Source organism: Populus alba, chromosome 1 (assembly GCF_005239225.2).
Source record: "Populus alba chromosome 1, ASM523922v2, whole genome shotgun sequence".
Taxonomy (NCBI): Eukaryota; Viridiplantae; Streptophyta; class Magnoliopsida; order Malpighiales; family Salicaceae; genus Populus; species Populus alba.
The window spans coordinates 31,365,549-31,437,637 of NC_133284.1; the positions used below are offsets into that span (position 1 = coordinate 31,365,549).

The following is a 72,089-nucleotide window of genomic DNA, read 5'->3' on the forward strand; positions in this document are numbered from 1 at the left end:
CAATTTTTGGGCTTCTCCATTTGAAAATCATATGAGTATAGTATATCACCACCAATGCTACAACAACCAATCCAATTGCCCACATCTTTTTGCTAATGGATGAAAGCTAGAGAATGAAAGATAAGAATGTTAATGAAGAGGTGGATGAAGAATGGTGCTACTACAAAGTATTATATAGCATCTACAGGTCAAATACTATTTAGAAAAGCTTGGAATATAGTTTTTAATAGAATAGATATAGTTTTTGTTTGTTTGTTTGAGAAAAAGATATTTATACAAACTTATTATATTTTAATATATTTAATACACAATTATTTTAATAATTTAATATGACTTTGTTAGCTTGGCGGTTTTAAAAATAATTTGGATGATTTTCAATTAATCCAATATTAAAGTATGAAATTAAAAAAATCAATTAAAAAAATTATTGTTACTTATTTTTGGATCCCCAAACAAAAACGAGAAAATACAAAAATAATATCAAAAAATATTAGGAAGAAATCCAAAAAATAATAGCAGCAAGAAAAGGATGTTGGAATGCCCATAAAATAGCTAGAAATTAGTTGAGGAGGTTCAAAAATACAAAAATTAAAATTTAACAATATATTTTTTTTACTAATAAGAGCTCTATTGAAAAAAAAAAATCAATTTGAAGAAGAAAAGTTCAAAATCAGATGTTTATGGACTCAATCAAATTTTATTGAAGGTTTAATTGAATTTATGGAGAGTTGATTGCAAGAAAAAATATTTTTAATTCAATTCGGTCTTTATTGGGAATAAATTAAAGTTTAAGAGTTAAATTATAATTTACACAAGGACTTGACTACAAAATTTCAGAACTTGAGTGACCAAACTAAACATGGCCATTTCGCATCCCAAAATGGTGCCGTTTCAAAAGACATTGTCCATCATCTTTTTCATTGCACCAGGGAACCGTTTCAGCAGGAAGAAGAAGAAACAATTAGCCCCAGCTGCTCATGATGCAATACGTTACTAAAATGTATGGCATTTATTCAGCTATAAAGCCAGAGAAAGAAACGTTGCACCACGCCTGCTAAATGTCCACGAAAGAGTCGCCGGCCGCTATTCTTGCATTAAAGTCCATGCATGGTGGCCTTATTATCTGGAGGCGACCACATGACATCCTCTGGCTATAAAAACCAGAGAAAGGCCATGATAAGGGAGAAAGGGGGGACAAAAAAGAGGATAACAGGGGAGAAGAACTGAAAAAAACCAGGATGGAGACTAAAAAAAAATAAAGGGGAAGAGGAAAACCAAAAATAAACCAGTAGAGAGAGAAGCAAACAAACAGAAACAGGGACAAAAAAAAACACACACACACAGAAGAATACCAGGAGGGAGGAGAAGACAGAGACGAAAGGGAAGGAACAAGGCCGCAAGAAGAACAGAAAACAGAAACAGAGAGAATAGGAGACCAGAAACCAGAGAAGAAGCAAATAGAAAACAGAAAGAAAAAGAGGAGAATCGTCCAACCATTGTCTTCGGCTTTGCCTCCCTGCACTAGGTAAGTTCTTTTTCATTCTGTCTTTTATAGTTACATAACACTGTGCGAAAGTAATTTTAATTGCATTTGCACTGTGCATAGCATGTGTGATTAGTTCAAGCATGCGTGCCTTAGTTAGCCAAGTCACTAGTTTCGGCCAGTGACCCAGCCCACCCCTAAATAAAGAGAAAAAAGGGAGAGATTTGTGGTTTTCTAGCGTATTTATTTTTATACTGTAAAAATATAAATTTGATATTAAAATACCCGGTTTTCAATGAAATGTTGCATATATATATATATATATATATATATTTGGAAAAAAAAAATGCTTTGTTTTTATACATACGGCTAAATATGTATATATAAAAAAATCATATTGTAGTTTCATACAATATAGAAAATTTCAAAAAACATGTCTTAGCATACATTTTCGGTTGTAATAACAAGTTTATTAATGTCACGAGAACTAGGCTAATATTTAAAAAATAAGAAAAATATTTTGTTTTCATTTGGTATCTAGGATTACAATCTTATACGTAAGACGTACTCTTGATACCAAATAAAATAGTTTGTTTTGTTTTTATTGATGTTAGAGCAATTAGGTTTTCTTTACCCGATAAGATAAGGATCTTTTTATCAAGAAGAACTTTTTTTATTTTTTTAAGAAGTCATTGACAAGAAAACTTTCAAAATCTTTAAATCACATTAAACCACGAAGTAACTTACTTCAGGTAGGGTATGCTAAGGGTGCTAACACATTCCCTAGCCATAGCCAGTCCTTACCTGTGAATCTCTAACAAAGACCAGCACACTTGGGTTTCCTAGTGACCCTAAACCAAATACTAGGTAGCAACTCCTAAGAATCAATGAACAAAAATCACCATCGACGCTGCATGGGGCACGTGCGACAAAAATAACTTGAGTCAACCTGGGTGAACTCGTTAAATCTAAGACATGGGTCATGAGATCAAGATAATCTCATAAAAAACAAACAAGAAGAACATAAATTTAAAAAAAAAATCAAGGAAAAAAACATACTACTCAAGAATATTATTTTAATATATATATATATATGTGTGTGTGTGTGTGTGTGTGTGTGTGTGTGTGTTGTGGCAGGCCTTATGAAGCAAATGTGCTTGATGGTGTTAAAATTGTAAACCAGTGCTAGATAAGTAATAGAAACTGAAGGTGTGACGGAGCTAATATTTCATGAGGGAACAATTGCACAAATAAATTACCCTAGCTTAAAACACAATACACAAGATAATATAGAGCAAGCAAGGGGTCGATCCCACGAGGAAGGTTTAAGTGAGATTTTTATGTTAGATGATATGCAATTTAGAGGGGGTTTGACGTTATTTAGGCTGAAGCAAAAGAAAACAGAAAAGTATCAAGCAAAATTAAATAAAATTAGAAAATTAACAAGAGAACAAATCCTGGTTGCAAGTAAACATTCACCTACAGAAATCAGAACTCATCATGGAAATGAAACATCAATTTATATTCTGAACATTTATCTCTTCTTAACATTGGTTAGTTAACAGATCCACCATATAACTAATCCTAACCATCAAATAACCATAGTGTCCGCACTAGTAATTTAATTCAATGGCAGCCTTAAGAACTAGATAAGTTGATTAATAAAGAAAACATAACTGTCTGTAGTCTATGTTTGATTTGATTGAATGTTCTTCCTAAGATTAATAACGTAGATCTGCCACAATTATTAAACTCAGTTGCTTCACAAGTTCATATACCACAACTCTGGTTTTGATATCAAACTTAGCAATAGATTATCTACAATAATAACTTAGAGTCTGATTAGTACTTAAAAGTTCATTTTTATCAAGGTTTTATATCATCATTTTGCATTTGAAGTATCAATAACTCCTTAACTAAAGCATTTTTTATAATAACATACCTAATAATATAAGATACCTTTAATTTATGGTAAATGTTCATCTTAAATGCAGGCCTATCACATAAATGAAAGGTTTGATTGATGAGTTTAAGTATTGAAATTGAAAGGACAAAGAGAGGGCCAAACTTAAAAAAGAGATGTTGGTGCAGTACAAACTAGAACACTATTCGGTAATAGGGTCATATCTTGAGTTCTAGAAGTCCAAATGACCTTAATTTTTTTTCCTGGAAAGATAAGACAATTTCCTATAACTTTCATGTGTACAGTTGGTTCCAGTTCTGAAGTTAGCAATGATGTTTTATTCAGACAAAAAGATAAGGATTTTCACCAAGTCAAGAGTTGGCCACCTACTCAACAATTAGTCATCAAATCAATAGTTCCAAATTTTGGCCTATAAAAGGAGGCATTTGCCATGCATTTAGGCATCTTGGTTATTCAGATCAAGATCATGCTTTTTATTTCTTTCTTTATATTTTTTGTAATTCTTAAGTTTTGTTTTCATTAATATCTTGTTTATGCTTTTCATTTCCTTTCCTTTACTTAGTTAACTTGTATCTTATTTATGTTCTTATTTTATTTATTTATGTTTCTCTTCTTCATTATGTTTAGCTAAATTTATTATGTCAAGGTGAAAAGGTTACACTAATGGTGCAAGAATGAGTATAGCGTAAACTCAACATGGACCTTAATGTTTAATATTAAAATGTCTTATCTTTTTATCTTACTAATTCTTAATACTTTGCTTGTTAAATGGTTAATCTAGATTTGTGTTGTATAACACTTGGTACAACAAATGCTTGGCACTCTCATAGCCCAACTGTATGGTATAACCTACACCTGTGCTATGAAAGGAACTTGATTTGTTGTTAACATAAGTTAGCATCATGAATTCCTGACAATATTTAAAAGTTTGGTGTTACTTAAATAAGATAATTAATATGATCATGTTGACAATTTATAATGAGCTATTAATGATAAATCATCCGATTGAAACCTCCTTTGTGTGTGGTTTCCAGTTGATTAATAAGAGTTTATGCTATACTTGTTTGAAATACCATTAGTGGATCCTCTAACCTTGACATTTATTCTTATCATGTTTAATCCTTACATTAGTCTTCCATCTCAAAGTTCTCATCAACTTCTTCTTCTTTATTATTATTGTTGTTGTTGTCTATAATTTATACAATTAACCTCCATGTAATTCGACCCCGGTATTACCGAGTTATTTATAACTTCGACACTCCTGCACTTGGGAGAAGACATCAATCTTTTGGTCATGTCAAGTTTTTGGTGCTACTGCCAGGGAGGTAAATTTCTGTACAAATTATAAATTTTGTTATATTTTTCTCCTTTCACTTTTCTTTTATATAACTTTTATTTCATGTGTTTTGTCTCATTTTCTTTTTCTTTTCTTCTTTTTATTCTCTTTCTACACATGCATAAGAGTTTGGTCACGTACATTAAATAATAGACTTTGTATGGTATCCTCATCTTCTTTAGAAAACATGGCTGAAGAGGATAATCAGTCGCTTTATAATAAGAATAATCGGGTTAAAACACTTAGAGACTACATGAATCCAATAAGAACAATTGCGCAATCATATATATTTTTTTTCCTCCTGATGTATCTCATTTTAATTTGAAGCCAGACATTATTCAACTTTTACCTTCTTTTCATGGCTTAGATCTAGAAAATCCATACTTGCATTTGAGAGAATTTAAAGAAGTTTGTAACACCTATAATGACTTAAATTATAGCATAAATACCATTAGATTAAAGCTTTTTCCTTTTTCATTAAAAGATAAAGCTAAAACATGGCTACAAAATCTTAAGTCAGGATCCATTCGTGCTTGGGATGAAATAGAAGAACAATTTTTAAAGAAGTTTTTTCCATCTCACAAAACCAACTCTTTCAAAAGACAAATCACCACTTTCACTAAAAAACCAGGTGAAATATTTTACCAATGTTGGGATAGCTATCGAGATTTGCTTAATACTTGCCCTCATCATGGTTTTGAAACATGGAGATTGGTTTCACATTTTTATAAAGGATTAACACCTAAAGATAGGCAAATGGTGGAATTGATGTGGAATGGAACTTTTGAAGATAAAGACCCTGATGAAGCAATGGAGTACCTAGACTTACTAGCTGAAAATACTCAAAATTGGGACACTATGGGCACTTATGAGGCATTGGGTCAAACTCAACCTCATAAATCTAATGGAGGTATGTACAACCTCAAGGAAGATCATGACCTCCAAGCCAAATTTGTATTGTTAGCTAGAAAAGTCAAGGCACTTGAATGTAAAAAAAATGGTCAATTAAAATATGTTAAAGACATTGTGTGTCAAATTTGTGAAACAAATGAACATGCAACCAATGATTGTCCAACTTTGCCTTCTTTCAAGGAATGTCTTCATGAACATACCCATGCTTTAAACAGTTTTCAAAGGTCCAATCATAACCCGTACTCACAAACATACAACCCTAGTTGGAGAAATTACCCAAATTTCAGTTGGAAGACTGATAACAATAATGCACAAACTTCGCAGCCACCATTTCAAGCACACCATAATTTCCAAAATTCTCATGGATATGCACCTCATTATGCTCCACCTCCTAGAAGAAATCTTGAGGAAACATTGAATTTATTCATTGAAAAGCAAGAGACAATCAACACTCAACTTGCTCAAAGCATGACAGATTTTAAAGATGCTCTCGCAAAATTCACATCTGCTCTTAGTTTTCAAGAGAACGGTAAGTTTTCATCTCAACCACAGCAAAATCCAAAGGGGCAATACAATGCAAATGCAAGTAGTTCTGGAAGCCAACACATGGATCAAGTCAAATCAGTCATCACTCTTCGTAGTGGTAAGGTTATTGAAAAACCTACTCTTGAACCTTGTGAGAAAGATGATGAGTCAATGTCTAAGGGTAAGGAAGGGGTTGAATATGAACATTGCAAAGAAAAGACTGATTCCCCACCATCATTTACATTTCCTTATGCCACGACCAAACAGGAAGCAATCGAGGATGAAAAAGGCACCAAAAATGTTATCGCGGATCATTTGTCAAAATTGACAATAGATTTGACATCCGACATCACACCAATCAATGATTACTTTCCTAATGAATCTTTACTTCTTTTATTTCAATGCATTGGTTTGCTAGAAATAGCAATTTTCTTGCTTCAGGATTTTTGCCAGCTTATTTGGATAACCAAGATAAAAGAAAGTTTTTGAGCGACGTGCAAAACCTTTATTAGGATGACCTTTACTTATTCAAATATTATGCTGATCAATTATTTCAAAGATGCATTCCCGATAATGAGGTAAGTAGTGGCATTAAATTTTGTCACTCTAAGTATGTGGGGATAATTTCTCGTCAAAAAAGACGACTGCAAAAATCTTACAAAGTAAATTTTACTGGCCCACCATGTTCAAGGACTCATATGTATTCTGCAAAACCTGTGAAAATTGTCAAAATATGAGATTTATTTCAAAACATAGAGTGTCTTTAGATAATCTTCTATTGACTCTTAAGTCTCATTATAGTGGAGATGTGCATCAGACAATTCATGATTTATGACCCTATTTTCATAAAGAACATGCTCATCATAATCCTAGAAATCTGACTAAAAAAAAAGATCCTGTTTGCCATTTTTTAAGAAAACTGGATGGGAAGCCTATCTCTGACCCATATAGGGCGTTTAAGCTGTTTTTAAACATAAAACCAAGGGAAGATGTGAGCCACAATCATAACTACCTTTACATACACATGCTTTTTATATATATATATATATATATATATATATATATATATATATAAAAGAACAAAAAAAAAAGGAAGAAAGAGAGAGAGACTCCAGCTGGCTTTCATATAGGTGATATGATTGCATTTTCTTTTTCTCATTTATAAAACCTTCTTCTTCTTCCCTTCATTTCTACTCAACCTATACAAGCATAGATAAGTTTTGAAATGGCAGGATCCCCAGCTCTTAAAATAAAAAATATTTGTGTTTTTTGTGGATCTAGTCCTGGGAAAGAAAAGACTTTATAGAATCCGTAAATCATCTTGGTCAGATACTAGCTGAGAGAAAGATTCATTTAGTATATGGGGGGTAGCCTTGGGTTAATGGGGAGTGTGTCAATGATTGCATTCTTAGAAGGCAATTAAGTTTCGGGGGTCGTCCCCAAAGCTTTAGCAAAAGGGGACATCATTGGAAAAATAATTGGAGAAGAACTACAGGTCTCCATAATGTCTGATTGAATGAATACAATGTTTAACCATGCTAACACTTTCATTGCCTTACCAGGTGGTCTAGGCACATTGGAAGAGATCTTTCATATTTTCTCTTAGGCCCAATTGCATATTCACCATAATCCTATAGGTTTGTTAAATGTTAATGGTTTTTATGATAATTTGTTATCTTTTCTTGATCAAGCTGTGGAATAACAATTTCTAACATCTTCGGCACGACAAATCATAATCTCTTCTACTACTGCTGAACAATTGATTGACCAACTACAATATTTCATCCCTGTAATTGATCCCTCCATGAGTTGCATAAATTAGTTAACAACAAAAAGCCATAAAAAGCTTAAATTGGATTTGAGCCTTCGTTTGTGAAACCTTTTGTCTTTTGGTTTTGTTAATAACACATTATTTTGTTTTTTTATTTTTTTATATTTGTTTAAGTGTGTTTCAGGTTTGTTAGTGTTCGTTGTTTCAGGTGATGTCTTCTATACTCCATCTTTCTACCTTAAGACATTGAGGACGATGTCTCATTTTGGTTGGGGGGAGAGGGTAGTAGTTGACATTAAAAAAAAAAACTTACTAACTGTTTTTGCTATTATTAAAACTATTTGACAAAACTGTTATTACTAGGATGGCAGAGTAAGGGAGAATTTTATTGACTCTTGAAACGCATCTTAGTAAAAATTTTCCAATGGTTATTTGCAATATTCATAACAAGGTCTATCACATACTTCTCTTGAAATATTCAAGTTTACAAACTCTCGCATTATTATCAATTGATTCTACTCATATACTCATTTAACAAATATTTTTAAACCTTTATTTTCACACACACACTTTAATATATGATTATGGGTTGCATATTGGATTATTACATTATTTATATTCTTTTGTTAAAGGTAACAACTAAGGGAAAGTGATAGTATATAATTTATAAAACAAAAATTGAAAAAATGATAATAAATGTAATTAATTAAATAAATAAAAACATAGATAAGTTTGATTTCGTAGCCTCCATAACCTAAACAATTAAGTCTGAAGGGGTGTTTTAACACCTAATACCCTAAAGTCAACTGATTTGGGAGCTATTGGCCCAATACATGTTACATGGGTTGAGGAGAAAAGCTTAAGGGAATCAAATATTGCACTATCTATGTATCAGTATTTACAACCTGAGTTACTAAGCTCGTAGGGGTGTCTCAACACCTAATGCCCTAAGACCAACTGGTCTGGGAGTCATTAGTCAAAAGCTCGTTAGATGGGTTAAAAATGCATTGTGTTTTATGTTATATGTATATATATTTAAAAAAAAGAAGAAGAAAAAGGATACTAATCCTAACCCAAGAAAATTAATCTTAAAAGATTAGAACAAAAATTTTGTTTTCTTCCAAGTAATGCCCATAACTATATGTTGATATTTTGAGCACAAAAAAAAGGTTTATTAATATCTTGTTTAAGAGGTATTAGGCAGATATATGAATTTAATGAGAGTTTGTTTATTTGGATAGATTAATGGAAGTTGAATGATAAATGACTTGCTTTGTGGAATTTGCAAATTGTTTTTCTATTTTAACGCTTTGATTACTAGGTACTAGTAATAAGCTGGTTGGGGGGGTGTGATTAGTACTTAAAAGTGCATTTTTATTAAGGTTTTATATCATCATTTTGCTCTTGAAGTATCAATAACTCCTTAACTAAAGCATGTTTTATAATAACATACCTAATAATATAAGATACCTTTAATTTATGGTAAATGTTCATCTTAAATGCATGCCTATCACATAAATGAAATGATTGATTGATGAGTTTAAGTATTGAAATTGTAAGGATAAAGAGAGGGCCAAACTTAGAAAAGAGATGTCGGTGCAGTCCAAACTAGAACACTGTTCGGTAATGGGGTCATATATCGAGTTCTAGAAGTCCAAATGACCTTAATTTTTTTCCTGGAAAGATAAGACAATTTCCTATAACTTTCATGAGTACAGTTGGTTCCAGTTCTGAAGTTAGCGATGTCGTTTTATTCAGACAAGAAGATAAGGATTTTCACCAAGTCAAGAGTTGGCCACCTACTCAACAATTAGTCATCAAATCAATAGTTTCAAATTTTGACATATAAAAGGAGGCATTTGCCATGCATTTAGGCATCTTGGTTGTTCATATCAAGATCATGCTCTTTATTTCTTTCTTTATATTTTTTGTAATTCTTAAGTTTTGCTTTCATTAATATCTTGTTTATGCTTTTCATTTCCTTTCACTTACTTAGTTAACTTGTATCTTATTTATGTTCTTATTTTGTTTATTTATGTTTCTCATCTTCATTATGTTTAGCTAAGTTTATTATGTCAGGGTGAAAAGGTTACACTAATGGTGTAAGAATAAGTATAGTATAAACTCAACATGGACCTTAATGTTTAATATTAACATGTCTTATCTTTTTATCTTACTAATTCTTAATACCTTGCTTGTTAAATGGTTAATCTAGATTTGTGTTGTAAAACACTTGGTATAACAAATGCTTAGGACTTTCATAGCCCAACTATATGGTATAACCTACACCTGTGCTATGAAAGAAACTTGATTTGTTGTTAACATAAGTTAGCATCATGAATTCCTAATAATATTTAAAAGTTTGGTGTTACTTAAATAAGATAATTAATATGATCATGTTAACAATTTATAATGAGCTATTAATGACAAATCATCCGATTGGAACCTCCTTTATGTGTGGTTTCCAATTGAATAATAAAATTTTATGCTATACTTATTTGAAATATCATTAGTGGATCCTCTAACCTTGACATTTGTTTTTATCATTGTTTAATCCTTACATTAATCTTCCATCTCAAAGTTCTCATCAACTTCTTCTTCTTCTTATTCTTTACTACTACTACTACTACTACTACTATTCTTGCTATTATTATTGTTATTGTTGTTGTTGTTGTATTATTGTTGTCTATAATTTATATAATTAACCTTCTTGTGGTTCAACCCTGGTCTTACCGGGTTATTTATTACTTCGACACTCCTGCACTTGGGAGAAGACATCAATTTTTTGGTCATGTCAAAGTTTGCTCTAGCAATTAAAATAAATAATCATAAGAAAAATAAGCATTAGAGAACAAACATATTCATCATATAAACTGAAAAGAAAAGGTAAAATAGATCTCACAATTTTTAAAATTTGAAGGTTTTTGTGTCCTTGCATGTTTGTCATGCATGTTTATTGAACAACTAATAAATAAAAAAAAGAAAACATGATTTTGGGTTTGTGGAAGAGAAGGGGCGTTTTTTTCTCTCTTGGTTGGCTCTTCTCCTTCTTTTCTTTCATTCTTTTTATATTCTAGAAAACCCTAGTTTATATTTTACAAAATAGTCCTTCCTTAAGTATGTAGTTTACATTTAAGCATTTCAATAACTATTTTTTTTTTAAAAAAGAAATAGCCTTGCATGAAATCTTCAAGCTTTTACTTAGAGGAGGTAAATTGCTAAAATTAAAACTTGGATGTTGGTTTGGATGCTTCGGGATATAATTTGGACTCGTTTCTTCACAAAACTTGTTTGTTGGCAAAATTCATTTGTCATCTTAGAAAAATCATATCTCACTCATATGAGTTTATTTTTGGCTAAATTTTGGTAAGTGGATAGGTCTTTGAGTTAAGAATCCAACAAAATTTAGTTTGCATCAAATGGTCAACATTGACAGATTGCGAGATTTGACCTTGAAGGCTGTGATCTTTATGCTCTTCCTTATTTTATTTTCTTGCCTTGATGTTCAGAAAGGTATGGATGATAGCTTTTTAATGCAACTGTAATCACTTTATTTCGACCTCTAGAGCTTACATTCTGCACAAAACATCGACTGAAGGTCAAATCTATCAATTACCTCCAATTTACTTCATTTTGCATCTTTCATCCAAAAGTGCATTCAAAACATAAAACAAAGAATATCAAGGCATTTTATATATAAAACATAGGCAAAACACTAGTTAAATGTGGGTGAAACTATTAAATAATATAGTTGGATCAAATACCCTTATACTTAGCTCTTGCTCGTCCTCGAGAAATGATAGATAAAATCAAATTGAAAATAACTATGACCAATCTTTTAATCTCCCATCAATGTCCAAGAATATATGCATTATGAACCATAGTTATTAAACCCGAACCGGCCCGACAAGTCGACCCGGTGGCTAGACTGGTCTGGGTTTGTCAAAATATCGGTCGGTGCAATGACCTGGCTGAACTCGATCAACCCATGACTCGGGCTAACCTGGACGAGACCTAGTGTTTTTTTTTTCTTTTCAAAATGTGGTTTTTCTCCTATACCCCTCTTTTTTCATATTGTTTTAGTTGGTTATTAATATTTTTTAAATTTCACAATATAAATATTAGAAAAGTGTTTTATTTTTTCAATGTGGGATTTGAAACCCTTTCGTATATATACTTTATGTTCACAAGGAAAAAAAAAGTTATATTTGTTCAATGTGGGATTTGAAACCCTTTAGTATATATACTCTATGTTCTCAAGAAAAAAAGTTATTTTTTCAATGTGGGATTTGAAGCCCTTTCACATATATACTTTATGTTTACAAGAAAAAAGTTATCTTTTTTCAATGTGGGATAAAAAACTTTTTGGTTTAAATACTTCAAGTTAAAAAGATAACATTATATCTTTTCAATGTGGGATTTGAAGCCCTTTAGTATATATACTCTATGTTCACAAGAAAAAAATTATGTTTTTTCAATGTGGGATTTGAAACCCATTAGTATATATATTCTTATGTTCCCAAGAAAAAAGTTATTTTTTCAATGTGGGATTACAAGTCATTTCGTATATATACTCTATGTTCATAAGAAAAAAGTTATGTTTTTTCAATGTGGGATAAAAACCTTTTTGGTTTAAATACTTCAACTTAAAAGGATAACATAATATCTTTTCAATGTGGGATTTAAAGCCCTTTAATATATATACTTTATGTTCAAAAGAAAAAAATTATGTTTTTTCAATGTGGAATAAAAAATATTTTAAAATATTCTCTTAAACTTTATTATTTACAACATATATATCCTATATTTACATGAATTTTTTTTCTTAATTTATTCATATAAAATATTAAAACTTTAAATATTTTTTTTTAATTTTTTAGATTGATCCAGGTTGACTCGAGTTGACCCATGAAACCCAAGACCCGACCCCTGGATCAGGTTAGCTCCTGGGTCGAGTTTAATAACTATGTTATAAACAAGAATACAATCAAGAAGGATAGAGAGTACAAATTTTCATGAATTCATTTACATACCAACTTCAAAACTTAATTAATCTTTGGGATTTAAATGAAATCTATGTCATGCCAAAGTGATAGGTCCTCTTATTGATATAAACTCCAACACTCACGTGTTTAAGGCTTATGTATTTAAATCTCTCAAATTCAATCAATGAATATGTTCTACCATAAGCTCGCTCTTCAATCTCATCTCCACTACTAACATGTTATAAGCAATGCATGAATCAAAAGGTCTTATTTTCCTATTGTAATGGGGCTAAGGTTAAGGTTAGGTAAAATGGAATAAAAGAAAAGGTTCAAATCAAAGAAAGTAGAGCATTCTGAAAAATAATATTTCAAACAAAATATTCCATCAAAGCACATAAATTTTCCATCTTTAAGCACCAATGCTTAACTTCTTTTGATTTCAAGCTCCATCACATAGAATCTTAAGAACACAAAGGAACACTTTTCTTTTCTATTCTTTTTCTTTCACCTTTGACAACTTTGCCTATCTTTTCATCAAGCATCCTTTCTTCTTTCTTGTCATATAATTTCCAACCATAATTCCATGAGATACCACAAGTATATGCTCTACTAATCCTTGGCCAGGGAAAAAAAGGAAAACATATAAAAAGTAAAGGTTTATACATGGATAAAGCAAAGAAAAGATAAACAAGCTCAAAAGGGGCTCACTACGAATAAAATGCTTTAGGTTGGCTTTTTGGCTAAAGTGGTTAACATTCCTAATGCCTTTATCATCTTCATGTATATATGTAATGTGAATGTAATCTCAACAGGATATGAAGCAAGTTCTAGAGATTTATATCATTGACAGAATGCACAATAAAAGAATATAATGTTGAAGGCTCAAAAGCTTGCATTGATATAACACTATAAAGTCAACATGATATATTTTCAAAGTCAATCCCTAAACCAATTAAACATTAAAACTTGCATGCACACTCATTCATTCAATTTATATCTTCATCTATCTCAATTAATTCTCATACATAATACTCATATTCTCGTAAACCAATGGGAGTTAAAAAAGATAACATAGAGTTTTTTTTGAAAAATAACAAAGAAAAACAAAATTCTCTTATACCCCTGCACTTTAAACACAACATTGTCCTCATTGTTGAAATAAAAGAAAAGGAATATAAGAGAATGACAAAAATAAAATAAAATGTGAAAAATAAAAGATAAAGGAAAAATAAAGCATATTTGATTTTTTTTTTGTCCTAGGTTGCTTCCCAGTAAGTGCTTTTGTTTTATGTCACTGGCTTGACACGTGATATGCTCATTCTTTATAAATTGATTTAACTAACTCCACAGAAGAGGTGAGTCTTGTCGTCCAACCTTCATAGAAAGGTTTCAAACGATGCCCATTGACCTTGAGAACTTTGTTTGTTTCTAATCTCATAATTTCAATTGCACCATAAGGAAAAATATTAGAAACAACAAAGAGTCTAATCTAATGAGAGTGCAACTTTTCAGGAAAAAGTTTCAAACCCGAATGATAAAGGAGGACTTTGTTTCCATCATGAAACTCTTTTCTCATAATCATTCGGTCATAAAGACTCTTAGTCTTTTCTTTGTAAATCCTTGCATTCGTATAAGCATCATTATGTATCTCTTCTAATGTGGTTCTAGTCTTTTTGGGTACCCAAATGATAGACGCCACCCATTTGCTATCCATGATGGGATAAATGACTCCTGCATCATGGAGGACAATTTGCAAAGCTTCCAAAGCCAATGTTGATTGGTGCACGTTTTGGGGAATGCATATGTGCCTCTCCATCTTTTCTATCTCGGTAAAATCATAGCCATAATTCAAAGCCACGCTTAATCCATTTTCACAGGCAAAATCAAAAACTTGTTGTAGACACTTATCAACTTGGTCATAATATGTGATAGAATAAACATTGCTATACAGATATTTCATTGCATCAAGAAAATTAAATTCAATTTTTTCATCTCCTACTTTCATAAACAAAGTATCTTTACCACCATCAATCTTTGTATTGACAGTTTTCAAGAATGGTGTCCCAAACAATATAAGAGTGTTGTTTGAAGAATCACAAGAGTCATGTTCCATATCAAGAATATAAAAGTCGCATGGAATAATAAAACTATCAATCTTGACTAGGACATCTTCTATCACATCAAGTGGATAAACAAAGCTACGATCTGCAAGTTGTATTACAATACTAGTTTTATTCAAAGGCTCCAGACTAAAGGAATCATAAACATGTTTAGGCATAACACTAATTGATGCACCTAAATTGCATAAAGCCCTTTTAAAAGTAGCATTACTAATAACACATGGGATAATAAACGCACTTGGGTCTTTTTGCTTCAAAGGCGTATTCTTTTGAACAACAACAAATATAACTTCACCTATACTTATTGTCTCGTGGCCTTTCAACTTAAAAGCTCTCATAGTAGTACACAACTCCTTCAAGAATTTAGCTTACTTAGGAATTTGCTTGATAGCATCAAGCAAATGAATGTTAAGTTTCATTTTCTTGAAGACCTTTAAATTTTTTTTTCTTTATCATCTTTCTTTGACCTAGAAGAATTTATAGGAAATGGTGGAATTATTTTAAAATTAGAATTCAATGAGTGAGGACTTACCTTTGGAGTGTTGGTCATTGTTTCAGTTTGGGAGGGGGAGGATGTTTTTTCTTTGTATTTAATTTAGTTTCTATCTCTTCTTCTTCCTCCATCTCAATTTGTTTCGACCTTTGCTCTTCAAGTTCTTTCCCATTTCACAGCATGATTGCATTTACATTCTCTTTTGGATTCAATGCTTGAGAGGGCAATTTTCCATTCATTTATGCTTCAAATTTCCCTACACTTAAAGCTACTTACCCCATTTGCTTCTCCAAGTTGTGAATGCTTAACCTTGTTTCTTGTTGAAAAGAAATGACATTTTTTTGCAAGGTCACCGTGTTAGAAGCCAAGGTTTTCATCATCTCACGAAGATCATCACTCGATGACCTTATAACATTGGAATTTGTGACCTCAGGGGGCTGTCTTGCTTGATAATTCTGTTGGGACTGAAATTCATGAAACTGTTGGCCTTCATTGCCTTGTTGAGGCGGGTTCCCATAATGTAAGTTGGGATGATCTCTCCATTCGGGATTGTATGTGTTGGAAAAGGGACATATTTATGCTAAGGGCGTCCATTAAATGCTTGCATTAGCTTGTTCAATGTAATTTTCTTGCATTGTTAAGCACGTATCTGAAGCATGTCCTTGTAAGGAGCATATACTACAAACTTTCACCTGCTATATATTTTCATAAGCCAAAGAACGCACAAGAGAAGTGAGATCATTCACTTTATTCTCAAGGTTCGAAATACTTACCTCATTTACTTATTTGCTTGAGAAGTCTCTACGGGTGCCAAATTATTTTGAGTTGGTTGCCATATTTGAGATCAATTGGCGTGTAACCTTAGCTGTCTTATCTACTAATGCCCCTCCACTTGCCACATCAATGATACATCGGTTAGTATGCATCAATCCTTCATATAAATATTGAATGAGCAACTGATTGGGTATTTGATGATAAGGGCATTGAATTCATGGTTGCTCAAATCTTTCCCAATACTCGGAGAGTGTCTCCCCATGAGATTGTCGAATCCCACATATTTCTTCCCTTATGTTGGCAACTCAAGATGCTGGGAAATATTTTTCAAGGAAAATATTCTTCATGGCATTCCAAGTTCAAATGAAACCTGGGAGAATAGAGAAAAACCACGTCTTTATTGCCCCTTTTAAAGAGAAGAGGAAAGTTTTTAACTTAACCTGTTCTTCATCAACTCCGTTCGGTTTGATGCCAACACAAACCATGTGGAACTACTTGAGATGAGTATGAGGATCTTCTCCAGTAAGTCCATTGAATATTGACAGTAAATGTATAACTAGACTTGAGCTCAAAGTTGACATTATTGTTAATGTTTACATTTAAGTACTTCAATAACTATTTTCCAAAAAAAGAAAAATAGCCTTACATGAAATCTTCAAGCTTTGATTTAGAGGAGTTAAATTGCTGAAATAAAAATTTGGATGTTGGTTTGGATGCTTCGGGACATAATTTGGACTCATTTCTTCACAAAACTTGTTTGTCGGCATAATTCATTTGTTATCTTAGAAAAATTATATCTCACTCATATGAGTTGTTTTTTGGTTGAACTTTGGTATATGAATAGGTCTTTGAGCTAAGAATCCAATAAAATTTAGTTTACATCAAATGGACTTTTATAGCTCAAGATATTCAAGTTGGAATGACCAAAGGTCAACATTGACAAATTGCGAGATTTGACTTTGATGCTCTTCCTTATTTTATTTTCTTGCCTTAGATTTCTAGAAAGGTATGGATGATAGCTTTTCAATTCCATTAGAATTATTTCATTTCAACCTTTAGAGCTTAGGCTCCACACAAAACATCGACTGGAAGTCAAATATGTCAATTACCTCTAATTTACTCATTTTTGCATCAGTCATCCAAAAATGTCTTCAAAATATAAAACAAAGAATATCAAGACATTTTATATATAAAACATTGGCAAAACACTAGATAAATATGGGTGAAACTATTGAATAATATAGTTTCATCAAATATAGATACTGAATAGAATGAGTTGTAGTTAATCGATAATGTTTTGTGAGGAAAGCTACAGAGCTTTCCCTACATGATTTAGACTTTTGCAATATGATTTAGCTTTTTTGTTAAAAAAAAAAAAATACAAAACTAAATTCTCAACCAACTCAATATTTAAAAAAAAATCAACAAATATAATTTTGAAAAAACTTAAAGAAAAAAAAACAAAAGAAAAAAAAAAACAATGTAGGGAAACATTGTAGCAATCCATAAATATATATAAAAAAATTGACAAAAAATTTTGGGAAAAAAAAAACCATGCGGGGAAACACTATATAAATCTACAGTGTTTTAAAGAAAAAAAACTACAAAGCTAAATTCTCGAATAGCTCAATATTAAAAAAATAAAATCAATAAAGATAATTTTGAAAAAATCATAAAAAAGCTAAAACCATGTGGGAAAACACTGTAGCAATTCACAATGTTTTAAGTAAAAAAAACTATAAAACTAAATTCTCAACCAGCTTAATATTTTAAAAAATAAAATTGACAAAGATAATTTTGAAAAAAATCATTAAAAAAAAATAAAAACCATGTAGGGAAACACTGTAATAATACACAGTGTTTTAAAAAAAACAACAAAGGTGTTCTCAACCAGTTGAATATAAAAAAAATCAGCAAAGATAATTTTAGAAAAAACTATGAAAAAAAATCATATGGGAAAACACTGTAGCAATCCACAGTGTTTTTTTTTTTTTAAAACTACAAAGCTAAACTCTCAACCATCTCATTATTTAAAAAATAAAATCGACAAAGATAATTTTGAAAAAAACTCATTAAAAATAACAAAAAAATCATAAAAACAAAAGAAAAACAAAAGTGGAAAACACTGTAGCAATCCATAGTGTTTTGTGAGAAAAGCTACAGTGCTTTCCCCGCATGTTAACAAAAAAAAAAAAAAAAAATAAAACAAAAAACAACCATGTAGGGAAATATTATAGCAATCTAAAATGCTTTGTAAGGAAAGCTACATTTGTAATTCTCAACCAACACATTATTAAAAAAATAAAATCGATAAAGATAATTTTGAAAAAAACTTATAAAAAAAACCTTTTGAGGAAACACTGTAGCAATCCACACTGTTTTAAGAAAAAAAAAAAACAAAGCTAAATTCTCAACCAGTTCAATATTAAAAAAATAAAGTTGACAAAGATAATTTTGAAAAAAATCATTAAAAAAATAAAAAAAAATCATAAAAGAAAAAAAAGAAAAGAAAAAGGAAAAATAAAAAAAAAAACCATATAGGAAAATACTATAGCAATCCACAATGTTTTGTGAAGAAAACTACATTTGGAATTTTGAACTAGCTTATTATTACAAAAATAAAATCGACAAAGATAAGTTTAGAAAAAATAATTTAAAAAAACTACCAAGCTAAATTCTCAACAAGCTCAATATTAAAAAAATAAAATAAAAAAAGACAATCTTGAAAAAAATCATTTAAAAAAAAACCATGTGGGGAAACATTGTAGTAATTCAAAGTGTTTTTAAAAAAAAAACAAACTACAAAGCTAAATTCTCAACCAGCTCAATATTAAAAAAAATAATAAAATTGACAGATATTTTGGAAAAAATCATTAAAAATAAAAAAAATGAAATAAAAAATATCTTTTTTAAAAAATAAAACCATGTAGAGAAACAATGTAGTAATCCATACTGTTTTGTGAGGAAAGCTACAGTTGTAATTATTAACCATCTCAATATTAAAAAAATAAAATCGACAAAGACAATGTTAAAAAAATCATTAAAAAAACCTATGCGGGAAAACACTGTAACAATCCATAATGTTTTAAAGAAAAATACTATGAAACTAAATTCTCAGCAAGTTCAATATTAAAAAAATAAAATCGACAAAGACAATCCTGAAAAAAATCATAAAAAAACCCATGTGGAGAAATATTGTAGCAATCCAAAGTGTTTTAAAGAAAAAAATTATAAAGCTAAATTCTAAACCAGCTTAATATTAAAAAAATAAAATCGACAAAGATAATTTTAAAAAAAATCATAAAACAAAAAAAAAATCATAAAAACTAAAAAAAAGCATTGTAGGGAAACACTGTAGCAATTCATAATGGTTTATGAGGAAAGCTACAATTGTAATTCTCAACCAACTCATTATGAAAAAAATAAATAGACAAAGATAATTTTAGAAAAAATCATTAAAAAAACCAATGTGAGGAAACACTATTGCAATCTATAGTGTTTTAAAGAAAAAAATTACAAAGTTAAATTATCAAGTAACTCAATATTAAAAAAATAAAATTGATAAAAATAATTTTAAAAAAAATCATTAAAAAAATTATAAAATAAAAAATAAACTAAAAAAAATATCATGAAATTTTTTTGACCTGCTCCTCGGCATAGGGCGAGAAAACAAAATCTAATATCCACTATTTATAGGCATAAGAATTACCACCGTGTGATTAAAAATTTATAGCGTTAAAATTAATGTACGAACGGCTATATATAGCTAACAGTGTGAACGTTAAAACGTTATCCATGTAAAATTAAAACGAGAACGTTAAATAAATCCAAAAACACGAGAACTAATGCACGCAGTTAAGTGAATTTATACAGAACTTGAATAAAAATGATTGCAACTTCGAGACATATAAATGAAATTTTATTGATTGAAACATTTAGCTTGCATTGTGTGTGCGTGTGTGGCGTCCATGTAATGGTAGATTTATTTATCACATGAATTCAAAACCCATATCTGTCCTCTACAACAACAACAAATAAAATAAAATAAAATAAACCAATCCATTCATTATTTTCATCAAGGAAAAATCTTTAGAAGATTTGTTTTTTTTCTTAAAGAATGATATATGTAACCATCAAGGACATAACCTTAAACCCTCTCGGCTTGGAAGAACTTGAATATGGAGAAGACTTGCAGGCATAACCATAGTCCTTTGCCAATTTTTAATTAATGGTGTCAAATATCAATGAAGTAAAAGAGACGCCAGAGAATATTGCATGCTCTGGTTAACATAACTTGCATTTGTGAAAAAGCTGGATCGGAAGGGAAATAGATTTTTTATTGCATTGCTTGAACACTTAGCTTATACAGGAAAGATAATATATCATACAATATTTTACAAGAGAGAAGGATTCAACGGCGTGCTCTTCACGGTGCGACATGTGAGACCCCGTCGTTGACTAGAGAGGATCATTATTTTTTTAAAATAAAACAGTCGCTAATAAACAAGCACATAAGAAAACGTAAGTAACAACATGCACTTCCAGAGGTGGGGGAAAATAATTCTTCAATTTCTGGCGGTGAACTTAATATGGATGCCATCGCCAAATGAAATGATAGGGGTCCGAGATACGTCTCCTCCCTTGACTTTGGTAAAACTGGCATTAAGAAGAAAAAAAACCCAGTGAGTTAACAAAAAAAGCTGTCATCAATTTAAATTCCATGTTGTCACTGTTCAAGTATGAGTAAGAGAGAAATCCACTCTACCTGTAATTAGTGACCAGGACATGCAGAAAAGTGGACACGACCAGTTTGCTGTATTCTGCACCGGCACATTGTCTCGTGCCGCCACCAAATGGCATGAAATTCTTGGAAATAGTAACTTGATCAAGGTCCTATTTAGCATTGCAGAAACAATAAAAAGAAAAATTCAGCAGTTATAAAAGCATGATTCTATTAAATTTGTGATAAATTGAATCTATATTAAGGGTTGAGTTGGGAAATGGAGGAGTGCCTTCCAGCGCCATGGGTTGAAAGTAACTGGGTCCTTGAATGTATCAGGATTTAACTGAATAGCAGGGGTAACAAGCATAAGTGTCCAACCAGCTGGGACGGTGTATCCTGGAGATTTCTCAAAGAATCAATTGAAATGAACATTTTGGAAAAAGAAAGCGAAGAGATTTCTGAGCTGAGAACTGGCAGCTGCATACCTTTGACCTGGAAATCTTTCAATGCCTTCCGGAATAAACCAGGTGGGATGTTGGAGATTCTAAGTGTTTCATTGACAACCTGTGTATCATAATTAACATTGTGTGATTAAGAATATGAGTATCTACCAAAAAATAATGAAAAACACAGTTTTTATTCCTAGACAAGAGGACCATGTTCTTTTAAGAATGTGGAGACTAACCATTTGTGTGAAAGTCATTGATCGGTACTCCTCCCATGTGAGGCCAGAGTTTGGATCTTCCCTTTTCTTCAAAATCGCCTCATGCTCAGCCTGATCGATTAAATTACACAATTAGCGCGGGACATGGTGTGAATAGAGCGTGGTGGCATCTTCAAATTGAAAGCTTAAAATTCGATGCTATTAGGGTATGTATACGTACTCTCAATTCCTCAACTACTCGAGGGTTCTCGGAAAGAAACTTGAATGTAAGAGTTAGGGTGGTTGACATGGATTCAAAGCTGGCAAACAAGATCCCGAACATTTGCTGGGGGATGAAATCCACAGTCAAGAACTTCTCAGTCTTCATATCATCAATGGCTTGATCAAGAAAATCTCCCCGACGCTTTGATGGGTCGTTGAGCCTCTCCATCAGTGTATCCTTGAGCAATTTCAACATCTTCTGTCGGTCCTGAATCAATAGAAAGATATGTTATTGAATGGTCATTCCTGAGCAGTGATTACCAAATATGAGCAAATCTCATGGTTCAGGGACTGCTCTGTTTACCTGCATGCACTTGTGGAAAGAAGTGCCAGGAATATTCAAAGGCAAGGAGATGAAACTGTTCAAGATCTTTGTGTAATTCTCACTGAGCTTCTCTTTTGAGTTCTCGGCATCATAGCCAAATATTTTGTTTGCAGTAAAATTGAAAACCATCTACAGCAAGAAAAGGCAGGTTAGGGTTAAGAAGACACATGACAAAATGTTCATCAATACAGTGTATCAAGTACTGAAAATTAATAGTGCACTCACGACAGAGATAACTTGTTTGACGTCAACAGGTCCCTGAGAAGCCCACTTTGCCAAGTTGGTGTGAAGCATGTCTTCGATTTTAGGAAGCACTGATTCTTTAAGGCTCTCGACACCAAAGTGGTTCAAAGTAATGCTTCTCAAGTATTTGTGAACTGTACCGATAGCGTTCACCCTCGTTTCACCCTCGAGAGCGAAGACTTTGGCAAAGGAATCCAAATACCATAGCTCAACCAAGGTTCCTTCGTGTTGCAAGATGTACTTGTTCATTTCATAGTCAGTGGACACAATGATAGGCCTTCCAACCAAGCTGGTTTTAAAGATCGGTCCATACCTGAAACAGGGAGATCAATATGAATTTGTTAGTAGCGAATAAAGCAGGCAAGTATGTACGATTTAATTATGAAAACTGTGCTAGCCAGCATATTACTTTTGCATCCTTTTCTTGACGAATGGATGAAGGTCCAGAGATTTTCCAGGAATGATGAACTGCAGAGTTTCTCCAATGAGGGGCCAGCCCATGGAACCTGGAGGGAGAACTCCTTCAATTTTTGGGTTTCTCCATTTGAAAAGCAGGTGAGTATAGTATATCACCGCCAATGCTACAACAACCAATCCAATTGCCCACATCTTTTTGCCTGATCTCTCTCTCCCTCTTGAGCTAATGGATGTAAACAAGAGAATGAAAGATAAGAGAGAATGTTAATGAAGAGGTGGATGAAGAATGGTGCGACTACAAAGCATTATATACAACTCCAGCTACGTGGTAATAGCATCTCCAAGTCAAACACTATTTAGAAAAGCCATGTTGGAATATAGTTTAATAGAATATATAAATAAAATCAACAAAAATAATTTTAGAAAAAATTATTAAAAAAAAAATAAAAAAATATCATAAAAAAAATAACACAAAATATATAGGAAAATATTATAACAATTCACATTATTTTATGAAGAAAACTAAAGTTGTATTTCTAAACTAGCTCATTATTTAAAAAATTAAATCGACAAAAAATAATATAATAGGTATCAATTGTTTCCAGTCAAGTATGGATTTCACGCCAATCCCATTTCTTCCTCTTTATATATATATATATATATATATATATATATATGAATATGTAAAAAATAATATTATTTGCCTTAAATATATTCACTTTTTAGAGAACAAAATTTTTTATAAAATTTTATAATTAGGATATTATTTCAAAATAAAAATAAATATTATTTTTAGAGAACAAAACTTATTTATATAAAATAAAATAAAAAAATCAGCAAAAGTTAAATACAAAAAAAAAAATTTTAAAAAAATTTATTTATAAAAACCTTGCAAAACTCGTAGTCTAAGTAATAAGAAGATCAAGACAAACCGATTAAATTTTTTTTTAAAATAATCATAAAATCATTTTTTTTAAAATTATAATATAAAATAATAAAAATAAATAAATAAGCAAGTGGATAGATCTCCATAAACGCTAACCCAATCTCTTGGATTGTCTTGAGCTAATGTTAAAAATAAGTAATTGCCAAATGAATAGAGTTATTTGATTATAGTTTATATAATTTATGCTTGGTAATATCTAGTAATGCAAAGTGGTCCCATATTTTCTATCGTCGTTTTTATAAGTAAGACTTGCCTGTTACTCTTATCATTAATCTAATAATTTGTATCACTATCTAAAATATTTGCTATGATTTGTACCAAAAAAATAGAGTTATTCAAAGTAATGTGGGCCCCATAACTAGCTAGCTCGGTAGATGATGATTTAATGTGTTTGGCATTGTATTTTAAAAATATTTTTAAAAAATTTTAATTTTTTTTTTGCTTCAAATAAATATTTATTTGATGTTTTTAAATTATTTTTATATATTATTATTAAAAATAATTTTTTAAAAATAAAAAATATTATTTTAATATATTTTAAAATAAAAAATATTTTTAAAAATAATTATTATTATAATTGCATATGATTGATATTTTTTATTTTGTTTTCTGATTCTTCGTTTTTTCATCCTGGCGAATCTGAATGTCTAATAAAACAAAGGACGATCTCTGTATTTTTTTTAAAAAAAATATTACAAATTGCTGTTGTAACCACTACACAAATTGATGTTGTTTAATTTAGTTCATTAATTTTTTTTTTCTATTTAGTTATTGGCCGATGCTTTTAGTTTCTCTTTTATTTTTTTTGTTTAGTTTTTTAATTTTTAATTTTTATGTCTTTTACTGTGGACTGCACGTGAAAAAGTTGAGGCCTTTTGTTTGTTTTTGTTTTGCCCTTTTTAATTATTATTTTTTTGTTTTAATTTGGCTTGTTAATATTGATTTTTTTATTTAGTAATCAAACTTTCATGACATGAATTTTGGGTTTGACGAGTTAACCCAATTAATTATGGGTTAATGCGTCAATTTTTTTTTATTTAGTTATCAAAATTTTACGACTCCAATCCAAGGTTTGACGAGTTAACCTCCTTTAAAGGGTTAACCCAGTTAATTCAGATATTTTTTATTTTTCTCTATTATTTATTTTTTCTTTTTGTTGTTTTATTTTTTATTTTTTTATTTTAATTAATCTATTTAATTATCATACTTTTATTACACGGCTAATAGGTTTAGTATTGCAACCAGACCCACTTAAACTTAGTCATGCAAATTTAATGTTATTGTAAATATTGCTCTTAGATAAGATCTCTGTATTAAAAAAAATATATATTACAAATTGCTGTTGTAACCATTACACTTATTATTATTGTCTGCTCCACTGCTGAAGAGATCTGAAACTCCAAACTTTCATAAACCAAACCAGGTAAGGTCTATGTATCCTCTTTCCGGTGAGAAAGCACAAAGGAAAGCTTCTTCATTTATGCTCTGGCTGTAAACTTAATATGGATACCATCTCCGAATGAAATGATAGGGGTCCGAGAGACGGCTCCTCCCCTGATCTTAGTAAAGCTGGTATTTAAGAATATATATTCAAAGAGTTAATACCAATAATTATGGCATAAAATTAAATTACCAGTATCCAATGTTCAAGTATGGCGACTATTAAGAGGAAAAAAAAAAAAAAAAAATATCTATGCCTTTCACTGACTGTGCATTTCAGTTTACAGTGAAAATGTTGATATTTTTTTTTAATTAATATTTTTAATTTAATTTGTTAATATTAATTTTTTTTTATTTAGTTATCAGATTTTCATGACACGGATCCCTGGTTTGACGAGTTAACTTAATTAATTCTTATTTTTTTTCTTTTTCTTCATTAGTTTTTTTCTTCTAATTGGATTTTTTTTCTTTTCAATTAATATTATTTTTGTTTAATTTAGTTCATTAATTTTTTTTCTATTTAGTTATTGGTTGATGCCTTTAGTTTTTTTTTTATTCGTTTTGTTTTTTTGTCGTTTTTATGCCTTTGACTGCACGTGAAAAAGTTGATGCTTTTTGTTTGTTTTTGTTTTTGCCCTTTTTAATTATTTGTTTTTGTTTTAATTTGGTTTGTTAATATTTTTTTTTTATTTAGTTATCAAACTTTCATGACACGAAATTCGGGTTTGATGGGTAACCTGGTTTGATGAGTTCGCCCAGTTAATTATGGGTTAACGCACCAATTTTTTTTTTTCTATTTAGTTATCAAACTTTTACGACATCAATCCAAGGTTTGACGGGTTAACCTGCTTTGAAGGGTTAACCCAGTTAATTCAGATATTTTTTTTTTATTTTTCTCTATTATTTTTTTTGTTGGTTTTTTTATTTTAATTAATCTATTTAATTATCATATTTTTATGACACAACATTGTTGTCAGACCCACATTCAAGGCTAATAGGTTTGGTATTGCAACCAGACCAACTTAAACTTGGGTTATGCAAATTTAATGTTATTGTAAATATTGCTCTTGGGTATAACTTTGCAGAAGATCTTTGTATTTTAAAAAAAATAAATTACAAATTGCTGTTGTAACCATTACACTTATTATTATTTGTCTGGGAATCACCCTGCAACTCAATCGCTCCACTGCTGAAGAGATCTGAAACTCCAAACTTTCATAAACCAAACCAGTTAAGGTCTATATATCCTCTTTCCGGTGAGAAAGAACAAAGGAAAGCTTCTTCATTTATGCTCTGGCTGTAAACTTAATATGGATACCATCTCCGAATGAAATGATAGGGGTCCGAGAGACGGCTCCTCCCCTGATCTTAGTAAAGCTGGTATTTAAGAATATATATTCAAAGAGTTAATACCAATAATTATGGCATAAAATTAAATTACCCGTATCCAATGTTCAAGTATGGCGACTATTAAGAGAAAAAAAAAAAGGAACAAATCTCTACCTGTAATCGGTGACCAAGATATGAAGAAAAGTCGACAAGACCAGCTTGCTGTACTCTGCCCCGGCACATTGTCTCGTGCCGCCACCAAATGGCATGAAATTCTTGGAGATGGTAACTTGGTCAAGTTCCTGTAGAGAATTAAAAAACCAACATGTATCAATAAAAAGCAGCTGTGCACCAATGAATGGCACGCATGTATATGATGACGACAGTGAATCAAATTTAATCCACCCTGAGGTTTTGTAACAGTAAAATCTCCCACCTGCCAGCGCCATGGATTGAATGTGACTGGATCCTTGAAGGTATCAGGGTTCAACTGAGTAGCAGGGGTAACGAGCATTACTGTCCACCCAGCTGGAACAGTGTATCCTGGAAATTTCGCAGACGATCAATTAAATTGAACAATTTCGAAGAAGTAAACCGAAGAGATTTTAAATCAAGAATTGGTAGTGTACCTTTGACTTGGAAATCTTTCAGTGCCTTTCGGAACAAACCTGGTGGGATGTTGGAAATTCTAAGCGTCTCGTTGACAACCTGTGAATGATTGGTGACATTTCATAAGAATATAAGATTATCTTATTACCGCAAAAAAAGAAAAAAAGGAAAAGAAAAGGAGATGTTAATGGAAAGTTGCAATGCAAAAGGGCACTTTTTTAGAATGTGGAGACTAACCATTTGTGTGAAAGTCATTGATCGGTACTCCTCCCATGTGAGGCGGGAGTTTGGATTCTCCCTTTTCTTCACAATTGCCTCATGCTCAGCCTGATCGATTAAATTACACAATTAGCTCGGGACATGGTGTGAATAGAGAGTGGTGGCATCTTCAAATTGAAAGCTTAAAATTCGATGCTGTTAGGGGACGTATACGTACTCTCAATTCCTCAACTACTCGAGGGTTCTCTGTAAGAAACTTGAATGTGAGAGTTAGGGTGGTTGACATGGATTCAAAGCTGGCAAACAAGATCCCGAACATGAGTTGGGGGATGAAATCCACAGTCAAGAACTTCTCGGTCTTCATATCATCAATGGCTTGATCGAGAAAATCTCCCCGACGCTTTGATGGGTCGTTGAGCCTCTCCATCAGTGTATCCTTGAGCAATTTCAACATCTTCTCTCGGTCCTGAATCAATAGAAAGACATGTTATTGAATGGTCATTCCTGAGCAGTGATTACCAAATATGAGCAAATCTCATGGTTCAGGGACTGCTCTGTTTACCTGCATGCACTTGTGGAACGAAGTGCCAGGAATATTCAAAGGCAAGGAGATGAAACTGTTCAAGATCTTTGTGTAATTCTCACTGAGCTTCTCTTTTGAGTGCTCGGCATCATAACCAAATATTTTGTTTGCAGTAAAATTGAAAACCATCTGCGGCAAGAAAAGGCAGGTTAGGATTAAGAAGACACCTGAGAAAATGTTCATCAATACAAGTGTACTGAAAATTAACAGTGCACTCACGACAGAGATAACTTGTTTGACGTCAACAGGTCCCTGAGAAGCCCACTTTGCCAAGTTGGTGTGAAGCATGTCTTCGATTTTAGGAAGCAATGATTCTTTAAGGCTCTCGACACCAAAGTGGTTCAAAGTTATGCTTCTCAAGTATTTGTGAACTGTACCGATAGCGTTCACCCTGGTTTCACCCTCGAGAGCGAAGAATTTGGCGAAGGAATCCAAATACCATAGCTCAACCAAGGTTCCTTCGTGTTGCAAGATGTACTTGTTCATTTCATAGTCAGTGGACACAATGATAGGCCTTCCAACCAAGCTGGTTTTAAAGATCGGTCCATACCTGAAACAGGGAGATCAATATGAGTTTGTTAGTAGCGAATCAAGCAGGCAGGTATATACGATTTAATTATGAAAACTGTGCTAGCCAGCATATTACTTTTGCATCCTTTTCTTGACGAATGGATGAAGGTCCAGAGATTTTCCAGGAATGATGAACTGCAGAGTTTCTCCAATGAGGGGCCAGCCCATGGAACCTGGAGGGAGAACTCCTTCAATTTTTGGGCTTCTCCATTTGAAAAGCAGGTGAGTGTAGTATATCACCGCCAATGCTACAACAACCAATCCAATTGCCCACATCTTTTTGCTTGATCTCTCTCTCCCTCTCGAGCTAATGGATGTAAGCAAGAGAATGAAAGATAAGAGAGAATGTCAAGGAAGAGGTGAATGAAGAATGGTGCGACTACAAAGCATTATATACAACTCCAGCTACGTGGTAATAGCATCTCCAAGTCAAATACTATTTAGAAAAGCCAAGTTGGAATATAGTTTTAAGTAGAACAGATATAGTTTTTTATTTATATATATTCCAATGCAAAAAAGACATCTATAAAAACTTATTATACTTTAATATATATAATACACAATTATTTTAATAATCTAATATGACTTAATTGGCTTAGCGAGTCTAAAAATAATCTTAATGATTTTCAATCAATCTAATATTAAAATATAAAATTAAAATAAAACAGAAAAATAACTTGAATTAACTTGAAGAAACTTATTAAATTTATGACATGAATCGTGAGATCAAGTTTATCTTATAAAAAATAAATGAAAAGAACATAGATTTAAAAAAACAAAATCCAGGAAATAAAACCAAAGATATAGTTTTTTTTATAAAAAAATAATAAAATGTTATTTTATATATCAACCTCGTTGAAATATGGAAAATAGATGTTAAAGAATTAAAATAATATATATATATATATATATATATATTTAATTTTTATTTAACATGAACCCCTTTCAAAACTGCCGGTGTGGACTTGGTTTAGAATAGAACAAGAAAATATCTAGCATCGATGGAAGAAATCCTCAGCTACTATATTTTAATTAGGGCAACAGTGGATATTCATGGAAATTATATTAATTTGACCAGCATAAAAGAATTATAGCATGAATGGAGACTCAGGAATGCGGTTAAGTATGAGGTTGAATGCTTGACTTTTTAGCACCAATCGTAGCAGAGCACCTGTTCTTCCCAATGATTTTCAGCAATCAATTAGTTTCTTGACCCATTCCAGTCAACAGAAGCTTGCACCCGACGTCGTATAAAAAAAGCAGTAATGAAAACAAGTGGTCGATTAAAATAGGCATCAATTGTTTCCAGTCAAATATGGATTTCTTCCTCCTTATATATATATATATATATATATATATATATATATATATATTATTTGCCTTAAATATATTAACGAGAGGCTAGTTTTTTTTTTTTTTTTTAATTTTACAATTAGGATATTTTTGGAACTAACTTTCACGTATTGAAACTAAATTTATCTCTCCAATCTTGAAATCTGACTACATCTTTTTCCTCTATCTCACACAACCACTCGTCAATATACTACATGCTTTCATCGGTTTCTGTTTCCTTTTATTTTCCTCAGTTCTTAAGTTTACCTTCTTTTTTATTGTTATTATTATTGGAATCTCCTATAAAAATAAAAATAAAAATGGCGTATTAAGTTGAATATTAAATCAAATAAATGAATGGAGAATCAAGTTCAACATTCAATGAAAGAATATTTGATATTATTATTTTTAAAAATTAAATGTTCAACTCCAACATGAGTTTTGTACAGGGTAATTTGATATTTTAGATCAGAGAAGAGGTCCTTTGTCAACTTATAAACTAAAAAACAATACTGGGAATATAGGAGTGCCAATACCGGCATCTCAATTCTATGTCAACTTATAAACTAAAAAACAATACTGGGAGTATAGGAGTGCCAATACCGGCATCTCAATTCTATAAATTAAAACATATATAAAGATTAAAATATTCATCCTATTCACTAAATTAACTTGTATATCTGAATAAATAAAAGATAAATCCACATTTTAAAAAACTCATGATATAAAAGATAAACACAAATAAAATTGATTAAATAAACTCACCCTAAAAAAAATTACACAAGGCCAAACACATCACTAATATTATTTTAAAATAAATATTTTTTATTTTAAAAAATAAACTTTATTTGTAAAAAACCATATATATATATATGTGTGTGTGTGTGTGTGAATTAGAATAATATCTTGAAAAATCAAACACAAACAAAAAAACAATTCTAAAAAAAAATTATATTAAAAAATGGCATGTAAAACTTGTGATCTGAATCGTGAGACCGAGAAAAACTCGTAAAAAAAATTTGAAGATAATCACAAAATCAATATTAAAAAAAAAAAAGCAAATGCGAAATGAAAGATCATACAAAGCTAAATCCCCAATGAATCAAATGTAAAAAAAGTCATGAAAAATAAAATAAATTATAGAAAAGTATCTAAAAAATAAGGGTGAAAAAATATTAATTAGAGGGAAAATAAAGATTTGACCCTTGCTCCAAAATGGTTCATAATTGTTTCTTAAAGAAAACAACTTGAGTACAAAGACTATTCAATATTTGTTTTACGTAATAAAAATTATAAGTATTGATTAAAAAATTTATGCAAACATCTAATAATCATCTATGTAACTAAATAAATAAAGTCGTTGATAATAACTAAAAGAGAAAATAAATAAAATCAAGAGATTGATGCAAATTAAGATATTTGATTTCACAAAAGAAATATTTCCATGTTTTTGTCCACTGAATTTATTTATTAAAATCAATAAAAAATAAAAATAAAAACACATATGAAATTGAATGAATAAAATTAAAGGAAAAAGAATTATGCGTGACTGAACATACCATAAACATTATTTCAAAATAAAAATAAATATTATTTTTAGAAAAAAAAAAGTTATCTATATAAAATAAAATAAAAAATTTGCAAAAGTTAAATACAAAACAATATTTTTTTTAAAAAAACCTTTATCTAAAAAAAACTCGCAAAACTCGTGTTCTAAGTAATAATACAAAGACAAACCGATCAAAAAGAAATTGAAGGTAACCACAAACCATTTTGTTTTTCAAAAAATGATAATGTAGAATGATAAAATCATTAAAAAAATGGGGAAAAAAAATAATTTTCAACCGTATTAGCACTGAAAACTTGTGACTCCTATCATTAAATCGGGAAGCATGACAAATGAAAAAAAATCATAAATCCTAATCCCGAACAAGTCAAACACCAAAGGATGTAATCGGGAAAAAAAATTGGCCATATAAAAAATATAATTAAAATAATGAGGGTGAAAATTGAAATAAAAAATTAAATTTGAAGGCATCTAAAAAAAATTAAATTTGAGGGTTAAACTGAAAAAAAAACTTCAACGAAAGGAAAAGAAAATCAAAAGAATGAGAGCTAAATTAGGAAAAATAAGACAACATAAACTTTGATTGAAAGATGAAATTGAAAACCAATAAAACTTTAACAAAAGAGTTAAAGGTGAAAATGAGAAACCACAAGAATAAAGACTGGATTGGAAAAAACAATATATGACAGCTTCTAATTCAAGGACTGAATTGAAAACATACAAAACTTTTCTAAAAGGGCTAGAGATGAAAATAAGCGATAAAAAATATATGAACTGAAATTGAAAAAAAAAAAAAAAGAGGACAGACATGTGCTTTCTCTAGAAGAGAGAGAAAAGAAAGTAGAAAAATAAAAAAAGTAACTACCAACGACAAAACATCTATTAACCGTTGTCATGTGTCACACTAGTAAAAAGAGAACGTAGTAGCGCTTGTAAGGACATGATGGAAGTTTAGGTTTGAACAATCGGTGGCATCACATGCATTGTTCAGAGGACACATACACCACTTACACGATAACAACTTTTCAAATTGAAAAACAAAAAATCAATATAAAATTACTAAAACACCCTCCATTACTCTGGAAATAACAAATAAACAAATGTAAAAGGATCAAAACACTCCTAAATGCATAATTGATCTTTATCTTTTCTAAATATTCATATTTTTATTGTAGCTTAAGAAGTGAAAAAAATTAAAAAGCCCTTGATCAACAACTCAAGTATTTTCTGACCATTAGGGTAAAGAGGTATTTTTATTATTTGAAATTTTATAAAAAGTAAAAAAATCCTTAGTCAACAAGGCTAAATTTTGTTAACCTTTATGATACAATAATATTTTTACTATACAAATAACTTAAAAAGACTAACATACTCCCCTTGAATCTTTTTATGACCAATAAGCCTATGATAAAGGCCAAAACACCCCCACTTCCAAGGCTTTTATTTTTTTTCAATCAAAGGGTAAAATAATAATTTTATTGTATATAAAAAGACAAAAATACTCCATCCCAAGCCTTCAAAGTTGCAAAAATCTAATGTGTTGTCTTTTTATTAACAGAGCACACATAATAAATTTCCAAGGTGAATTGAAGTTTTTATTAATTGTTGGCCTAGTAAATTAATCATTTTTTGTATTATTTATATACAACTAAGATTTTATAACATTCTATAATTGTTAACCTAATAAAAAAACCCATGGTCAACAAGTTTAAATTTTGTTAACTTTTGGGGTACAATAATATTTTTTACTGTACAATTGAACTTAGAAAGAATAACATACTCCTTTTCAATCTTTTAATGATAAATGAGACTATAAAAAAGACCAAAACACCCCCACATCTAAGGATTTAATTTTTTCAATCAGAGCCTAAAATAGTAATTTCATTGTGTATAAAAAGACATAAATACTTCATCACAAGCCTTTAAAGTTGTGAAAATCTATTATGTTGTCTCTTGATCAACAATACACACATAATAGATTTCCAATGTGAATTATAGTTTTTGTTAATTGTTGACTTACTAAATTAATCATTTTTGTATTTTTTATGTATAGCTAAGATTCTATAACATTTTTAAATAGATTCTATAATTATTGACCTACTAAAAAGAACTCTTGGTCAATAAATTTAAATTTTGTTGACCTTTGGGGTATAATAGTATTTTTATTATACAAATAAACTTAAAAAGACTAATTTATTCCCTTTTAATCTTTTTAAGATCAATGAATCTATGTAAAAAAATCACCCCACATCAAAAGTTTCTATTTTTTCAATCAAAAAGCAAAATAGTAATTTCATTATATATAAAAAGACAAACTTACTCCATCCCAAGCTTTAAAGTTGCGAAAATCTACCGTGTTGTCTTTCGATTGACAGTATACACAATAGATTTCTAATGTGAATTAGAGATATTGTTAATTGTTGACCTACTAATCTAATCAATTTTGTTTTTTTAATAGAGAACTAAGATTCTATAACATCAAGTGTAAAAATCTCCTAAACATGAAATACTACAAATATAAATATTTTATTGCTATAAACAACTTCCATCTCGCATTCTATCTCGTTAGCATGTTAGTGTTAATATATATAGATGGATTTTAACAAATAACTTTAAATATTTTAAAAATTAACTAACTTGAATTGTTTATATATATATAATAATTAGCTAATATTTAATTACACAGTTAATACTATTAAATATCTTAAAATTAAATAATCTTAATTATTTTATATTAAGTATATTAAACAGCAATTTATACAGATCTTAATTAAATTATTTATATGTTTTTTTTAGGGTTCAAACAAGCTCTTAGCATTTTTTTTAGAAAAATAATTACAGTATTCTTAGATCAGTTTTGTAGATCAATCAATAATAAATCCCCTTCTTATACGATCATTAGGGAGTTCTCTCCGTATCAGCCTAGTGCTTTAAAAGAGATTAATAAAGTTCTTTGAATATTGACCTAAAAATTTAAATCTAGAAAGTTAAAGCAAGTGAATATATCTCCATAATCGCTAACCCAATCTCTTGGATTGTCTTGAACTAATGTTAAAAATAAGTAATTGTCAAACGAATGGAGTTATTTGATTTATTCTACATAAATAATAAGGTGGACAAAGCTTAAATTAATTATAGTTTATTATAATTTATGCTTGGTAATATCTAGTAATGGAAAGGTCCCATATTTTCTGTTGTCGTTTTAATAAGACTTGCCTTGTAACTCTTATCATTAATCTACTAATTTGTATCACCATCTAAAATTATTATCTAATAAACTAATACAAATGAGTATTTCACTATGGACTGCACAATACAATTTATAGTGAAACGCTAATTTTTTTTTTGTTTTTTTAATGAAAATGTTTTTGTTAATTTTTTTTTTGTTAATGTTAAAGTTTTTTTCTATTTAGTTATCAAACTTTTATAACATAGATTCTGGGTTTGACGGGTTAACCTAGATTTTTTTTTCTAGTTTTTTCTTTTTAAGTAATTTTTTATTTAATTTAGTTTATTAATGTTAAATTTTTTTATATATAGTTATCAAACTTTTATGACACAGATTCCGGGTTTGACAGGTTAACCCAGCTAATTCTAGGTTAACCAATAATTTTTTTTTCCTAATTAGTTATTAAACTTTCATGACATGTATCTCAAGTTTGACGGGTTAACGTGGTTTGAAGGATTAACTCAGTTAATTCAGATTTTTTTTTCTTCATTAGTTTTTTTTTCATGTAGGTTTTTTTTCTTTGTTTTTTTCTTTTCAATTAATCTTTTTTTTTTGTTTAGTATTTTTTTTTCCTTTTGTTTTACTTTTTCTTTTAATTGATTTTTTTTTAAAAAATTAGTTATTTAATATTAAGTTTGTTCTATTTAGTTATCAAACTTTCATGATACAAATCCCAGGTTTGACAGGTTAACTCAGTTAATTTAAATTTTTTTTTTTTCTTCATAAGTTTTTTTTTTCATCATTTTTTTCTTTTCAATTAATCGCCTTTTTGTTTATTAGTTTTTTTTTTATTTATAATTGATTTTTTAAAAAAATTTAGTTTGTTAAAATTAAGTTTCTTTTCTGGTTTCTTTTTGATTAATTTTTTCATTTAATTTAGTTTTAAATGTTAAATCCTTTTCTATTTAATTATCAAACTTTCATGACATGGATTCCAAGTTTGATGGGTTAATTAACCCAACTAATTTTGGGTTAACCCGTAAATTTTTTTTTTCTAATCTGTTATCAAACTTTCATGAAATGAATCTCAGGTCTGATGGGTTAATATGATTTGAAGGGTTAACCAAGTTAATTCAATTTTTTTTTCTTTTTTTTCATTAGTTTTTTTTAATTAATATATTTTTTTTAATTTAGTTCATTAATGTTAATTTTTTTTTAATTTAGTTATCACACTCTGATAACACGAATCTCAGGACTCGATTTGGTGGGTTAACCCAGTTGATTCATATTTTTTTTTTATTATTTTTCTTCATTGGTTTTTTTCTTCCAATTTCATAATTAAATATTGTTATTAACTATAACGAAAATGCATCGATCTTTTTTCTTTCAATTTCATGAATCGAATCCTAGGTTTAACAAGTTAACATGGTTTGACGAGTTAAATCAGTTGATTCATATTTTTTTTCTTTCTCTTAAGTAGTTTTTTTCTTTCAATTTCTTCTTTTAATATCAATTTGATTAAGAATTAAACTTTATGATTTGTTTTGTTTACTGTTCATTGGATTATTGTGATTTCATGAGGGGATTTTAACGTACCCCTCCTTGCAAAGCACTATTAATTGGAATAATGTTTTGCATTATTATTATTTTTCTTTTCAATTAATCTTTTTTTAAAATTTTATTCTATCATATTATTTTTTTCCTTTTTAATTATCACACTTTTATAACATGATCTTGCAGCTAGACCTATATCTAAAACTCCGGGTTTGATGTTGCAACCAAACTCACTTAAACTTGGGTCATGCAAGTTTAATAATATTACTAATATTATAAATATAACTTTTGGATCAGGCATAACAGACAAACCCAATGCTCTTAGGTATAGCTTTGGAGAAAGACCTAACACACTTAGATCTTAACTTTTTTTTTGATATTTTTTATGCAAAAGAGATTGACCTACGACATAGTGCAAGCCATGTTTCTAGTCTAATAAACTAAAACTGCTCAGTCTTTTACAGTGGACTCCATAGTGAAGTCCACAATAAAAGCTAAGTTGTCTTTTTTTTTTTTTTTCATGTTTTATGCCTTTCGAGTTTTTTTTTTTTGCTTTTTCTTTGTTTTTCTTTGTTTTTTTTTCTTTTAATGAATTTTTTTGTTTAATTTATTTTGTTAATGTTAATTTTTTTTTATTTAGTTATCAGACTTTCATTACACAAATTCTAGATTAGATGTGTTAACCTGGTTTGACGACTTAACCTATAATTTTTTGTTTGCTTTTTATCATTTAGTTTAGTTTGTTAATGTTAAATTTCTTTCTATTTAATTATTAGATTTTTATGACACATATCCTGGGTTTGATGGGTTAACCTGGTTTTAGACTGCATAGTGCAGTCCACGGTGCAAAGGCTGAGCTATTTGTTTTCTCATTTTTTATGCCTTTCGGGTTGTTTTGTGGCTTTTTTCTTTGTTTTTTTTCTTTAACAATTTTTTTTTTAATTTAGTTTGTTAATGTTAATTTTTTTTTATTTAGTTATCATACCTTCATGACACGTATCTTGGGTTTGATGGGGTTAACCTAGTTAATTCTGCATTAACCCGTCAATTTTTTTTTTTTTTATTTAGTTATCAAACTTTCATGACACAGATTCTAGGTTTGACGGGTTAACTTGATTTGAAGGGTTAACTCAGTTAATTCAGATTTTTTTTCCTTTTTCTTTTTTAGTTTTTTTCTTCATGTACGTTGTTTTCTTTTTAATTAAATCTACTTAATTATTATATTTTTATGACATGACCTTGCAGCAAAACTCACATCCAGGGCTCTTGGGTCTGATGTTGCAGCTAAACTCACTTAAACTTGAGTAATGTAAGTTTAATATTATTATTAATATTATAAATATTACTCTTAAATCAAGCATTACAGCCAGACCCAAGGCTCTTGGGTTTATCTTTGAAGAAATACCTAACACTCTTAAATCTTAGTCTTTTTTGATATATTTTATGCAAGAAATTTTTTTTACCTGTGACATATGCCTTTATTTTTTTTTACCTTTTTAAGCCTTTTACTATGGACTGCACAGTGCAGTCCATAATGAAAAAGTTGATGCCTTTAGTTTTTTTTTTTTTAGATTTTTTTTTTGTTTTTCAATTAATTTTTTGAAATTTAGTTTCTTAATAAGAAATTTTTTCTATTTAATTATCAGACTTTCATGACATGGATCCCAGGTTTTACGGGTTAACCCAGTTGATTCAATTTTTTTTTTCCTTTTTCTTCATTAGTTTTTTTTTTCTTCCTGTAGGTTTTTTTTTTTCTCTTTTTTTTCCTTTTTAATTAATCTTTTTTTTTAATTTAGTTCATTAATATTAAATCTTTTTTCTATTTAATTATCATACTTTCATGACACAAATCCTAAGTTTGATGGGTTAACTTGATTTGACAGATTAACTCAGTTGATTCAAATTTTTTTTCTTTTTCTTTAGTAGTTTTTTATTCTAATTTCATCTTTTAATATTGTATAAGGTCCACAATGAAAAGGCTGATGCCTTTTGTGTTTTTTGTTTTTGTTTTTATGCCTTTCACTATGGACTGTACATTGCAATCCACGGTGAAAAGGCCGATACCTTCTTCTTCTTTTTTTTCTTTTTAATTAATTTTTTAATTTATTTTGTTAAAATTAAATTTTTTTCTATTTAGTTATCAAATTTTCATGACACGGATCCCTGGTTTAACGAGTTAACCAAATTAATTATTTTTTTTTTCTTTTTCTTCATTTGTTTTTTTCTTCTAATAGGATTTTTTTTTCCTTTTAATTAATATTATTTTTTTTTTAATTTAGTTCATTAATTTTTTTTTTCTATTTAGTTATTGGCCGATGCCTTTAGTTTTTCTTTTCTTTTGTTTAGTTTTTTATTTTTATTTTTATGCGTTTGACTGTGGACTGCACGTGAAAAAGTTGATGCCTTTTGTTTGTTTTTGTTTTTGCCCTTTTTAATTATTATTTTTTTTGTTTTAATTTGGCTTGTTAATATTGATTTTTTTATTTAGTAATCAAACTTTCATGACATGAATTTCGGGTTTGACGAGTTAATCCAATTAATTATGGGTTAATGCGTCAATTTTTTATTTATTTAGTTATCAAAATTTTACAACACCAATCCAAGGTTTGACGAGTTAACCTCCTTTAAAGGGTTAACCCAGTTAATTCAGATATTTTTTTATTTTTCTCTATTAGTTATTTTTTCTTTTTGTTGTTTTCTTTTTATTTTTTTATTTTAATTAATCTATTTAATTATCATACTTTTATTACACGGCTAATAGGTTTAGTATTGCAACCAGACCCACTTAAACTTAGTCATGCAAATTTAATGTTATTGTAAATATTGCTCTTAGGTAAGATCTCTGTATTAAAAAAAAATATATATTACAAATTGCTGTTGTAACCATTACACTTATTATTATTGTCTGCTCCACTGCTGAAGAGATCTGAAACTCCAAACTTTCATAAACCAAACCAGGTAAGGTCTATATATCCTCTTTCCGGTGAGAAAGAACAAAGGAAAGCTTCTTCATTTATGCTCTGGCTGTAAACTTAATATGGATTCCATCTCCGAATGAAATGATAGGGGTCCGAGAGACGGCTCCTCCCCTGATCTTAGTAAAGCTGGTATTTAAGAATATATATTCAAAGAGTCAATAGAAATAATTATGGCATAAAATTAAATTACCCGTATCCAATGTTCAAGTATGGCGACTATTAAGAGAAAAAAAAAGGAACAAATCTCTACCTGTAATCGGTGACCAAGATATGAAGAAAAGTCGACAAGACCAGCTTGCTGTACTCTGCCCCGGCACATTGTCTCGTGCCGCCACCAAATGGCATGAAATTCTTGGAGATGGTAACTTGGTCAAGTTCCTGTAGAGAATTAAAAAACCAACATGTATCAATAAAAAGCAGCTGTGCAGCAATGAATGGCACGCATGTATATGATGACGACAGTGAATCAAATTTAATCCACCCTGAGGTTTTGTAACAGTAAAATCTCCCACCTGCCAGCGCCAAGGATTGAACGTAACTGGATCCTTGAAGGTGTCAGGGTTCAACTGAGTAGCAGGGGTAACGAGCATTACTGTCCACCCAGCTGGAACAGTGTATCCTGGAAATTTCGCAGACGATCAATTAAGTTGAACAATTTCGAAGAAGTAAACCGTAGAGATTTTAAATCAAGAATTGGTAGTGTACCTTTGACTTGGAAATCTTTCAGTGCCTTTCGGAACAAACCAGGTGGGATGTTGGAAATTCTAAGCGTTTCGTTGACAACCTGTGAATGATCGGTGACATTTCATAAGAATATAAGATTATCTTATTACCGCAAAAAAAAAAGAAAAAAAAAAAGAAAAAGAAAAGGAGATGTTAATGGAAAGTTGCAATACAAAAGGACAGTTTCTTAGAATGTGGAGACTAACCATTTGTGTGAAAGTCATTGATCGGTACTCCTCCCATGTGAGGCCGGAGTTTGGATTTTCCCTTTTCTTCACAATTGCCTCATGCTCAGCCTGATCGATTAAATTACACAATTAGCGCGGGACATGGTGTGAATAGAGAGTGGTGGCATCTTCAAATTGAAAGCTTAAAATTCGATTCTATTAGGGGACGTATACGTACTCTCAATTCCTCAACTACTCGAGGGTTCTCTGTTAGAAACTTGAATGTAAGAGTTAGGGTGGTTGACATGGATTCAAAGCTGGCAAACAAGATCCCGAACATGAGTTGGGGGATGAAATCCACAGTCAAGAACTTCTCGGTCTTCATATCATCAATGGCTTGATCGAGAAAATCTCCCCGACGCTTTGATGGGTCGTTGAGCCTCTCCATCAGTGTATCCTTGAGCAATTTCAACATCTTCTCTCGGTCCTGAATCAATAGAAAGACATGTTATTGAATGGTCATTCCTGAGCAGTGATTACCAAATATGAGCAAATCTCATGGTTCAGGGACTGCTCTGTTTACCTGCATGCACTTGTGGAATGAAGTGCCAGGAATATTCATAGGCAAGGAGATGAAACTGTTCAAGATCTTTGTGTAATTCTCACTGAGCTTCTCTTTTGAGTTCTCGGCATCATAACCAAATATTTTGTTTGCAGTAAAATTGAAAACCATCTGCGGCAAGAAAAGGCAGGTTAGGATTAAGAAGACACCTGAGAAAATGTTCATCAATACCAGTGTACTGAAGATTAACAGTGCACTCACGACAGAGATAACTTGTTTGACGTCAACAGGTCCCTGAGAAGCCCACTTTGCAAAGTTGGTGTGAAGCATGTTTTCGATTTTAGGAAGCAATGATTCTTTAAGGCTCTCGAAACCAAAGTGGTTCAAAGTTATGCTTCTCAAGTATTTGTGAACTGTACCGATAGCGTTCACCCTCGTTTCACCCTCGAGAGCGAAGAATTTGGCAAAGGAATCCAAATACCATAGCTCAACCAAGGTTCCTTCGTGTTGCAAGATGTACTTGTTCATTTCATAGTCAGTGGACACAATGATAGGCCTTCCAACCAAGCTGGTTTTAAAGATCGGTCCATACCTGAAACAGGGAGATCAATATGAATTTGTTAGTAGCGAATCAAGCAGGCAAGTATATACGATTTAATTATGAAACAAGATGCTCTGTTTTTTTTCTCGCAAACTGTGCTAGCCAGCATATTACTTTTGCATCCTTTTCTTGACAAATGGATGAAGGTCCAGAGATTTTCCAGGAATGATGAACTGCAGAGTTTCTCCAATGAGGGGCCAGCCCATGGAACCTGGAGGGAGAACTCCTTCAATTTTTGGGCTTCTCCATTTGAAAAGCAGGTGAGTGTAGTATATCACCGCCAATGCTACAACAACCAATCCAATTGCCCACATCTTTTTGCTTGATCTCTCTCTCCCTCTTGAGCTGATGGATGTAAGCAAGAGAATGAAAGATAAGAGAGAATGTTAAGGAAGAGGTGAATGAAGAATGGTGCGACTACAAAGCATTATATACAACTCCAGCTACGTGGTAATAGCATCTCCAAGTCAAATACTATTTAGAAAAGCCAAGTTGGAATATAGTTTTAAGTAGAACAGATATAGTTTTTTATTTATATATATTCCAATGCAAAAAAGACATCTATAAAAACTTATTATACTTTATAATATATATAATACACAATTATTTTAATAATGGAATATGACTTGATTGGTTTAGCGGGTCTAAAAATAATCTTAACGATTCTCAATCAATCCAATATTAAAATATAAAATTAAAAAAAAAAAACAGAAAAATAACTTGAGTTAACTTGAAGGAACTTGTTAAATTTATGACATGAATCGTGAGATCAAGATTATCGTATAAAAAATAAACGAAAAGAACATAGATTTAAAAAAACAAAATCAAGGAAATAAAACCAAAGATATAGTTTTTTTTTTATAAAAAAATAATAAAATGTTATTTTATATATCAACCTCATTGAAATATGTAAAATAGATGTTAAAGAATTAAAATAATATATATATATATATATATATATTTTAAATTTTTATTTAACATGAACCCCTTTCAAAACTGCCGGTGTGGACTTGGTTTAGAATAGAACAAGAAAATGTCTAGCATCGATGGAAGAAATCCTCAGCTACTATATTTTAATTAGGGCAACAGTGGATATTCATGGAAATTATATTAATTTGACCAGCATAAAAGAATTATAGCATGAATGGAGACTCAGGAATGCGGTTAAGTATGAGGTTGAATGCTTGACTTTTTAGCACCAATCGTAGCAGAGCTATTTCATAGTCTCCTGTCACCGGAGTTATTCCCAATGATTTTCAGCAATGAATTAGTTTCTTGACCCATTCCAGTCAACATAAGCTTGCACCCACGTCGTATAAGAAAAGCTGTAATGAAAACAAGTGGTCGATTAAAATACGCATCAATTGTTTCCAGTCAAATATGGATTTCACGCCAATCCCATTTCTTCCTCGTATATATATATTTGCCTTAAATATATTCACGAGAGGCTAATTTTTTAAACTTTTTTTCAATTTTATAAGTAGAATATTATTTCAAAATAAAAATAATTATTATTTTTAGATAACAAAACTTATCTATATAAAATAAAATAAAAAATCTTTAAAAGTTAAATACAAAACAATATAATTTTTTTAAAAGAAACTTTTATCTAAAAAAATTTGAAAAACTCGTGGTTTACGTAATAAGACCAAGACAAACCGATCATAAAGAAATCGAAGGTAACCACAAATTTTTTTTTTCAAAAAATGATAATGAAGAATGATAAAATCATAAAATAAAATGCGAAAAAAAAAGAATTTTCAACCGTATTAACACTTAAACTTGTGACCCATATCATTAAATCAAGAAACATGTTAAATGGAAAAACCATGAAGCCAAATCCTGAACAAGTCAAACACCAAAGGAAGTAAACTGGAAAAAAATTGATCACATAAAAATGTAATTAAAAGAATGAGGGTGAAAATTGAAATATAAAAATAAATTTGAAGGCATTTAAAAAAATTAAATTAGAGGGTTAAACTGGAAAAAGAAGTTCAGCAAAAGGAAAAGGAAATCAAAAGAATGAGAGCTAAATTGAAAAAAATAAGACAACATAAACTTTGATTGAAAGATGAAATTGAAAACCAATAAAACTTTAACAAAAATGATAAAGTTTAAAATAAGAAACCAAAATAATAAGGATCAGATTGAAAAAAAACAATATATGACAGCTTCTAATTCAAAGACTGAATTGAAAATATAAAAACATTTTCTAAAAGGGCTATGGATGAAAAATAAGTAATAAAAAACATAAAAACTGAAAATGAAATAAAAAAAAGAAAAGATGATTGACATGTACTTTCTCTAGAATAAAGAGAACACAAGGAAGGAAAAAAAAAGTAACAACGATTAACAATAAAATATCTATTAACTATTGTCACTTGTCACATTAAGAGAAAGAGAAGGTAATGGCGCTTCTAAAGACATGACGACAATTTAGGTTTGAACAACTGGTGGCATCGTACGTGCCGTTCAAATGATGTAGACACCATTTACGCGATAACAACTTTTCAAATTAAAAAACAAAAAAATCAATGTAAAATTATTAAAACAACCTCCATTACCCTGGAAATAACAAATAAACTAATGTGAAATGGCTAAAAGATCCCTAAATGCATAACTGATCTTTTATCTTTCTGAGTGTAAATTCATATTTTTATTCTAGCTTAGGAAGTGAAAAAATTGAAAGCCCTTAGTTAACAACTCAAGTTTTTTTTACTATTTGAATAGTAAAAAAAACCCTTGGTCAACAAGTTTAAATTTTGTTGACCTTTAGGGTACAATAATATTTTTATTGTACAAATAAACTTAAAAATAATAAGATACTCCCCTTCAATCTTTTAATGACCATTGAGCTTATGAAAAAGATCAAAACACCCTCACATCCAAGGCTTCCATTTTTTCAATCAAATGGAAAAATAATAATTTTATTGTATATAAAAGACAAAAATACTCTATCCAAAGACTTCAAAGTTGCAAACACCACCAGAAATTCGCTAAATACCAACGGACATACCAACGGAATTTTTTCTGTCGGTATTTTTCGGCCGAAATCACCGACGGAAAATATTCGTTGGTAATTGGGTCGGTAATTACCAACGGAATACGTCCGTCGGTAATTACCGACCGAATTACCGACAGAAAATTCAGAATTAATGAAAAAAGGGCGGGTAGGTGGCGCGGAGGTTTTGGCGGGTGATTTTTCCCAAGGAATCACCGACGGATTTGAAATGCCAGATCCGTACCCGTGACGTGACTGGTGCACCGTTAAAAATACCGACGGAATCACCGAGGGATTTGAATAGCAGGTCCGTGCGGTGACGTGTCGATTGCCCGTCAGAAGTACCGACGGTTTCGTCGACGGATTCACCGACGGAATCAAAACCATCGGTAAGTCCGTCGGTAAAAATGAATATATGGCCACTCTGCCGTCACTCTCCTCCCCCATTTCTCCTTCTTCTTCCTAATCCTAACCCTCCCCATCTGCAAAATAACCAGCCCCCCCTTGCCCCAAAACAAAAAACTTCCTCATCTCAGCACAACAAGTTGTATTTCTTGAAGTTTTGTGGTCACAGCATTCCTGTTCTGATTTACCGACGGATTTTATCATTTTTTGTAAGTAATTCTATCTTTCAAAATTTTAACATTATTTAAATGTCAATTTTATTGTTTTTTTAGTATATGTATTTTTTTTAGTAGATGTACATGTTTTATTGTTATTTCTCAAACAAACTTGTAGTATATGAATGTATAATTTTATACTTGTTATGGTTTGTTTTAGATTTTGTAAGATTGTATTTGTTTGAAAATTGTTAAAACTTAATTTGTAGAATTACCGAATTACATTTATGTTTTGAAATAATTAAGAGCTTGCTTAATGAGTCCTTTTTATAGAGGTTCGATAGAAGTCATGGATGACCGTTCATGGATGCATCTAGATTCACCCCAAGGATTGCGGAGGATGGATTATTGTAATGGGGTTCAGGGTTTTATTAATTTCGCAACATCTATTCCCAGAAATTTTAGTGGAGGCGGTATTAGGTGTCTATGCAGGAAGTGTCAAAATAAAAAGTATCTGCATCCAGATGTTGTAATGATGCATCTTTTACACAAAGGGTTTGTGGAGGATTACGAGTGTTGGTATGCACATGGAGAGGTATTTGTTAGTAATAGGAGAATGGGAGAAACGATGGTTGGGTCAACTTCTAGTGCTAGCAACGTGCATGAAGCGGCAAATGACAACACTAATCCTTACAGAAACATGGTTATGGATGCAATGAGAATGAATCAAGATAGTGTCAATCAATGTCCAATTGTAGAAGAAGAACCTAATGCAGAGGCAGCTAGGTTTTTTGATTTGTTGAAAGATTCTGACGAACCATTATGGGATGGCTGCACAAACCATAGTAAATTATCGGCTATGGCACAGGTGTTCACCATCAAGTCAGATCACGGGTTGAGTGAGGCCGGGTATAACAAAATTATTGATTGGGCAAGAAGCATTTTACCTGAAGGGAATAGGCTCAAAGAGAACTTCTATGCTGTGAAGTCCATGATGAAACCCCTCGGTTTAGGATACCAGAAAATTGACATGTGCCCTAACTTTTGCATGTTATACTACCTTGAAAATGCTGAGATGAACGAGTGCATGACATGCGGGCATTCCCGTTACAAACCCAGAACTGGCAGGGGGAAGACTCTAGTGGCATATAAAAAACTTAGATATTTCCCGATCACACCTAGACTGCAGAGGTTATTTATATCACCAAGGACTGCTGAGCACATGACATGGCACCAAACACACGATGTCGTTGATGGTGTGATGGTGCATGCTTCTGACGGCGAAGCGTGGAAACGCTTTAACAGTGTTTATCCTAACTTTTCTGCTGAATCAAGGAATGTTAGACTTGGGTTGTGTACAGACGGGTTCAACCCATTTGGGTCATTTGCTGCTCCCTATTCTTGTTGGCTAGTCATTCTCACAGTTTATAACTTGCCACTGGGAATGTGTATGAGGTCGGAGTTCATGTTTCTATTTACTGTCATACCCGGTCCAAGCAGCCCGGGGCGGAATATAGATGTTTGTCTTCAACCGTTGATAGATGAGCTGGCGCAGTTGTGGTCCTCCGGATCTCTGACTTATGATATATCGAGGAAACAAAATTTCCTTATGAGGGCGGCTTTGATGTGGACTATTAGTGATTTTCCAGCTTATGGAATGCTTTCTGGTTGGAGCACGCATGGGAAACTTGCATGTCCATATTGCATGGAAAACAACAAGGCATTCACGCTAGCAAACAAAGGTAAAGCTTCTTTTTTTGACTGTCACCGTCGCTTCTTGCCACTTAATCACAGGTTCAGAAAGAACAGAAAAGATTTCTTTGTTGGTAGAGTTGAAAAAGATGTTGCATCCCCGCGTCTTTCTGGTGAAGAATTGCATCATGATATATCAGAGTACGGTGACATTGTGTTTGGCCTTCAATTAGGTAAGTAAAAGTTTCCTGGTTTTGGTTTGACCCATAATTGGATAAAGCGAAGTATCTTTTGGGAGCTTCCTTATTGGAAGACCAATCTTCTTCGCCATAACCTTGACGTCATGCACATAAAAAAGAACGTGTTTGAGAATATTTTCAACACCGTCATGGATGTGAAGGGGAAGACAAAGGACAACATGAAGGCTAGATTGGATATAGCTTTATACTGTAACCGTAAAAATATGGAGTTGGTTTATGACGAGTCACGGGTTGCAAAACCAAGGGCAAGCTTCGTGTTAGAGAAAAACGCACAACTGCTAGTCTACAAATGGCTTAAGAGTCTGCGTTTCCCGGATGGACATGCATCGAACATATCAAGGCTTGTTAACATAGAGGACTGCAGATTGTATGGAATGAAGAGCCATGACTGCCACGTGTTTATGCAAACACTCATCCCATTAGCTTTTCGTGATTTGTTGCCAAAGGGAATATGGGATGCACTAACGGAGATCAGTCATTTCTTCAGAGATATATGCTCCAGCAAGATGAATGTTGAGCACATTGAGATGCTTCAAACGAATATCATCGAGACACTATGCAAACTTGAGATGATATTCCCTCCTTCATTTTTTGACTCAATGGGGCATCTCCCTATACATCTACCGTTCGAGGCAAAAGCTGGAGGACCGGTCCAGTATAGATGGATGTACCCATTCGAACGGTGATATATTACAGTTGCAATGGAATTCATATCTTAAAGTATTTTCTATGTTTTTCTTATTTGAAAATACTTGAATTGTACTTCAATGCAGGTACTTGTTTAATCTAAAAAAAAAGGTTAAGAACAAGGCGCATGTTGAGGCTTCGATATCTGAGGCCTATATTGTTGAAGAGATATCAACATTTATCTCGTACTATTTCGAACCTCATCTGAAAACAAGAATCAATCGCGTTCCACGGCATGATGATGGCGGTGAAGTGCCTTCCAGTGGGAACTTGTCAATATTCTCCAATACTGGACGACCCACACCTAAAAATGCCGTAAGAGGAAGATATTTGTCGGAAATAGAATTCAAACAAGCACACAACTATGTTCTATTTAACTGTGATGAGCTGAGACCATTTATTCAGTAAGTCTATATATGTGTAATACTAATTAAACTTTGTCAGTAATATACTGTTAATTATATATTGTAATATCATACACTCATTATCACTTGCAGGCAACATCGACAATATTTGCTCTCCAATAACTCGCAGCTGACCGAATCCCAGATCTTTCAATTACATGATGAACAATTTGCCACATGGTTCAGAACACATGTAAGTACTATCACAAACTCATTCTAACATATGCATGTCATTACGAGATTCTCGTTCATTTACCGTGTATTGATGTACATTTAATTACATATATTTACAAGGTTTATCAAATGGGAAGGAGTGCGCCCAAGTCATTGTCTTCACTAAGCCTCGGCCCTGAAAGAAAAGTTAGGTGCTACAATGGGTATTTTGTCAATGGATATGTTTTCCATACTGAAGAATACGGGCAAGGAAGAAAGACATACAACTGCGGTGTTTATATTAAGGGATCCACAAGTAGCCAGTTAGAAGTTGACTACTATGGTAGATTAGAAGAGGTCGTCGAACTGCAATATCATAGTGAGCAGAATAAAGTGTTTTTATTCAAATGCTATTTGTATGACACGACGGACAGAGGAATCAGAGTTGATCCGCACCATGGTCTGGTCGAAATCAACTCAAAAGATAGACTCCGCAACATAAACGATGTCTTTGTTTTCGCAAAGCAATGTCAACAAGTTTATTACACATACACCCCTTCATTTAGAAAGGATCGTTCAAGAGTTGATTGGTTTTTCGTTTTAAAAACGAAACCACGGGGTCGTGTCGAGGTTGTTCAGGATGAGAACGAAGACACAAGTGTGCGAGATGAAGTCTTTCAAGTTCGTGAGTTGGTTGAACCATATCGAGTTGCTCCTTCGATTGAATTGGAAGAAAATTCAAATTTTCGAGTTCTCGATGATAGTCTTGTTGATATTGACGGAGAGGAGTTGAATGTTGTTCTCAGCTTTAGCGGACAAGAAAATGTCGATGAAGAAGATGATATCCATATTGAAGATTGAGATGAAGATGATGACAATTCAACTGATGAGGAAGAAGAAGAAAATTCCGACTAATTATGAAAATGAAGCCCTATGTAAAAACATTTGTCTCATGTAATTTAGATTATAGATGATGTATTTTGTAAAACAAAATATTTACTGTTTAAGTAATGTGGTTATTGTGTTTATGTGATGGATAGTTTATCAGTTAAGTTTCTGCAGGAAGGTAAACAGGCAATACAAAGACAACCTTTCCTGCATCATGCAATCTTACCGACGTCCATACCGACGGATAGTGATCCGTCGGTATATCACAGAGAGTTCGAAATTAATTACGCGAAATGCCACCAACACCGACGACATTACCGACGGCTTCACCGACACATACACCGACGGATTATATTCCGTCGGTATCTCATAGAGAGTTCGAAAATATTTACAACAAAATGCCACAATCAGCGACAGGTATACCGACAGATTCTAGTCCGTCGGTATCTCACAGAGAGTTCGAAAATATTTACAACAAAATGCCACAATCAGCGACGGGTATACCGACGGATTCTAGTCCGTCGGTATCTCACAGAGAGTTCGAAAATATTTACAACAAAATGCCACAATTAGCGAGGGGTATACCGACGGACTAGAATCCGTCGGTATCTCACAGAGAGTTCAAAAATATTTACAACAAAATGCCACAATGACTGACGGATTCACCGACAGATTTGTCGACGCTAATACCGATGGAATAGGTCCGTCGGTAATTTGTTGGTCACACATATTACCGACAGAAATACCAACGGACCGCGCGATTTCCAAAGTGTGTGAATTAATGCGCCTCTGAACTTGTCATATTACCGACGGAATCACCGACGGACTGCGAAAAATATGGAGGGCTTTTAAAAATTCGGGGCAAAATTCAAAAAATACCGACGGATTTTTGACCTGTTACCGACGGAATTTTTTACCTTTTACCGACGGATATTAATTCCGTCGGTGAGTCCGTCGGTAAAACTGCCCTATAAGTTCCAGCCCCCGCCGCTTCGCCTCATTTTTTCTTCTTCTCCCCGCCGCTTCGGTTCTCCTCCGTTTTTCAGCTCAGATTTTTTATTTTTTTCCCCTCAATCCTTAAACACTTTCACCTTTAATCTCTAGCAAGATTTGGTGTTGTAAATCTTCATCATATTAAAAGGTATGTGTTTTTTTCTATTTTATTTTATTTTATTTTATTTTATTTTTAGTTGTTTTTATTTTTGTTGTTTTGGTGTTTTTTGTTGCAATGTAGATAAAGTTTTAAATTTGACACATTATTAAGGTATGTATATTTCGTTCCTTTTCTTGATGTAGGTTTTTTTTTTTTTTTTTTTTGAATATTTTTTATTGTTTTGTTGTCATAATTATAATGATTAATTTGTTGAATTATAATTGTTAATGTTGAATTATAATGATTAATTTGTTGAAGTATAATTTGTTGAATTTATTGAATTTATTTTTTGTCATATTTTTTATTGTTTTGAATATAATTATTGATTAATTTGTTGAATTATAATTGTTAATGTTGAATTGTAATGATTAATTTGTTGAATTTATTGAATTTATTTTTTGTCATATTTTTTATTGTTTTGAATATAATTATTGATTAATTTGTTGAATTATAATTGTTAATGTTGAATTGTAATGATTAATTTTTTGAATTTATTGAATTTATTGAATTTATTTTTTGTCATATTTTTATTGTTTTGAATATAATTATTGATTAATTTGTGAATTGTAATTGTTAACGTTGAATTTATCTTAGGATTAACAGTTGAATATGTTGGAATAATTAGTATAGATTTGTTCAATTGGTTGTGGCTATTGTTAATATTTGCAGGTTTGTGGATTTGGGTAGTATCTAGTATAGGGGAGGTCTGCCGATTTTTTTTTAACTTTTGAATTTTATTATACAATTATTAATATAAAATTGTTTAGATGCGCAAAATGAAAACCAGAGCTGGTCGTTCACGTCCAGTCGAATCAAGTTCGTCTAGCAGCGATGATGATGTTTCCTTAGGTGCCTCTCAAGAAGAGGCACCTACACCACCTGCGCCGTCAACCGATGCTGCCTCTTCCAGCGATGTTTCACATCGCAGAAGCGGCGTGCCTTCGAAGCGGAATCAATTTACCTGCCAGTACGAGGTACAGTGGAAGGACGATCTTTCAATGTAAGTTTGTTAAGGTTTTAGTTTTTTATATATATATATAAAAAATTTAAAACATAATTTATGAAGTAATCACAAATTAATTTCATTTCTTTTCAGGTTCACAAACATTGAGGCCGCCCGAGTAATATCATCGGCGTTTAAAGCGTCGATGGAGATTCCATTGTTTCAATGGAGTCAGATATCCAGACATCCTGAATGGATGCCTCAAATCAATGCATGGTTTCGTAGATTTGAGGTTCGTGTTAATATATAATTTTCAGCTTATTTCTAATAAATTCTAGTTATAATTGTAAATAAATTATTAACATTTTAAAAAATTATTTTTTTATATACAACATCGATTCTACTGGGACGATGAACATGACACTGTTGTGAGGAGGGTGTGGGAAAATCACGCGGCAATTAGGTAACATCGAAAACAATACGACTTTTTTTTACATAATTATTTATGTTTCGAAATGTAATTTTTTCGTGCGTGAATTAGGTTGCGTGATTTTTGGTATGACACCCAGAAAAAAGCAAAAAAAACAGCGAGGGATAAGGGGTTCCAAGGCTGGAACGATGTTGCGGTTTGGAGGGATTTCAAACCAATATACATCCCGGAAGATATATGGCCGCACTATCTTCAGCACGTGACGTCTGAGCGGTTCACTCGACGCTCACAGTCCGGTGTTGGCAACCGGAATCGGCCAATTCATGGCTCGGTGACAACGCACACCGGCGGCTCCGTTCCGTTTTCTGCACATGCAAAACGGATGGTAAGATTAATTTAAATGAAATATATCGTTCAATTAATTTGTTGTTAATACATTTTTTTCATTATAGGCTACGTCTCTTGGACGTGAGCCGAGCCCTATGGAGCTGTTTGTGGAGACGCACGTGCGAAGTCATGACCGCCAAAAGGGGACGCAACAGTTCGTTGACACTCGTGCTCAACATTTTGTGGTATGTTTGTTTAACCATTTTATTTTGTAAGTTATTATTATGTTTGAATATGATGGTTTTTTTTTCAGGAGACCTATAATAATCAGTTGAGGGAGAGATACGGGGACGATCCATCGACCCATCCGGAATTCGATCCGGATTTGTGGATGGAGGCTGGATCGTCAGGTGGACCCGATAAAAATCGGGTTTACGGGCTCTCCAACACTACCGCGGCCAACTTTTGGTCGACCGGTACTGCTTCAACCGCTGGGAGCTCCCAATCTAAGGAGTTTGTGGCCTTGCAGCAAAGGTGCGACCACCTATCAGGGGCATACACACAACTAAAAGAAGAGCAAAGATTGGCGAATGAACAACACAGAGCGGAGTCTGAACAACAAAGAGCGGCCTATGAAGAGCTTCGGCAAATGGTCATGAACATGACACAAGGTGGAACATGTGCGCCTAATCCTTTTTGGCCGCCTAACCCCCATCCTCCTCCTCCTCCTCCTCCACCACCTTTATATTAATTTTTAATAAACATTATTTACATTTAAAATTTTGTTTAATGTTTTTTTGAAACACATTCATTCTGTAATGAATATTATTTCACTTTGAGTTTTTGTTGCTTAATATAAATTTTATTTGCATAATTGGTTTGTATTACCATTAATTTATATTATTTTTTCAAAATAATTAAAAAACAATTAAAAAAAACAATTACACAGGGATTTACCGATGGAAAAACTCCGTCGGCATTGGACAGTGTCTGCCACGTCACTGACCATCACCGACGGAACAAATCCGTCGATATAAATTTACCGACGGAAATATTCGATCGGTATAAAATATCACCGACACTTTTTCCGACGGAGTTAGTCCATCGGTCTTTTTATAACACCGACGGAATATTTTCCGTCGGTATATTCCAAGCGGGAAACTTTTTTTTTTTGGCGCGAACGGTCCGTCGGTAAAAGTTTTTTTTGTATTTCCGACCGATATAGCGACGGAATGTGGAATCATCGACAAAAGGTATTCCGACGGGAGTATTCCGTCGGTAATATAGTCGGTAAATACTTTACCGATGAAAGTTCTATCACACACCGACGGAATATTTCCGTCGGTAAAACTGTGAAATCTTGTAGTGAAAAATCTAGTGTGTTGTCTCTTGATCTACCATATACACAATAGATTTCCAACTTGAATTAGAGTTTTTGTTAATTAGTGACCTACTAAATTAATCATTTTTTGTACTTTTTATTTACAACTAAGATTTTATAACAAGTTTAATAGATTCTATAATTGTTGACCTATTAAAAAGAACTTTTGTTCAACACATTTAAATTTTGTTGACCTTTAGGGTACAATAGTATTTTTATTGTAAAAATAAACTTAAAAAGACTAAGATACCCTCCTTCAATCTTTTAATGACCATAGAGCTTATGAAAAAGACCAAAATACCCTCACATTCAAGGCTTTCATTTTTTCAATCAAATGGAAAAATAGTAATTTCATTTCATTGTATATATAAAGACAAAAATACTCCATCTCGAGCCTTTGAAGTTGCAAAAATCTAATGTATTGTCTCTTGATCCACAATATACACATAATGAATTTCCAACGTGAATTAGAGTTTTTGTTAATTGTTGACTTACTAATTAATCATTTTTGTACTTTGTATGTACAACTAAGATTTTATAACTAGTTTATAAATTCTATAATTGTTGACCTACTAAAAAAATAATTTGGTCAACATGTTTAAATTTTGTTGATCTTAGGAGCACAATAGTATTTTTACTGTACAAATAAACTTAAAAAGACTAAGATACCCCCCCTTCAATATTTTAATGAATATTGAGCCTATGAAAAAGTGCAAAACACCCCACATTTAAGGCTTATATTTTTTCAATCAAATGGTAAAATAGTAATTTCATTTCATTGTATATAAAAAGACAAAAATACTCAATCCCAACCATTTAAAGTTGTGAAAATATACTGTGTCATCTATTGATTCATAGTACACACACAATAGATTTCCAATATGAATTAGAGTTTTTTTTAATTGTTGACCTACTAAATTAATTAATTATGTTTTTATTTTTTTTCATATACAACTAAGATTCTATAACATCAAGTGTAAAAATCTCCTAAACATGAAATACAAAAAATATAAATATTTTATTGCTATAACAACTTCCATCTCGCATTCTATCTCGTTAGCATGTAAGTATTAATATATATAGATGGATTAAAACAAATAACTTTAAATATTTTAAAATTAACTAACTTGAATTGCATTTTTTATATATATAATAATTAACTAATATTTAATTACACAATTAATAATCTTAAATATCTTAAAATTAACTAATCTTAATTATTTTATATTAAGTATATTAAACCTCAATTTATACAAATCTTAATTGAATTATTTATATGTTTTTTGTGGGGTTTAAACAATCTCTGAGGCATTTTTTTTAGAAAAATCACTACTAGAAATTGGCGAAAAACAACAGAATTACCGATGGAATTTTTTGTCGATGATTTTTACTAACAGAAATAATTCCGTCTCGAATTCTGTCGATATATATCAGCAGAAAATACCCGTCGGTAGAAATATACCGACCGTATCACTAATGGATTATATAGTTTTTTTGGAAAGTTGCAACAGTGTGATTAAGTGGATTTTTTTCAAATGATTTTACCAATGGAATGATCGAGGGATTCAAACCGAGATCTTCGTACAGTGACGTGACACGGTCACCAATGGGTATACCGACGGAACGTGTCCATTGGTGATTCCATCGGTAATAGTCGATATATACCCACTCTATTGACACTCTATTTCTCCTTCTTCTTCCCCATCGCACCTCTCCCCTCCCGAACTGCAGCAAACCACCCATCCCAACACCCCCCTCTTCTCAACACAAGCACTCAAGTTTCTTATACTTTTGTACGTGGTCATAACATCCGTTCTTATAGATTTTATTATTTTTTGTAAGTAAATCTATCCTTTTTAGTTTTAATATTTAAATGTGAATTTTATTGTTTTTTTTAGTATATGTTTTTTGTTAACGTATGTGCTTGTTTGAATGTTATTTGTCAAAAAAACTTGTAGTATGAATGTATAATTTTGTAGTTGTTATAGTTTGTTTTAGGTTTTGTCAAATTATATTTGTTTGTAAATTGTTGAAACTTTGTTTGAATTACACCGAATTAGATGTTTTGTGATGAAATAAATAATAGCTTGTTTAACAAGTCCGTTTTAATTTTTATCAATTCTATTGCGAAGTTGTGATTTCCATAAATTTATATATGTATAAATTTGTATGGACGTTGATAGTTGATAATTGATAATGAATATTTAACATAAGTGTTTTTTTAGTTTGTTGGATAATGTCGGGGCAAACCAATATTTTTGTTTTGTTTATTTATGTAACATAGTTAATTAATACATGTTGTCATCTTAATTTTATAGAGGTTCAATAGAAGTCATGGATGATCGTTTATGAATGTATTGGGACTCATTCCAAGGATTGTGGAGGATGGATTATTGTAACAAGGTTCAGGGTTTTATTAATTTTGCAACATCTATCCCGAGGAATTTTACTGATGGTGGTATCAGGTGTCCATGCAAGAAGTGTAAAAATAAAAAGTTTTTTCATCAAGATGTTGTAACAATGCATCTTCTAACCAAAGGGTTCATGAAGGATTAGCTGTGTTGGTATGCACACGAGGAACTATTTGTTCTTAATGAGAGCATGGTAGAAAGGGTGGTTGGGTCAACTTCTAGTGCTATAAACATGCATGAAGTTGGAAATGACAATAGTAATCCTTATAAAAACATAGTTATGGATGCAATGAGAATGAGTAAAGGTAATGTTAGTGAATGTCCAATTGTAGAAGAAGAACCTAATGTAGATGCAACAAGGTTTTTAATATGTTGAAAGATTCTGACAAACCATTATAGGATGGCTGCACGAACCACAATAAATTATTAGCCGTAACACGTGTTCACCATCAAGTTGGATCACGGGTTGAGTGAGACCAATTATGACAAGATTATTGAATGGGTGAGAAGCATTTTACCTTAAGGGAACAAGCTGAAAGAGAACTTCTATGCTGCCAAGTCCATGATGAAACCCCTCAGTTTAGGATACCAAAAAATTGACATATGCCCTAACTTCTACATGTTATACTATCTTGAAAATGTTGAGCTGACCGAGTGCATGACATGTGGGCATTCTCGTTACAAACCTAGAACTGGTATAGGGAAGACTCTCGTGGCATATAAAAAACTTATATACTTCTCAATCAAACCTAGGCTGTAGAGGTTATTAATGTTACCAAGGACTGCTGAGCATATGACATGGCATCAATCACATCATGCAGTTGATGGAGTGATGGTGCATCCTTTTGATGGCAAAGCCTGGAAATACTTTAACAATGAGCATCCTCACTTTTTAGTTGAATTAAGGAATATGCGTCTTGGGTTATGCACAGATGGATTCAACCTATTCGGGTCATTTGCTGCTCCTTATTCTTGTTGGTCGGTCATACTAACAGTTTATAACTTGCCACCAGGGTTATATATGAGGCCGGAGTTCATGTTTTTATCTATGGTCATACTAGGTCTAAGCAGTCCGGGGCGGAATATACATGTTTGTCTTTGACCGTTGATTGATGAAGTCAACTTAAAAGCTAAACACCACAATGTAAATGATGTATTTGTTTTCGCAAAGCAATGCCAACAAGTTTATTACATATATACCCCTTCTTTTAGAAAGGACTAATCAAGAGTTGATTGGTTATTTGTTTTAAAAACAAAACCCAAGGGTCGTGTCGAGGCTGCTTAGGATGAGAATGAAGATACAAGTGTGATAGATGAAGTCTTTCAAGCTAGTGAGTTGGTTGACCAATACTGAGTTGCTCCTTCGATTGACTTAGAAGAAATTTAAATTTTCATGTTTTCAATGATAGTCTTGTTAATGTTGACGCAGAGGAGTTGAATGCTATTTTAAGCTCTAGTGGACTAGAGAATGTTGATGAAAAAGATGATAACCACATTGAAGAGTGCGATGAAGCCGATGATAACAATTCAATTAAAGAAGAAGATGAAAATTCTGACTATACATGTTGTAAAGCCTTATTTTTATAATATAATATTAAGGATGATATTTTCGAACATGAAATATTTATTCTTCTTTAATTGTCAGCTCTTGTTATTGTGATGTGCATGCTGTAAGTTTGCAATTCAAGATTTTATGCAGGAGGATAGACATAAATACATAAAAAAGCTGCAAAAATATTAACAGTTTTATTGACGGCTATGACGGCATGGAACCCATCGATATTATACGGAGATTTGAAAAAAATTTATGGAATTTTGCCATAATCACCAACGGACTGGTACTAGTCAGCATTTTACAGAGAGTTGCAAAACAATTATGAAATTTTGGCACTCTCACCGACAGCTATACTGATAGACTGGTACTCGTCGGTATTTGACCTAGAGTTGCAAAAAAATTATAGTCCCTGCCATAATCACTGATGGATATTTCGATGGATGCACCGATAGTTGGCGCACATCCCAAAGCGCACGCCTATCAGATTGCTTGGTCTGTCGACATAGTTACCGACGGATTTGCTGATAGATGTGGCAAATCCAATGTGCCCATGCTCGGACACACATTTATCGACGGACCAAAAAATCTGGCGAGATTTTTGGAAGTTTTTGGTGTGAATATCAATTAATTACCGACAGAAATTATTGACAGAATTTAATGCCACAGCCCAAAAATATATATTATTCAATGTTCCATCGGTAATTTCATCAGAAACATTGTAATATAAAACCCTCCCCCCTTTCCTGGTTCATTTTTTCTCGGCTCTTCATTTTTATTTCTCTTCTCCTCTCCATTTGTATTAAGTTTTTGCAAGAGGTTTTTTTGGTTTGGTGGTAGTTTTCAACATATTAAAAGGTATGCATTATTCTTTCTTTATCTTTATTTTTTTTTATTATGATTTTTTTTTTGGTGTTCTTTGTTTTGTGTATTGTTTGTAGATAAAATCTTAAAATCAACACACTATTAAGGTAAACATTTTTTATTCCTAAATTTATTTTGAATTTATGTAGTGTTCTTTAGGTTTTTCTTTTTATTTATTAATTTTATTAAATTATTGTTTTTATTTCCATAAATGTTATTGTTGAATTTAAGTTTAAAATGTTAATTTAAATATCTAATTAAATTTAATTAGCCTATCTTAATTTTAGGATATTATTGTTTGTATTGACATAATTGTTATTGTTGAATTTATGTTTTAAATGTTAATTGAAATATAGAGTTAAATTTAATTAGGTTATCTTAATTTTAGGATATTATTGTTTGTATTGCTATAATTGTTATTGTTGAATGTATGTTTTAACTGTTAATTGAAATATAGAATTAAATTTAATTAGTTTATTGTAATTTTAGGATATTATTGTTTGTTATGTTTTTTTTATTAGTTTGATTAATTTTAATTATTATTTATGAATTTGTATTGATGTTAGTTGAAAATATATAGATGTTGAATTTCTATAGACGTTAGGTTGTATAGAGTTGATCTTGCAATATTTATGTAATTATCAATATTTGTAGGTATGAAAATTGTGGGTAGTCTCTAATATAGGGGAGGTACTGTCAAATTTTTTTAAATGATTAATTTCTATAGATGTTAGGTTGTATATATGATGTTGGTGGAGTCAATTGGATTGTGGTTATTGTAAAGATTGCATGTTTGAAAATTGTGGGTAGTCTCTAGTATAGGAGAGGTGCTGCCAATTGTTTTTTAAAATAATCAAAGTTAATTATGTAATTATTCGTATACATTTGTGTGGATGCGTCGAATGAAATCCACAGCAGGTCGTCAGCTGACGGTTGCAGCTAGTTCTTCTAACAGCGAGGAGGACATCTTCTTCGGTGTTGATAATGGCTTGGCATTTACACCAACTTGTGATGTCGCCACTTCTAGTGCGGTTTCAAAGCATAGAGGTGGTGTGCCTTCACAAGTGGGTTAATTCACCCGCAAGTACCAGGCATAATGGAAGGATGACCTCTTAATGTAAGTTTGTTTAGGTTTTACTTTATATATATATATATATAAAACATAATTTATGAACAACTAATTAATATTTTATTAATTTTAGGTTCACAACATTGATGCTACTAGGACAATAACATCGGCGTTTAAATTGTCGATGGAGATTCCATTATTTTAATGGAGTTAGGTCTCCAAACATCATGAGTGGAGACCTAATATCGATGCCTGGTTTTGGCGATTTCAGGTAGGTGTTAACTTTTAATTTCCAATTTATTTTTAATAAAGAATTTTTGTAATTTTATATCTTGTACTAATTTTATTTTAAATGAATTATTTATATACACAGAATAAATTTGAGTGGGATAACACGAACAACAATGTTATCGGAGGGTGTGGGAGAATCATGCGGCAACTAGGTAACATCGAAAATAATATTTATTTTTTATTTATAATTTTATGTTCTAAATTCTAATTAGTTACTATGGAAGTAGGTTATGTTATTTTTGGTATGACACCTAAAAAAAAGCGAAAAGATATACGAGGGACAACGATATTGAAGGATGGAATGAGGTGGCGGTTTGGCGGGAATTCAAACCGCCATTCATCTTGGGAAATATATGGGAGGCATATATTGAGCATGTGATGTTTGAGTGGTTCTGACGGCGCTCACAGTCTAAAATCGACAATTGGAACCGATAAATTCATGGTTCGGTGACCACACACACTAGCGGCTCCATCCTGTTCAACGCACATGTGAAGCGGATGGAAAGATTAATTTAAATGAAATATATCGTTAATTAATTTGTTGTTGCTTATAAATATATTTAACTTGCAACCTTTTTTTTCCTTACAGGTTACATCTTTTGGACGTGAGCCAAGTCCAATGGAGCTATTTGTAGAGACGCACGTGCAGATTCAAGACCGCCAAAAGGGGGTGCAGCAGTACGTGGACAACTATGCTCAGCACTTCGTGGTATGTTCGTTCAATCATTTTATTTTGTAAGTTATTATTTTGTAAGTTCAAGAGACCTATAATAGCCGGTTGAGGGAGAGATATGGGGACGATCCTTTTACCCATCTGGATTTGTGGATGGAGGTCGCATCGTCTGGTGGACCCGATAAAAATAGAGTCTATGGGCTCTCCAACATTACAACCAAAAACTTGTGGTCAACCCATAGTGTCTCAATTGTTGGGAGGTTTCCATCAATATCGAGCACCCAGTTAAATGAGTTCATAGCCTTGAAACAACAATATGAACACCTCTCGATGGATTATGATTAGCTCCGTCAAATGGTCATGGAGATTAGATCAAAGATGAGTGATGATCCACGTGCAGCTCCTTTTTGGCCGTACGATCCCGGGAACAACCAGCCTCCTCCTCCTCTAACTACGCCACTATTTTAGTTTAATTTTGTTTTTTAAAACATTAAATTTGTAATGAATATTTGGATGAATATTATTTAACATTATTTTTTCATTTTTAATGTTTAATATAAATTTATTTGGTTATTAAGTTTTTTTTTACTATTAATAAATAATTTTTTTAAAAATATTTTAAGAAATACCGACGGCTTTCCAGAAGGAAATAGGCCGTCGATACTTTATCGAGAGTTGCAAAAAAATTACCACTCATGCCACAATCACCGATGGATATGTTCCATCGGTATTCACCATTATTATTACCAACGGTATACACCACAAGAATTAACAATTTTACTGACGGAACTATTCCGTTGGTGTGTGATTAGGAGTTTGTCGGTAAATAATTTACCGATTAAAATACCGACAAAATACATCCGTCGGCTTACCTTTCGTCGGTGATTCCACATTCCGTCGCTGTATCAGTCGGAAAAACAAAAAAATCATTTATCGACGGTTTTACAGACGGAATTTGCGCGCCAAAAAAAAAAAGTTTCCCACTTGAACAATACCGACGGATTTTAATTCGTCGGTGATATCACAGGTCACCGACGGTTACTTTCCATCGGTAACTAGGTCGGTGAATTGTTGAAATACCGACCGAACATATCCGTCGGTAAATCTGTTGGTGAGTCATAAAAATACTGATCGAATTTATCCGTCTGGAAAGTTGTCGGTGATGGTCTCGGCTACTGTCTAATGTCGACGGATTGATTCCGTCGGTAAATCCCTATGTAATGTTTGTTTTTTATTATTTTTTTTAAATTATTTTTAATACATAATATAAAAATGATATAAATTAATGGTAATAAAAACCAAATATGCAAATAAAATTTATATTAAGCATTAAAAACAAAAAAAATGAAAGATAAATAATATTCATTACAAAATGAATGTGTTTCAAAAAAACATTAAATGAAATTTTAAATGTAAATAATGTTTACTAAAAGTTAATATAGAGGAGGAGGAGGAGGAGGCTGGCTGTTATGCGGCCAAAAAGGATTTGGTGCACATGTTCCACCTTGTGCCATGTTCATGACCATTTGACGAAGCTCTTCATAGGCCACTCTTTGTCGTTCAAACTCCGCTCTGTGTTGTTCAAACTCCGCTCTTTGTTGTTCGGACGCCACTCTTTGTTGTTCTACGAGTTGTGTGTACACTTCTGATAAGTGGTCGTACTTTTCGATGAGCAGAGTCGTGTGTTGCTGCAAGGCCACGAACTCCTTAGATTGGGAGCTCGATACTGATTAGGAGCTCCCGATAGTTGAAGCACTACGGGCCGACCGCAGGTTTTTTGCCGTAGTGTTGGAGAGCCCATAAACCCGATTTTTATCGGGTCCACCTGACAATCTAGCCTCCATCCACAAATCCGGATCGAATTCCGGATGGGTCAAAGGATCGTCCCCGTATCTCTTCCTCAACTGATTATTATAGGTATCCTGAAAATAAAAAAAGTAATCATCATATTCAATTCAATAAACATAATAATAACTTACAAAATAAAATTGTTGAACAAACATTCACAAAATGGTAAGCACGGCTGTCAACGAACTGTTGCACCCCCTTTTGGCAGTCTTGACTCTGCACGTACGTCTCCACGAACAGCTCCATAGGGCTCGGCTCACGTCCAAGAGACGTAGCCTATAATGAAAAAAATTTATTAACAACAAATTAATTGAACGATATATTTCATTTAAATTAATCTTACTATCCGTTTTGCATTGTCACCGGAATGGAGCCGCCGGTGTGCGTTGTCACCGAGCCATGAATTGGCTGATTCCAGTTGCCAGCACCGGACTGTGAGCTACGTGTAAACCGCTCAGAAGTCGCATGCTCAAGATAGTGTGGCCATATATCCTCCGGGATGTATATCGGTTTGAAATCCCTCCAAATCGCAACATCGTTCCAGCCTTGGAACCCCCTATCCCTCGTAGTTTTTTTTGCCTTTTTTTGGGCTTTGTACCAAAAATCACGCAACCTACTTCACACAAGCAAAAATTACATTTCGAAACATAAATTGTTTTGTAAAAAAAAGTTGTATTGTTTTCGATGTTACCTAGTTGACGCGTGATTTTCCCACACCCTCCTCACAACAGTGTTATGTTCCTCGTTCCAGCAGAATCGATTCTGTGTATAAAAAATAATTTTTTAAAATGTTAATAATTTATTTACAATTATATTAAGAATTTATTAGAAATAAGCTGAAAATTATATATTAACACGAACCTGAAATCTGGAAAACCATGCATTGATTTGAGGCATCCATTCAGGATGCCTGGATATCTGACTCCATTGAAACAATGGAATCTCCATCGACGATTTAAACGCCGATGATATTACTCTGGCGGCCTCAATGTTTGTGAACCTGAAAAGAAATGAAATTAATTAAATAGTGACTTCATAAATTATGTTTTAAATTTGTTTTTTTTTTAAAAAAAAAAAACCAAAACCTTAACAAACTTACATTGAAAGATCATCCTTCCCTTGTGCCTCATACTTGCGGGTCTATTGATTCCGCTGCAAAGGCACAATGCTGGAAAGGCAGCATCAGCTGATGGCGCAAGTGGTGCAGGTGCCTCTTCTTAAGGAAATATCTTCCTCACTGCTAGACGAACTTGATGCGACCGGACGTGAAGCTCTGATTTTCATTCTGTGCATCTAACCAATTTTATATAAATAATTATATAATTAAATTCAAATGTTAAAAAAAATTCGGCAGCACCTCCCCTATACTTGGATACTACCAAAATCCACAAACCTGCAAATATTAACAATAGCCACAACCAACTGACCCAATCTATACTAATTATTCCAACATATTCAATTACTAATCCTAAGGTAAATTCAACATTAACAATTACAATTCAACAAATGATTCAATAATTATGCCAATACAACAAAACAATAAATTCAAAATAAATAGAAACAATTAAACACAAATCCATGCAATAATAGAGTAAAATTAATAATTCTTCCAACATATTCAATTACTAATTCTATAGTAAACAAATTATTAAATAATTATGCCAATACAACAATAAAATATATTCAATAAATTAAAAAATAATTATAAACTAACAATTAAAAATAATGGAAATAATTAAACACAAATCATGCAATAATAGAGTAAAATTACTAATTATTCCAACATATGCAATTACTAATTCTAAGGTAAATTCAACATTAACAACAAATATTCAATAAATTAACTAATAACAATTATGCCAATACAACAATAAAAAATATTTAATAAATTTTTTTAAAAAACTATAGACATTAGGGAAGAAATATGCATACCTTAATAATGTGTTGAAACAAAAAAATTTATCTACATTACAAAACAATTCAACAAAACAAAAAACATAAAAAGCATAAAAATAACTATAAAAAAAATAAAATGAAATAGAAAAAAACACATACCCTTTAATGTGATGAAGATTCACAACCAAGCTTGCTAGAGATTCAACAAAACTTGAAGATTTGAGAGGAAAAAAATGAAAACCTTGAAGATTCTAAGGTGAGAAACGGAGGAGAAGAAAAAATGAATTGAAGGGGCGGACACAAGGACTTATAGTGCAGATTTATCGACGGATTCATCGACGGAAATATAAAATTATTATTATTTAAATTAAATCCGTCAGTAACGTGCTAAAAATCCGTCGGTAATTTTTAAATTTCGCACTGAATTTTTTAATTACCCTCTATATTTTTCGCGGTCCGTCGGTGATTACATTGGTAAGCTGACACGGTCAGAGGTGCATTCAATTCACACCCTTTGGAATTCGCGCATTCCATGGTATTTTTGTCGGTAAAATTTGCCCATCGACAACTTATCGATGGAAATATTCTGTCGGTATTGACGTTGATAAAGACGTCGGTATAGCCGTTGATGATTGTGGCATTTTGTTGTAATTATTTTCAAACTCTTTGTGAGATGCCGACGGACAGAGGCCCGTCGGTATGACCGTTGGTGATTGTGGCATTTTGTTGTAATTATTTCCGAACTCTCTGTGAGATGTCGATGGACGGTGGCCCGTCGGTATGGCTGTCGGTGATTGTGGCATTTTGTTGTAATTATTTCTGAACTCTTTGTGAGATGCCGACGGATCACTATCCATCGGTATGGTCGTCGGTGATTGTGGCATTTTGTTGTAGTTATTTTTTAACTCTCTGTGAGATGCCGACGGACGGTGGCCTGTCGGTATGTCTGTCGGTGATTGTGGCATTTTGTTGTAATTATTTTTGAACTCTCTGTGAGATGCCGACAAACGGCGGTCCGTTGGTACGGCTGTCAGTGAATGTTCAATGTATAAGAGGTGTTGTGTTTGTATTTTCTATTTACCTTCCTGCAAAAAATTCAATGTTAAACTGTCTATCACACAGAACAATAGCAACAGTGCTTACACAATAAATATATATTTCGTGTTACAAAATATATCATCCATAATGTAAATTACATGAAGAAAAGGGTTTTACACAGGGCTTCGTTTTGATAGTTAGTTAGAATTATTTTCTTCTTTGTCATCAATTGAATAGTCATCACCTTTATCGCAATCTTCAATATGGATATCATCTTCTTCATTGACATTTCCTTATCCGCTAGAGCTCAAAGCAACGTTCAACTCCTCTACGTCAACATCAACAAGACTATCATCGGAAACACAAAAATTTGAATTTTCTTCCAATTCAATCGAAGGAGCAACTCGATATGGTTCAACCGACTCACTAATTTGAAAGACTTCATCCCACACACTTGTGTCTTCGTTCTCATCCTGAACAACCTCGACACGAACCCGTGGTTTTGTTTTTAAAACGGACAACCAATCAACTCTTGATCGATCCTTTCTAAATGAAGGGGTGTATGTGTAATAAACTTGTTAACACTGCTTTGCGAAAACAAAGACATCGTTTATGTTGCGGAGTCTAGCTTTTGAGTTGATTTTGACCAGACCATGGTGCGAATCAACTCTAATTCCTTTGTCTGTCGTGTCATACCAATAACATTTGAATAAAAATACTTTATTTTTCTCGCTATGATATTGTAGTTCGACGACCTCTTCTAATCTACCATAGTAGTCAACTTCGAACTCACTACTTGTGGATCCTTTAACACAAACACCGCAGTTGTATGTCTTTCTTCCTTGCCCGTATTCTTCAGTATGGAAAACATATCCATTGATAAAATACCTGTTGTAGCACTTAAATTTTCTTTCAGGCCCGAGGCTTAGTGAAGACAATGACTTAGACGCACTCCTTCCTATTTGATAAACCTGGTATACATGTAATGTGCATCAATAAACGGTAAATGAATGATTATCTCGTACTGGCATGCATACGTACAGTAATTTTGCAAGATAGTATGAGTTTGTGATCGTGCTTACATGTGTTCTAAACCATGTGGCAAATTGTTCATCTTGTAATTGAAAGATCTGGGAGTTTGTCAGCTGCGAGTTATTGGAGAGCAAATATTGTCGATGTTGCCTGCAAGTGATAATGAGTGTATGATTTCACAATATATAATTAGCAGTATATTACTGACAAAGTTTAATTTGTATTGCACATATATAAACTTACTGAATAAATGGTCTCAGCTCATCATAGTTAAATAGAACATAGTTGTGTGCTTGTTTGAATTCTATTTCTGAAAAATATCTTCCTCTTACGGCATTTTTAGGTGTGGGTCGTCCAATATTGGAGAATATTGACAAGTTCCCACTGGAAGGCACTTCACCGCCATCATCATGCCATGGAATGCGATTGATTCTTGTTCTCAGATGAGGTTTGAAATAATACGAGATAAATGTTGAGATCTCTTCAACAATATAGGCCTCAGATATCGAAGCCTTTATGTGCGCCTTGTTCTTAACCTTTTTCTTCGGATTAAACAAGTACCTGCATTGAATTACAATTCAAGTATTTCCAATTAAGAAAAACATATAAAATACTTTTAGATATGAATTCCATTGCAATTGTAATATCTAACCGTTCGAATGGGTACATCCATCTATACTGGACCGGTCCTCCAGCTTTTGTCTCAAACGGTAGATGTATAGGGAGATGCTCCATTGAGTCAAAAAATGAATGAGGGAATATCATCTCAAGTTTGCATAGTGTCTCGATGATATTCGTTTGAAGCCTCTCAATGTGCTCAACATTCAACTTGCTGGAGCAGATATCTCTGAAAAAATGACTAATCTTCGTCAGTGCATCCCATATTCCCTTTGGCAACAAATCACGAAAAGCTAATGGGATGAGTGTTTGCATAAACACGTGGCAATCATGACTCTTCATTCTATACAATCTGCAGTCCTCTATGTTAACTAGCCTTGATATGTTCGATGCATGTCCATCTGGAAAACGCAGACTCTTAAGCCATTTGTAGACTAGCAGTTGTGTATTTTTCTCTAACACGAAGCTTGCCCTCGGTTTTGCGACCCGTGACTCCTCACAAACCAACTCCATATTTTTACGGTTACAATATAAAGATATATCCATTCTAGCCTTGATGTTGTCCTTTGTCTTCCCCTTCACATCCATGACGGTGTTGAAAATATTCTCAAACACGTTCTTTTCGATGTGCATGACATCAAGGTTATGGCGAAGAAGATTGGTTTTCCAATAAGGAAGCTCCCAAAAGATACTTCGCTTTATCCAATTATGGGTCAAACCAAAACCAGGAAACTTTTACTTACCTGATTGAAGGCCAAACACAATGTCACCGTACTCTGATACAACATGATGCAATTCTTCACCGGAAAAACGCAGGGATGCAACATCTTTTTCAACTCTGTCAACAAAGAAATATTTTATGTTTTTTCTGAACCTGTGATTAAGTGGTAAGAAGCGATGATGACAGTAAAATAAAGAAACTTTACCTCTGTTTGCTAGCGTGAATGCCTTGTTGTTTTTCATGCAGTATAGACATGCGAGTTTCCCATGTGTGCTCCAACCAGAAAGCATTCCATAAGCTGGAAAATCATTGATAGTCCACATCAAAGCCGCCCTCATAAGGAAATTTTGTTTCCTCGATATATCATAAGTCAGAGCTCCAGAGGACCACAACTGCGCCAGCTCATCAATCAATGGTCGAAGACAAACATCTATATTCTGCCCTAGGCTGCTTGGACTGGGTATGACAGTAGATAAAAACATGAACTCCGGCCTCATACACATTCCCGGTGGCAAAGTTATAAACTTTGAGTATGACCGGCCAACAAGAATAGGGAGCAGCAAATGACCCAAATGGGTTGAATTCGTCTGTACACAACCCAAGACGGACATTCCTTGATTCAACTGAAAAGTCAGGATGCACACTGTTAAAGTGTTTCCACGCTTCGCCGTTAGAAGGATGCACCATCACACCATCAACCGCATCATGTGTTTGGTGCCATGTCATGTGCTCAGCAGTCCTTGGTGACATGAATAACCTCTGCAGTCTAGGTGTGATCGGGAAATATCTAAGTTTTTTATACGCCACTAAAGTCTTTCCCCTGCCAGTTCTGGGTTTGTAACGCGAATGCCCGCATGTCATGCACTCGGTCATCTCAGCATTTTCAAGGTAGTATAACATGCAGAAGTTAGGGCACATGTCAATTTTCTGGTATCCTAAATCGAGGGGTTTCATCATGGACTTCGTAGCATAGAAGTTCTCTTTCAGCCTGTTCCCTTAGGTAAAATGCTTTTTGCCCAATCAATAATTTTGTCATACCCGGCCTCACTCAACTCATGATCTGACTTGATGGTGAACACCTGTGCCACGGCCAACAATTTACTGTGGTTTGTGCAGCCATCCCATAATGGTTCGTCAGAATCTTTCAACAAATCAAAAAACCTAGCTGCCTCTTCATTATGTTCTTCTTCTACGATTGGACATTGACTGACATTACCTTGATTCATTCTCATTGCATCCATAACATATTTCTGTAAGGATTAGTGTTGTCATTTGCCGCTTCATGCACATTGCTAGCACTAGAAGTTGACCCAACCACCGTTTCTCACATTCTCCTATTACTAACAAATACCTCTCCATGTGCATATCAACACTGGTAATCCTCCATAAACCCTTTGTGTAGAAGATGCATCATTACAACATCTGGATGCAGATACTTTTTATTTTGACACTTTCTGCATGGACACTTAATACCGCCTCCAGTAAAATTTCTGGGAATAGATGTTGCAAAATTAATAAAACCTTGAACCCCATTACAATAATCCATCCTCTGCAATCCTTGGAGTGAATCTAGATACATCCATGAACGATCATTCATGACTTCTATCGAACCTCTATAAAATTATGATGACATCATGTATTAATTAAGTTAGGTAAATAAACTTGCAAAAATATTACATTACCTCGAGATTATCCAACAAACCAATCACAACTTCTCATAAATATTAAATATTCATTAACATTTCAAAATATAAATTACCACTCTGCAATACTATCGATAAAATTTAAAAAGGACCCATTACGCAAGCTATTAATTATTTCAAAACAGAACATGTAATTCGGTAATTCCACAAAGTTTTAACAATTTACAAACAAATAAAATCTTAAAAATTCTAAAACAAACCATAACGATATAAAATTATACATTCATATACTACAAGTTTGTTTGAGAAATAACAATAAAACACGTACATCTACTAACAAAAATATATATACTAAAAAAAAAATTGACATTTAAATGTTAAAATTTAAACAGATAGAATTACTTACAGAAATTGATAAAATCCATCGGTAAATCAGAATACGGATGTTGTGACCACAAAACTTCAAGAAATAAAACTTGTTATGCTGAGATGAGGAAGAATTTTGTTTGGGTGCGAGGGGGGTGGTTATTTGTAGATGGGGAGAGTTAGGATTAGGAAAAAGAAGGAGAAATGGGGGAGGAAAGGGTTGGCAGAGGGGCCACACATTAACTTTTTCCGACGGATTCATCGATGGCTGGAACCCGTTGGTGAATCCGTCGGCTATTCTGATGGGAAAATAGACACGTCACCGTACAGACTAGCTTTTCAAATCCCTCGGTGATTCCGTTGGTATTGTTGACGGTGAACCGGTCACGTTAGCCGTATGGGTCTGCCATTTCAAATCCGTCGGTTAATCCGTCGGTATATTTGATGGTGAATCGGTCCAGTCACTCGTACGGGTCGCCCGTTTTGAATCTGTCGGTGATTCTGTCGGAAATATCACCCGCCAAAACCTCCATGTCAGCGACCCACCCTTTTTTTCTTTTTTCCGAACTTTCCGTCCGTAATTTGGTCGGTAATTACCGACGGCTTATAACCGTCGGTAATTATCGACGGAATTACGGACGGAATGTGTCCGTCAGTAATTTCAACCTCAAATTACCGATAGAAATATTCCGTCAGTGATTCCGTTGTTATTAAGCGAATTTCTGGTAGTGATATATCCGTCGGTATTTTACATAGAGTTTCAAAATAATTACCACCCATGCCACAATTACCGACAAATATTTTGTAGGTAATTACCATTGAAAATACAGATGGAATTATTCATTCAGTAAAATTCTCGCGGGAATTTTTTCTTGGCATGCTTCGCCGTCTGTAATATTGTCGGTGTTTAGTTTTTTTTTCTTGATAGAATTGACAATGGAATGTGAAATTACCGGCGATCACTATTCCAACGAACGTATTCCGTCGGTAAAAATATTTATTGATGGTTTGCGTGCCTCACACTGACGGAATGAATTTATTGGTAAAACTGTTTAATAGTGTAGTGAATAATTACAATAGAGAGTATTCTTAGATCAGTTTTGTAGATCAATGAATAATAAATCCCCTTCTTATATGATCATTAGGGAGTTTTTTGAATATCTGATATTTTTTATTTTGTTTTCTGTTTCTTCGTTTTTTCCTCCTGGCGAATCCGAATGTCTAATACAGCAGACTTCAATATCAGTGTAAAAAAAAAATAGACTGTTTTGATAATTGACAAGGAGAAACACATGGGAAAGTGTCCATTGATTATTAAAGGAATAAAATAAAACAAAGGACGATCTCTGTATTTAAAAAAAAAAATTACAAATTGCTGTTGTAACCATTACACTTATTATTATTTGTCTGGGAATCACCCTACAACTCAATCGCTCCACTGCTGAAGAGATCTGAAACTCCAAACTTTCATAAACCAAACCAGGTAAGGTCTCTATATCCTCTTTCCGGTGAGAAAGCACAAAGGAAAGCTTCTTCATTTATGCTCTGGCTGTAAACTTAATATGGATTCCATCTCCGAATGAAATGATAGGGGTCCGAGAGACGGCTCCTCCCCTGATCTTAGTAAAGCTGGTATTTAAGAATATATATTCAAAGAGTTAATACAAATAATTATGGCATAAAATTAAATTACCGGTATCCAATGTACAAGTATGGCGACTATTAAGAGAAAAGAAAAGGAAAAAAAGGAACAAATCTCTACCTGTAATCGGTGACCAAGATATGAAGAAAAGTCGACAAGACCAGTTTGCTGTACTCTGCCCCGGCACATTGTCTTGTGCCGCCACCAAATGGCATGAAATTCTTAGAGATGGTAACTTGGTCAAGTTCCTGTAGAGAATTAAAAAACCAACATGTATCAATAAAAAGCAGCTGTGCACCAATGAATGGCACGCATATATATGATGACGACAGTGAATCAAATTTAATCCACCCTGGGTTTTGTAACAGTAAAATCTCCCACCTGCCAGCGCCATGGATTGAATGTGACTGGATCCTTGAAGGTATCAGGGTTCAACTGAGTAGCAGGGGTAACGAGCATTACTGTCCACCCAGCTGGAACAGTGTATCCTGGAAATTTCGCAGACGATCAATTAAATTGAACAATTTCGAAGAAGTAAACCGTAGAGATTTTAAATCAAGAATTGGTAGTGTACCTTTGACTTGGAAATCTTTCAGTGCCTTTCGGAACAAACCAGGTGGGATGTTGGAAATTCTAAGCGTTTCGTTGACAACCTGTGAATGATCGGTGACATTTCATAAGAATATAAGATTATCTTATTACCGCAAAAAAAAAAAAAAAAAAAAAAAAACAGGAAAAGAAAAGGAGATGTTAATGGAAAGTTGCAATACAAAAGGACACTTTTTTAGAATGTGGAGACTAACCATTTGTGTGAAAGTCATTGATCGGTACTCCTCCCATGTGAGGCGGGAGTTTGGATTTTCCCTTTTCTTCACAATTGCCTCATGCTCAGCCTGATCGATTAAATTACACAATTAGCTCGGGACATGGTGTGAATAGAGAGTGGCGGCATCTTCAAATTGAAAGCTTAAAATTCGATGCTATTAGGGGACGTATACGTACTCTCAATTCCTCAACTACTCGAGGGTTCTCTGTAAGAAACTTGAATGTAAGAGTTAGGGTGGTTGACATGGATTCAAAGCTGGCAAACAAGATCCCGAACATGAGTTGGGGGATGAAATCCACAGTCAAGAACTTCTCGGTCTTCATATCATCAATGGCTTGATCAAGAAAATCTCCCCGACGCTTTGATGGGTCGTTGAGCCTCTCCATCAGTGTATCCTTGAGCAATTTCAACATCT

At 32.5% G+C, this 72,089-nt stretch overlaps 5 protein-coding genes and 1 long non-coding RNA gene across 8 annotated transcripts in view; 1 reads left to right on the plus strand and 5 right to left on the minus strand.

The window, feature by feature from the left end:
• The window catches only part of LOC118047080 (cucurbitadienol 11-hydroxylase-like), a 2,683-nt gene extending 2,554 nt beyond the window's left edge, over positions 1-129 (minus strand). Inside the window, exon 1 of one of the 2 annotated variants that reach the window (XM_035056257.2) lies at positions 1-129. This exon is cut by the window's left edge and continues 115 nt beyond it. In XM_035056257.2, the coding sequence (XP_034912148.1) occupies positions 1-85 (85 nt within the window). In that variant the 5' untranslated portion in view covers positions 86-129. The other variant, XM_073407177.1, reaches the window with a different exon arrangement.
• Positions 130-20,642: 20,513 nt separating this feature from the next.
• Positions 20,643-23,247, minus strand: LOC118047077 (beta-amyrin 16-alpha-hydroxylase CYP87D16-like). 2 transcript variants are annotated; one of them, XM_035056253.2, is made up of 9 exons: positions 22,949-23,247; positions 22,522-22,852; positions 22,276-22,425; positions 21,931-22,179; positions 21,732-21,821; positions 21,532-21,610; positions 21,336-21,442; positions 21,089-21,216; positions 20,643-20,979 (listed from the first exon to the last, which is right to left on the minus strand). In XM_035056253.2, the coding sequence occupies exons 1-9, from the start codon at positions 23,146-23,148 to the stop codon at positions 20,889-20,891; spliced, it is 1,425 nt and encodes a 474-aa protein (XP_034912144.1). In that variant the 5' UTR covers positions 23,149-23,247; the 3' UTR covers positions 20,643-20,888. The 2 variants fall into 2 exon arrangements, with proteins under 2 accessions (XP_034912144.1, XP_073267844.1); XM_073411743.1 differs by having other exon boundaries at positions 21,089-21,213; positions 21,333-21,442.
• Positions 23,248-26,420: 3,173 nt separating this feature from the next.
• Positions 26,421-29,011, minus strand: LOC118047078 (cucurbitadienol 11-hydroxylase-like). Its single transcript, XM_035056254.2, has 9 exons — positions 28,729-29,011; positions 28,302-28,632; positions 28,062-28,211; positions 27,717-27,965; positions 27,518-27,607; positions 27,301-27,379; positions 27,108-27,214; positions 26,846-26,973; positions 26,421-26,719 (listed from the first exon to the last, which is right to left on the minus strand). Exons 1-9 carry the CDS (start codon positions 28,926-28,928, stop codon positions 26,629-26,631), a joined length of 1,425 nt encoding a protein of 474 aa, XP_034912145.1. The 5' UTR covers positions 28,929-29,011; the 3' UTR covers positions 26,421-26,628.
• A 10,092-nt stretch (positions 29,012-39,103) lies between these two features.
• Positions 39,104-41,707, minus strand: LOC118047079 (cucurbitadienol 11-hydroxylase-like). Its single transcript, XM_035056255.2, has 9 exons — positions 41,420-41,707; positions 40,966-41,296; positions 40,726-40,875; positions 40,381-40,629; positions 40,182-40,271; positions 39,958-40,036; positions 39,765-39,871; positions 39,503-39,630; positions 39,104-39,378 (listed from the first exon to the last, which is right to left on the minus strand). The coding sequence occupies exons 1-9, from the start codon at positions 41,617-41,619 to the stop codon at positions 39,288-39,290; spliced, it is 1,425 nt and encodes a 474-aa protein (XP_034912146.1). The 5' UTR covers positions 41,620-41,707; the 3' UTR covers positions 39,104-39,287.
• A 9,169-nt stretch (positions 41,708-50,876) lies between these two features.
• LOC140955514 (uncharacterized) lies at positions 50,877-51,765 on the plus strand. Its single transcript, XR_012169710.1, has 3 exons — positions 50,877-51,103; positions 51,200-51,509; positions 51,588-51,765. It is a non-coding gene; the product is annotated as an uncharacterized lncRNA (long non-coding RNA).
• An 18,734-nt stretch (positions 51,766-70,499) lies between these two features.
• The window catches only part of LOC118047076 (cucurbitadienol 11-hydroxylase), a 2,759-nt gene continuing 1,169 nt past the window's right edge, over positions 70,500-72,089 (minus strand). Inside the window, exons 4-9 of the mRNA XM_035056252.2 lie at positions 71,851-72,089; positions 71,652-71,741; positions 71,423-71,501; positions 71,230-71,336; positions 70,969-71,096; positions 70,500-70,835 (exon numbers count right to left, since the gene is read on the minus strand). The exon at positions 71,851-72,089 is cut by the window's right edge and continues 10 nt beyond it. Coding sequence (XP_034912143.1) covers positions 70,745-70,835; positions 70,969-71,096; positions 71,230-71,336; positions 71,423-71,501; positions 71,652-71,741; positions 71,851-72,089 — 734 coding nt within the window. The 3' untranslated portion in view covers positions 70,500-70,744. The remainder of the gene's footprint in view (positions 70,836-70,968; positions 71,097-71,229; positions 71,337-71,422; positions 71,502-71,651; positions 71,742-71,850) is intronic.

Coding starts and splice junctions, on each gene's coding strand:
- LOC118047079 (XM_035056255.2), bottom strand. CDS start 41,619: ATGTGGGCAATTGGATTGGTTGTTGTAGCATTGGCGGTGATATACTAC. Junction 41,297..41,419: donor GTCAAGAAAAGGATGCAAAA/GTAATATGCTGG, acceptor TCCCTGTTTCAG/GTATGGACCGATCTTTAAAA. Junction 39,872..39,957: donor GAAAGATTTCCAAGTCAAAG/GTACACTACCAA, acceptor CGAAATTTCCAG/GATACACTGTTCCAGCTGGG.
- LOC118047077 (XM_035056253.2), bottom strand. CDS start 23,148: ATGTGGGCAATTGGATTGGTTGTTGTAGCATTGGCGGTGATATACTAT. Junction 22,426..22,521: donor TCAAACAAGTTATCTCTGTC/GTGAGTGCACTA, acceptor TTCTTGCTGTAG/ATGGTTTTCAATTTTACTGC. Junction 22,180..22,275: donor CTTTCCACAAGTGCATGCAG/GTAAACAGAGCA, acceptor CTATTGATTCAG/GACCGACAGAAGATGTTGAA.
- LOC118047078 (XM_035056254.2), bottom strand. CDS start 28,928: ATGTGGGCAATTGGATTGGTTGTTGTAGCATTGGCGGTGATATACTAC. Junction 27,966..28,061: donor CGTTCCACAAGTGCATGCAG/GTAAACAGAGCA, acceptor CTATTGATTCAG/GACCGAGAGAAGATGTTGAA. Junction 27,215..27,300: donor GAAAGATTTCCAAGTCAAAG/GTACACTACCAA, acceptor CGAAATTTCCAG/GATACACTGTTCCAGCTGGG.